We start from the raw sequence: 60,948 nt of genomic DNA, 5'->3' as shown, positions 1-60,948 counted from the left end.
CCAATCATTTTCAATTTTTTTTTAAATTGATAAACTCATTTTCAATCATGATTGCATAATATTTAAAACTCCTTTGTCTGAGCAAATACTTCATTTCACTTGTCTGTTGATTCTGATAATTTTACATATCCAACTAAACACTACATTTAGGAACCACTGAAAACAAACAAAAAAACGAGCGCGGTTTAGTAACGTCCTAATTTCTACAAAAATGCAAACATTTAGGCGAGATAATCAATGAACAAAATTCTCAGCACAAAAAGAATGCTAAAAAGTAAAAACTTATCAAAATTCAGCGAATACACGAAAATTTAAACTAAGGCATGTATTGAACAAACAAACCATACAATTTAGGCAAATGTTTATACACACACAAAATTTTGAACGAGCGCGTCGGTATGTAAAAATGCAATAATTGGTTTACCGTGGTACCTTGTTATTTCCGTTTTCAGAATCTTGCACTTTTACTTTTTATTATAGGAATTTATATTTTGTACGCAAATGTGAAATGATTGTGAGCATGTGTTACTCGAATGATATCTCTGGCTTTTTTGCTTCGACAACACATAAAAAGCTAAAAGAGAGCATTTTATTATGCAACAAGTAACTTATTAATTACAGGCGCATTTTTTATTGAGCAAGTGAGATGTACGGTTTAGAATAATTGTTATACTCTGATATGAATTAAAACGGATAGTTATTTTTAAAGCATGGTTATCGTGTAGAGAGAATGTGAAAGTCATCATCTAATTTTACAATACGTATTCAAATTAAATGTAAAAAAATAGTTAAAACAAAACGCATTTCGCCGATTTTGAAAATATAATGAAATAACCCTAAGAACTACGTTCCTCCCAAATAACAATTCCGGTTTCGTCTTGATAAATGTTCAGTTAAAAGTATACTCGAGGTCTTTAAAGCACTTATCGAGATAACAGAAGCATTCAAAAAATTTCATTTAAAAAAAATCATTCAAAAGATAATTTGAATAAAACCCATGAAATTCCAAATACTTTTAAGTGTCATTTTTAATAAGGAAACTCGAATTGTTATTTGGATTGTTTGTCCACAAATGATGCTACGGAGTTTTGAAAAAAAAAAACAATATTTTCCCCACCCGTGTAGAGTAAACCAAGTGACAATTAAATAAGATTCACGTTATCACCCGCCAAATGTGAAATTCTAGTTTGTAAACACGTCACAGTTTAACTTTGTTCATATTTAATCATACATTATTTGATTGATAATCACATGCAATCACGGATCATTGAAAGAATGGATTCAAACAGGATGAGAGCTGCTACAGTTTGAGACAAAGCGGATGCAAGTAATGGAATACAATATTTGCAATATGTCCTTCGAGCAAAACAATTAAAATGCAGTTTGTAAAATAGAAAATTACATTTATGGTTTTGTAATAGGTTATTTTTTGTCATTCAAACGCCATTTTAATCGACAAACAACAAATGGGAAAACTGTGAAAAGTCTATACAAAATTTAGATGAAAAATAAACAGAAAACATTTTTATTGATAATAAAATAGCAATTGTTATTTTTGATCCGAAATTATTAACACTGTGAAACTAACCCAAGGCTGAAGAGCCAAAATTGGAGCAGGAGCAGAATCTTTTTGAGGATCTGGAGTCGGAGTCGGAGCCCGAGTTGGCTGATTTATTTACTATAGCTTTGTATCAAGGTAATCCATCCTTTAAATTACGGACATTGGCTTTGTATAAGATTTGTTGTTGGAGTCGGAATCATTAAATCGCCACAGCCCGTATATGTAAACACACAGCCTATTGGGAATTTAAAAGTGAGAGTGTGTGCAACTTGCAGTTAAGAGCGAGTTTTTCACCGATGTGAAACAGGTCGTATTGAGGTGCTCCGATTTGGATGAAACTTTCAGGGTTTGTTTGTCTATACATGAGATGAACTCATGCCAAATATGAGCCCTCTACGACAAAGGGAAGTGGGGTAACACGGGCATTGAAGTTTGAGGTCCAAAACACATGAAAAATCTTAAAATTGCTCGCATTTCCGTAAAGCTTCATCAATTCCAACTCTCGTAGATACATTCGAATGGTCTTTTGAAGCCCTTCAAAATGTGCTATAGGCATCCAGGATTGGTTTGATTTTTTCTCATAGCTTTTGCAAATTACTGTTAAAAATGGATTTTTTTAAAACCTCAATAACTTTTGGCAACAGCCTCCAACACCCATACTCCCATAGGTCAAAAGTTAGGGAGTTAGTTTTTGCCCTGTAGGCCTCCATAGCGGCACTTTTTGGTCTCAATTTTGACATATTCGGAATCCTCAGAAAATTTTACATTAGATTGAGGTGTTGGAATTTTGAATTTGATTGGAAAAAATGCCATTTAGAATTAATTAAAATATTATTTAGCATTTTGTCGGATTGAAGTAAAACAAGTTTTCGCCTACTTGATACAGCATTTGACGTCTTGATCATAGAGTAAATAAGATCTATTTCTTTTTTCAAAAATGTTTTATTTAATTATTTTTTAAATCAAAATTACAACTCCAATACTTCTAACTTACGTGAAATTGTCCGAGGATTCCGAATATGTCAAAATTGAGACCAAAAAGTGCCGCTATGGAGGCCTACAGGGCAAAAACTAACGTTGTAAAATGTTTGTTCTAGAAAAATCGTAAAACTATGAGAAAAACTGCGATTGGCCAAAAAGTTAATACCGTAGGCTTATAGTCCATGAAATTCCCTAACTTTTGACCTATGGGAGTATGGGTGTTGGAGGCTGTTGCAAAAAGATATTAAGGTTTTAAAAAAATCCATTTTTAACAGTAATTTGCAAAAGCTATGAGAAAAAGTCAAACCAATCATAGATGTCTATAGCACATTTTGAAGGGCTTCAAAAGACCATTCGAATGCATCTAAGAGAGTTGGAATTGATGAAGTTTTACGGAAATGCGAGCAATTTTAAGATTTTTCATGTGTTTTGGACCTCAAACTTCAATGCCCGTTTTAACCCACTTCCCTTTGTCGTAGAGGGCTCATATTTGACATGAGTTCATCTCATGTATAGACAAACAAACCCTGAAAGTTTCATCCAAATCGGAGCACCTCGATACGACCTCTAGAACAAACCGAGCAGAATCTACAAATACTGCCTCTTAAACTTTCTGTGAAGTTGCTGTGAAGATTACCATGGCACTTTGAAAAGTTTTACTTCATGTTGCACGCACACACTCTCACTTTTAACTTCTCGATTCCTTTCTTACAAGGAAGCAAGTGGAATAGACTGTTTGTTTACATCTACAGATTCGCCCTATTGAAAACTTAATACGGAATTAAAAGGTTACATACAAGTAGAAAGCAGCAGTCTTAACCGAATGGTTACGCTGTCCGCTTTGTAAGCGGATGATCATGGGTTCGATTCCCATCTGCTCCAACCTTCCATCGGATGGGGAAGTAACACGTCGGTCCCGGCCTTGGTTGTTGTTAGGCCGTTAAGTCATTCCAGGTGTGGGAGTCGTCATCCTGCTATAAAGACAAACAACATGGTGGCATCGCTGGCGGCGGTTGGACTCGCAATCCAAGGGTCGTCAGTTCGAACCCTGGGGTGGAAGGTTCCTTGGAGTAGAAAGAGGTTTGGGTGCCCTCCCCATTCAAGCCTTCGGACTCCTAGGTTCGAGCAGAAACTTGCAATAGAGACCACAAAAGACCTGGGGGTCGTGAATGTGGATGGTTTGATTTTGACATGTAGAAAATCCTAGAGAAAATCACAAAATTTCATATCACAGAAAATTGTTTAAATCCACTAAAAAGATGATTTCAATCACTCCTGATAGTTTCAAGAAGATATTTCATGATTAAACTGAAGGAGAGACGATTTAAGCCTAAAAATTTGCGTTTTTCTCTGAACACAGAGTTGATTTACTGGTGCCACGATATATCGAAATGGGATGGCACTTTGGCCCTTTTTGCCTTCCTCACCTTACTGAGGAAAGGCTATAAAATCACTCGAAAAATGAACTTATTAATTTGACCTCGTAGACCCACCTTCACGTATACATATCGACTCAGAATCATGTTCTGAGCAAATGTCTGTGTGGATGTGTGTAGGTGGGTGGACAAAAAAATTGTCACTCGATTATCTCCGGACTGGATGAACGGATTTTGACCGTATTAGTCTCATTCGATCCGTCTTGGGGTCCCATAGGTCTCTATTTAAAATCAGCAAGTTTAGTTAAGTACTTCAAAAGTTATGCTAAAAAAACGATTTTGAAGTACAGTATGTAAAAAAAGAATTTACACCCCTTGGGCACTATGTACATATTGTGATGAAACATCTAAACAATTTAATGTTGACAGAAACCTAGTACTACGTTTTGTTCAGAAACTCATGCCAGACATTTTGCTACAAAAAGCTCATGAAAAGATGATTTCTATAAAAAGTTATATAACAAATACTATTACAGAAATAAAAAAGGTACAAAAAAAGTTTGTACACCTTTCGAAAAATTTACATAAATAATGTTATTTGTTGACAAATCACCATAAATCCAGTCTCCCAACTCCAAATAGGCATCTTTGACTGATTAAAAAAATAATTTGGATTGAATATAAAGTTTACTAACTACTTAGTATAAAAGTTTATATAACTCTGGAAATTCTATATAAAACTTATCTTAACTTAATTTTGAAATCTTCTAATTCAACTAAATGTCAATATATTACCATAGAATTGCTAAATAAACATTTTGGATTGGGTATAACACCGTTTTGGGGGTATTTGTATCGATAGAATAGATTTTTCGTTGGAATTTCGTACCAACCCGGAATTACGTCGTCGGAAAATCCGCCGGCATCTGAACCGGTCCACAATTCACAAGTCAACCTATGTGGCATCAGAAAGGGCATAAAATTTCCGATCTTTTGATACCCATACATCCAGGTTTTCTATAAAACCCACGTTTTTAAATACCTAAGCAAAAACGTTGTTATGGTTTCGTTTGAGCAACCTGTCAAAAATGTATGGAATTTCGTAATTTTTGTTCTCGTGGATCAAACTTACTTTTTGCCCAGGTATTTAAAAACGTAGGTTTTAAAGAAACCCTAGATGTTTGGGTATCAAAAGATCGGAAATTTTATGCCCTTTCCGATTCCACATAGGTTGACTTGTGAATTGTGAACCGGTTCGGATGCCGGCGGATTTTCCGACGACGTAATTCCGGGTTGGTACGAAATTCCAACGAAAAATCTATTCTAGCGATACAAAGACCCCCAAAACGGTGTTATACCCACTCCCAAATGTTTATTTTGCAATTCTATGGTAATATATTGACATTTAGTTGAATTAGAAGATTTCAAAATTAAGTTAAGATAAGTTTTCTATAGAATTTCCAGAGTTATATAAACTTTTATACTAAGTAGTTAGTAAACTTTATATTCAATCCAAATTATTTTTTTAATCAGTCAAGGATGCCTATTTGGAGTTGGGAGACTGGATTTATGGTGATTTGTCAACAAATAACATTATTTATGTAAATTTTTCGAAAGGTGTACAAACTTTTTTTGCACCTTTTTTATTTTCGTAATAGTATTTGTTATATAACTTTTTATAGAAATCATCTTTTCATGAGCTTTTTGAAGCAAAATGTTTGGCATGAGTTTCTGAACAAAACGTAGCACTAGGTTCCTGTCAAACTTTAAATTTTTTACATGTTTCATCACAAAATGTGCATAGTGCCCAAGGGGTGTAAATACTTTTTTTACATACTGTATGTCCGGAAGATTGTAAAAAGGGTGGTTTTTGCAAGAAAACCTATCATGTTATACATTTTCAGAAAGGTATTGAAAAGACCTTTCCAATGAGCCCAATACATTGAAGATCTGATAACCCTATCAAAAGTTATTAGCACTTAAGTGGTATTTATACACTTTTTGGAGGCCGGATCTCAGATATTTCAATAAAAATGATGTCCGGGTCCATCATGCGACCTATCGTTAATTAGATAATCAAAAGACCTTTCAAATGAGCCTAGAACATCGAGAATCTGACAACCCTTTCAAAAGTTATTAGCACTTAAGTGGTATTTATACACTCTTGAAGGCCGGATCTCAGATATTTCAATTAAAATTATGTCCGGGTCCATCATGCGACCCATCGTTAGTTAGATAATCAAAACCTTTCAAATAAGCCTAAAACATCGAGAATCTGACAACCCTATCACTTTAGTGTTATTTATACTTTTTGGAGCCCGGATTTCAGATATTGTGATAGAAATATTGTCTGAATCTTCCATGCGAACTATCGTTGGATAGGTTTTTTATCAGACCTTGCCGATTAGCCAGAAATATTGAAGGTCTGTGAACCCTATCAAAAGAAAAGAGTAATAAAGTTGATTTGATAAACATGTTAAGGGGGCATGTTACTATTTTTTACTGAATAAATTGACTTTATGAATGTGAGGAAGGCACCAACCACCTAATGGTGGATTAAGTAACGTTTTTCTAAATGTCCTACTGTAACAATTTTGCTTCGAAACACTGATGATTTGATCAATATTTGCAGACATGCAGCCTCTGAACAAAAAACAAATAAGAAAAATTATATTTTCTAAACCAAATAACGTCAAGTATTAATCTCAGCAGCTTATGTAAACATATATGGATTTCATATTGGCGTAACATTCCTCTTTGGCACAAATCCAAAGAAAATAGGGGAAATATACCCTTTCTAATCAAACACCTATCTTCGTCATATGAAGAGTTTGATGCTCGAATTAAGCTCCAAAAATACTATTTAGGCTGTAAACTTACCAGCAACAGCACCGCCTCAAGTAAGCACGCAAATGTATGCCACTTACTGGCCAAAAAGATCAAATTTAATGCACTTTTGATCATAATTTCTATTTTGCGATACAATTTCTCATCATTTTGGTGGCACACACATCCACACGCAAGATGAAAGCTTAACTGCCTAACGAAAGTCTCCATCAATATCTTTTCACTTGCTCTAACGTTTTCAAAGCGCTTAAGATATATAATTGCTTCCATCTATCGGCAACATGTTCTTTTGCACATTAGTTAGTCACCAACTTGAAAAATAATCCCGAAACATGTAAATAATTAGCAAGCGCCAAAAAAAAAACAAACGCGCCAAGTCTTTTGACGTTTGAGTTTTGACTACCAATTCCAATCGAAGGCTGAAGAAACCCGAGCGAGAAGCGAAGGCAAATAAAAAACAAAGGGTGGCCACCAACACCACCAGCTGAAAATAGGAAAATGGACGTGGTCCAATCGGCCCAATGCATTCGACTGATTAGAATGCGTTTGCGAAATAATTTGTTTTAATGCTTGTTAAAGGAATCGCATAACTTTAAATCAAAGTGAAAATAAACAGAAATGTTCACAAAAAATTGCTCTACTCGTTGGTGTACTTGGTTTTAGTAAATTTCAAGGAACACTCCAGATTATCCGGCATCATTCAAACACGACCGCTTATTAGGTTTAAAATCGGTATATTTCCTCTACAAATCCTCCACCCTAGCCTCTTGTTTTTGGTTTAAAAATGCAAATTTATTTGATTATTTATGTCGTGAGAAATAAGTCCTAATTGTAAACCCTTTTCAGATTCCAATCGTTCTGTTCGAATTAACGTATCCGCCTTGTATAATATCGATCACGAGCTTACTCAAATTTGGGTACTTTTTCCCAGTGGCAAGCAGACATTTCGACGGTAACATTTCAAAAGGCATCATGTACATTTTGACACTTTCTGGGTTATTGCATATTCTAAAAGTACTCCTAATAAGCTACCTCTCCACCAAAAATGAGCAAAAGTTACTTCAGTAAAGTCTGTTAAATCATGATTTTTAATAAAGTAACATAAACAAAATCTCTGGCATCAGCAGTCCCTGTTTATATAGCCCTGTCAACCTGTCAAACAAAAGACTACATAAACCTCGTGACGAAAAAAAGCAACATGAACAAAGCGCCATGTACAATCGGCGAAAAAAAACGAATCATAACAAAGCGTCCCCCTCAATGACAGCAGGGTGATATAGACGTTGGTGATTTCAAAAGAAGTTATGTTTGTTTTTCTCAAATAAAATTACAGAAATAATGTTTTATTGAATTTGGATGATCAAGTATGAATAAAAGCAACGTTTTTCATCGTTTGTTATCATTAGAACATCTCCAGAGTTTTTTTTGAAAAGGACCAATAAACTATTGTCTTTCATATGTTTATAGGACCTAATCAAAAAAAACTCCAGATCTTATTTTGCTTTTATATTAAAATGGGAATTGAAAATGGATGCTCAACATTCAAATGCGTTTTTCTCAAAACGCATGGTTTGTACATGATGCTTTTTGAAATGTTGGCGTCGATTTCTTAGTGGTGCATGCCGCCCTGGATGAAACTAAACTTTCTAGAAAAGTAAGTGAAATTAGTGGAAAGTGTATCTTGTTCTTTTGGTACGTTCGTTTGAAGAGCCGGTGCGGCACTGAGTGCCACACTCGGCGGTGCCAGTTTTGGTTCAATCGAACGTCATTTGTCAGTGCGCGTGGAACTCGCATGAAACTGAAAAAATATCGAGTGCGGCACTAGAGTTTCAGTTCCAAGATGGCGGCGAAACTCGTGCGGAACTAACGCGAGTTTCTTCAAACAAACACTTTGACAGCTCTGAGCAGGGATGCCACATTTGAAGATTTTCGAGCACAGGCTCAATGCTCAAACGTATTGTTTTGCCATGTTATTCGATGATTTTCAATTAAATGAATTACTCACGAAAAAGATAACAATGTTTTGCTTCTCTTGCCAAAAACAGATTTGTAAAATATTATTTTGCCATCAAGTTAAACTCATTTGCGTTTTTGTGATGTGCCCGAAAATCTTCAAAATCTGGCATGCCTGGCTCTGAGTGCGGCACTCAGTGTGGAACTAGCCATCAAACGAACGTACCATTTGTATCTTGTTCTTGACAGTGACAGTTTCCTCGCGTTTCAAAATAAACTAATCCAACGTGGTTTACAGTCGCAGATTCTTCAAAAAACAGCTTTAAAAGTATCGAAACTGCTTTTTAACAATATTGTTTACTGCTAAAGTAAGTAATAAGCTTTTCCTAAACTCATAGTGATTTTTCGCAAACCAGTTTTTAGTTCTTAATCCATGCTTCCTACCTGCCGATGCGGATTCCCAATTTGTTTACCAAAAAGTTCTCGCGACTATTCCCGGTTCCAAGCCGCTGGCGGCATTACTTTCGCAACATGGACAGTCCGGATCTGAGACCACCGGCCGCAGTGCGCGGCATGACCGTACTGGAGAAGGAAGCCTTCAACAAGCAAGTCAAGGTTCCTTACTTGAAGGTTCCTGGTGAGCTAAATTTCAATACCGTTTGTTTGGCGGTTAAAAAGTTGCTTCTGAAGATGGAACGCTACAAGCCGGTTCGAACGGAGGAAGCTAAAATAATACTACATCCGGCGGGGGTAAAGAGTTGGGATGATCTGAAGGAGTTGAAGCTGGATGGGCTGGACAGTGACTGCTTGGGGTGGCAAGAGATTCAAATCGGTTTCGACAACTGGAGATACGACGAAATCTTCCGCGCCGTGCTGCCGGAGGACAAGGAAGGATTGTCGGCCTTTTCGAAGGTTGGCCACGTAATTCATTTGAACTTGAAGGATCACCTGCTGCCGTACAAAGGGCTGATTGGGGAAGTCATCAAGGATAAAATCGCCACGTGCCGAACCGTTGTGAACAAGCTGGACACGATCGACAACACCTATCGGAACTTTGCCATGGAGCTTCTGGCCGGGGAAGAAGACTATCAGGTGTCGGTGAAGGAGAATGGAACCGTTTACGAGTTTGACTTCTCGAAGGTGTACTGGAATCCGAGGCTGAGTACGGAACATGAGAAGGTGGCCAAAATGTTGCGCAAGGAAGATATCCTGCTGGACATTTACGCCGGTGTCGGTCCATTTAGTATTCCAGTGGCGAAGAAGGGGTGCTCCGTGCTGGCGAATGATCTCAACCCCGAGTCGTACAAGGCACTCGTTAATAACTGCAAAAAGAATAAGGTCGAAGGCAGAGTAAAGTGTTTCAATCGCAATGGGATCGATTTCATTCGAGAGGAGGTAAAGACGTTTATTGTGGAAATAAACAAGAAAGACGATTTCAAAGGAACGGTCAACATCACGATGAATCTGCCAGCGTTGGCGGTGGAACATCTGGAGCATTTCGTTGGTCTGCTAAGTGATGAAACTGTAACGATTGTACACTTTCCCCTGGTTCACGTGTATTGCTTCGCGAAAGGAATCGAGGATAAGAAGGACATTGCCCGGCAGATGGTGAAAGACAACATGGGAATCGAACTCGGGGAAAATCTCAAAGAGATTGCCTTTGTTAGAAACGTCTCTCCGAACAAAGATATGATGCGAGTTTCGTTCTTCTTAACGAATGAAATTTTGTTTTCCAAACGTGAACTCAAACGTGATCGTGAAGTAGAAGACGAACATTCACCTAAAAGACAATGTAATTGAGATTTTTACGATTTTCATGTCGAAATTGATTGTATTATTTGTCTCCTTCGTTTCAGGTTTGGACCAGACTGCGCAAAATGGCCAAGAGGAGCACAAAAAATCGTCAACAGGTGAAACAAGTAGCTAAGAAGGCGAAAAATGTCTTTGCCGTTACACAAGGCAAGAAAAATAACACGAAAAAAGCAAAAGAAGTGTCGACGAAGTTGAAAAAGGTAAATTACCTTAACATACATTCAAAACTGAAGCAACTAATTGAACAAACTTGCAGATCAACGTCAACGCCAAACGAGAGAAAGCCGACAAGAACTTCCAGGACCTGCACGCGCAAATTGTGTCGAAAAAGCAGAACAACAAGCCACCGCCGAAGCCACTTCCCGCGAAGAACAAAGCCCAACCCAACACGAAGCAGATGGAGGCCGATCTGGACAAGATGCAAATGTAGCGCAGGACTTCAACTAGCGACAATCTTCAACTGTATATTTTCTCCCTTCTCCTGGTAAGAACAAGTTTCGCTTCTTCTTAGTACAATCAGATCTGTTTTGTTGGTTCGCGGGTCAACGATGACTTCCCTGCCGGCTTTCATTCGCGAATCCAGAAGTAGTAAACGGTTCCTTCGTGCCGAGTTTCCTGCATAATGTGCAAATGGCGCAGCATCTGAATTTTGCCGTTGACCTTTTTGTCAATCAGCCGTCCCATCTTCCGGGCGATGTCCCCTTGCGTGACAAATTTGTGATCTGCAATAAGAACGGGATTAAATTTTACCTTTTCGCCACTTCTACACTAAAACTTACTGGGAAAAGCGGCCTGCTGCAGATTGAACGCCTTCCACAGCGCCAAATCCTGCTGATTCGTGATGGCCTTTTTGTTCTTGTACAGCAGGGTATATTTCTCCTCAAAACACGCCACCACCACCGTCTGCAGAAAAGTCACCAGCTCGTCCACACTTTCGCGCCCTCGCATGTACTTTGGAATCTGCTCGAAATCCTCCTGGCTGATGACAACGTTAAAGTCCAAAAACGACAAACACCGCGGCTTCATTTTCGAAACAAACGGCGAGTTCTGATAATCCAGCAGGGTCATTTTCCTATCCGTTGTCAGCGAGGCTGCCGGTTTCAACGAGGACACGGGTTCTTGCTCCACAGCCTGTTCACCAACGTTGCCGTTCTGAACCGCCTGCAGAACCTTCCTGCCGTCGCCGCCTCCGCCATCGGTCCGATCGAGTTGTTCCAAGAGGTGCAGAATCAACAGCTCGTTCAGGCGCATCTTCCTGATGACCTCCGCGTATCGTGGGCCCAAATCGGTACGGAACCGCTTGAGGCAGTTTTTGGCTTGGTTGACTGCGTCGGAACATTCGCGCGCTTTGTGGTGCAGATTGTTTAGCTGCCTAACAACCTGGGACCGGCTTGCCTGCAGATCGAAGAATGTCTCTATTCGATTGATTACGTCCGCTTGTTTTGCTAGAAGTGTTTCGATTGACTCCATTTGTTGGCATTAAGTGTGCAACAAAGTTTTTAAATAAATGAAACTTCGTTTAAGTTCACGGCTTTGAAAACAGAAAATTCAAAAATGTTTGTTTAGTAAACAAGATGATAACGAAAGGTGTCACACTTAAGAAATTGTCAAACTGTACCGTACACGCTTCCAAACAACTAGACAAAATAAGGAAATAATTTACTCGAAGAGAAACGTGGTGATTATCGCACTCGATCGTAATTTCTCGACTCATGATCGAGATTTCTCGACTCATGATCGAGATTTCTCGATCTTAATTTGTCAACGGTAAGTCGTAATTTGCCGATAGCAGATTGAGATTGGAGAACCTGGAGCTTATTAGAGAACGGCCATCTCAAACCAAAAGTACCAATTGAAGCACGAGAACTGTCAAACGGAGGTACCAATCGAGCAAAAGATAAAGGATTAATAAGCTCCAGGTTCTATAATTACGATTACAATTGGGTACTAAAGCCCTATGTCAATTTTTATGTACAACGGTAAAAAACACGATTTAAAACCATTTCTGATCACTTTTTTTTTTTCATTTAAATGCAAAAAAAAAATGACAAGACAACATTTTTTCGATGGATCAACTATGGTCCCCTTGGAACGAGCTGTCAAGTAGGAACTTTTCTGTCAAGAAGGACCGCGAGGTTAATTTTTCAAAGTTGATTTAAAAATCCATTTTAAACTCTTTGTGTTAGTACAAAGGGTCATTGTACTCAGAAAAATAAGCTTTATCGCTGTAAACAATAATATCAGCAATCTAAGCTTCATTTTAGGACCCTATTACGATAATATCTTGAACTATGTACTAACGACAAATGACGACCGACGATCGAAAAAAACGATATTTACTATTTGTTCACAGTTTATTGGGGGGAGGTGTCCACGTGCTTCCATCCCGCCAGTCCATATGTATAGCCTTAGTGTTGTGTTCACTGTATTTGATATTTTGTGAACCACACCGTATGCTGTACTCGACAGATATGGACTGGTTCCCGGCCGTGCTGATGGGTCTCGCAGCTGGCTAGTTGAACGTACCTGTTAGAACATCAAATCATGATGTTTTATCCTTTTGTTTCCTTAGTAACAGTAGCAGGGGCGCCGACTCTGGGGGGGCACGGTACTTTTTGCCCCCCCTAAAATTTGGCTGGGGGGGCAGCCCATACATTGTGCCCCCCCCCCAGAAATTTTGGAAGAAAAATATTCTTATATCAAATATAAAAAAAAAATCACAGAAATAATTGAAAATAATATCTAAAATTTAAATGGAACATTGTTTGTACACACGGATAGAATTCTTGTAAACGAATCCGTAAAATAGTTCAAAAACGTTTGTTGTTTTCGAAATCGCTGAAATTTTTTGAACAAAATCGTTTACAATTTTCTGGATTTAGATGCATTTTTATTCTAAGTCGACAAAATTTTATCTATACCACTGTGCTCTCTAGGAGAATCAGTAAGCTTAGTACAAGAGCACAGAGTCATCGGTAAAGGATTTGAGAGATGTCGTCAACATAGATTTAACGGATTTGCTCATAAGATTTCTATCTTTGCATGTTGTTTCAAAAACAAAACCAATGTACTTTTTCCATAGCACTTCATCTACAATCAAACTTACGCAAACTCTTGCGAAAACAATCATCATGTTTTCAAACGCAACATTCTGCGATTTGCCATTGTAGATCAGGATTTAGCGAATATAAACAGAAACACATTTCAAAATGGTCATTTGTTGACTGCTTTACATTTACAAAAATGCTGATAAATTCGATAATTTTTTGGGTAATTTTAGAAACGATTTGAAAAGATTTCAAATACATTTGTTAACCTCTAACCGTTCTATACCAATTTTAGCCGAAAAATACAATTGTTTCAAAAAAAGTATTTTTTTGAAAACTAGCGCATCGCTTTACTGAGAAACAGACAAATTAAAACCTAATCTGAGACAATTTCACATTATAATCTTAAAAAACACAAGTGTATCGCATTCTGCCATTTATGTTCGATTTTTAAAAAAATAAAAAGGCTGTAGAAATTTCAACTGCACCTCAAAAAAAAATGCCGAAAAAAAAAAACAGGAAATCAGCATTATTGAGTATTGGGATTCCATTTTAAAACGTTTTTGGTCAAATTCTTAAATTCTTAAATTCTTAAATTCTTAAATTCTTAAATTCTTAAATTCTTAAATTCTTAAATTCTTAAATTCTTAAATTCTTAAATTCTTAAATTCTTAAATTCTTAAATTCTTAAATTCTTAAATTCTTAAATTTCAAAATTTTTTAAATTCTTAAAAAAATGATTGAAATTTTCGATTTTTTTTTAACATTGAATTTTATTGTTATTTCTTAATTTCTGGTTTTTTGATTATTTTTTTTTTATTTTGGAATATTGAATTTTGTTAATTTTTTTTCTAAATTGCAGATTTGAAAAATGGATGTTTTTTTAAATGTGTATTTGTATTTTAAAATTTCTGGTGTTCTAAATTTTTGCTTTTTACTTTTTTTTATTATAAGAATATTTGTATTGTTGAATTTCTAAATATCTGATTATTTTTATTATTGACTGTTACTTCTAGAAAATAAGTGAGAATATGCCAATGAGAAGGAATTCGCCTTCCAAACATATAAAAAATTCCCCCCAATTAACATTCTCAATCACGTTTTAATAAATTATCTTTTTCTAAAAAAAAAATGGATTCCGGATGATAAAAAAAATCGTAACAAAATTATTAAAATTCGTGATATACAAGAAACTTTAACATCTAATCGCCACTCTTACCTATCGATTTCGGAAAACGTCCGTGCCCCCCCAACATTTTGGACTAGTCGGCGCCCCTGAACAGTAGCATAGTTAGTTCAGCAAGGGAAGCAATCGAGAAATTAAAAGTGAGAGTGTGTGCAACATGGAGTTAAACTTTGTGTGAAGTTGCTGTGAAGATTACCATGGCACTTTGAAAAGTTTAACTCCATGTTGCACGCACACACTCTCACTTTTAATTTCTCGATAGTTTGATCCGTTCAGCTGTTGAAGCAATTTCTTTCGATTCAAACTTGTGCTGAACATTGTTGGACTACCTAGACTACTGATCAAAGGAAACAAACACGAGGGTACAAAGGGATAAGCTCCCCCCGGATGGGGCTAAATTGTGGAACGCTCCCAGTGAGTTTTACTGAGCTGCTTTGGACATTTTAGGTAATAGTAGTATGAAAATAGTGAAAGCTCGGTATTAATTCACTGGGAGGTCGTGTAAAAATGTCCGTGCTTGTGAAGTTCTGTTTCTATGTCACTGTTGTGTTAGTTTGTAACATGTTCGACATGAAACTTCTAACCAGCAATGATTAGTTATGCGGAATTCTTCAAGTACGGGAGCACGACGAAAATTAGACGACCCGAAGAAATAGTTAAAGTGATAGTGAAAGCAAATAAATAAAGTGTCAATAAATAATCATAAAGTGAAAATATTATTATAAATATATTTAATATTATATTACACTGTATATCTTTGTAAAACTCACTATCAGAATCTAATGTTTTCTTGTGTTCTCTTTTGTTCTTTTCGTTTCAAACCGAATGAGCGAGCATCTGACTTGCTACACAGCTGCAGGACAAATTAACACCATCTGTGATCAATACCACACCGACTGTCAAGGATTGCTACCAAGCTTGGTGTCCACAGCTATATGTCCAACCGAGAGACCTCCAAGGTCGCAGGGAAGTATTAATTAGTATCGCCTTTTTATTTTTGACCCTTTTGTTAATACAAATTCCTTTGCAGATACCACTTTAAAAGAATGGCTCGCGCTCTGCTTTGATGTTTTGCTTATTCTATCCGCTTTCTACCCCCAATGTGTCCTGCACTGGGGGTGCCTGGGGTAACTTCGAGTTGACCTGGGCCGCCCGAGTAATTATGTCGTAGGTGGCTCGTGTACAGGTTCACTCACCTCTCCTCGCGGCAAGGTTTTCCGTAGGTCTACACTCGAACATGCAACATGGGACAGCATGAATCTTCAGCTGAAGCCGGACGAATGTATTCCGAAATTACAGAATTACAGAATTTACTATTTGTTCACAGTTTATTTTCAAAAATGAACAAATTCAAAAAAATCATAAACATAAAAAAATCTAAAATTCTTAAGTTTACAAATTTCATTTTTTTTGTATTCCAAAATTTCAAAATATTAATAAATCAGAAATTTTAAAATTCTAAATTGCACAAATTCAAAAAAATTAAATTTCAGTGACATAAAAAAAAATATTTTATTTTTTTATTTTTGAAATCTTTGAAATTGTTAACAGGATGCTAAGTCTTGGACAACTTCTGTTCAACTTAAATTTCTGAACTCTACAAGTTGCTTTCTATCGACCTATTTAGGGTCTGCAATAATCGTAATCGTAAGTTACGGCATTTTCCTTTAAGTGCTTCCAAAAACTCACTTCGTGGTGTCTATATGGCTCTGCCTAAATTTTTGAAATTTTTAGAATTCGCAATTCACCATTTTCAGTTTACAGTTTCTTACCAACGGGCCTTGACCGAGTGGTAGCTGAAAATGGAAAGATGAGTAACCCCGTTCTGCGATGTTCAGGTACATCCACAACAGTTGACTCAACATGCTGCGAATCAAAACAATACCGTCTACAATCACAAATTAATTTCCTTTCCCACATTGTCGCGCCCCTTTCTTTTAGCCGTCTCGACTTTGACCCGCGGTGGTCAAATAATTACGAGCCGTTTCCACAGACCATCAGCTAGGTTACACCTTGTCATCATGATGACTAACCAAGCCAACGTAGAGGTAAGAAAATAGGACACTTGCAAGTAACCAGAACCATGCTGTTTTGTCCAAACAGCACTACGGATGTAGTTGGGCTCCTTCCGGGATGTTCCTCGCCTGGGCGTCAACAGACGAGTATCATCAGTATCATCCACCCTTGGCCTGCATTTTTTGAAATTTTTAGAATTCAAACAATATTAATTTTTTAGAGTTTTGAAAAAAAAATTAGGGTTTAAAAAAATATGAAATTTTTCATTTTTTGATACATTGAGAAATTACGATCGAATAATCTTATACTACGAATCGACCACTTACCATTACCGTACCAGTATTAGGTGGTGACAGCCCTCACGCTGCTTCCAATAACGCTTTCAGAATGGCTGAGATCCTGGCGGACCAATTCCGAGGTCATTGGGCATTGTCTGGCTCAACACGAACATAGCATAGCCTAACGTGCGAGTTCAAGTCCCACCTGATTCGCCATTCTAAATTTTTAAATTTGATCCCTGAAACTTCTGCTTTTGAGACAGAAGCTGCAACCATTAAGCCCGATGTCAGTCTACTAATAAGCGACATTTTTAGATTTGGATCGACAAACTTCATACGTGGATTGAAAAATCACGATCCATATTTATAACCCATGAAGTAGATTCTACAGCGCACGTGGTCTAGGCAAAAGTGCTGGGTGTTGCAGCAGATTGATCACTTTTAAGGATTCCGTTTCAATAAAACACCCCCCAGCGCGATTGAAGTCGATTGCGATGTCCTACCTGGACATCAGCCACGGGGCAGAAATCACGACCTGTCCCAACATATGTTGCGTTGTTCAATAGATCGTCGCCGAGTGGAAAATCCACCTTAATTGAATTAAAATACACTCTCGAAACTCAATAAAAATCAGTTCTATAAAGAACACACTAATCTGGCTATCAAAGCAGCTAATTGTATTTGGTTTAATTCTTCGAGCCATGCAAATCGGAACCAATTTGGAGCGCGGATATAAAAGTCCGTTGAACCTGGCACGATTTTGTCAGTAGGCACAGCCAAGTGTCTAGGACGGTGTCCCCCACAGATTCGGAACAAAAACGTGGAAGCTGGTTTTGTGTGATAGTGCAGGGCAGTGCAAAGTTTGTAGGATTTTAAGTTTCGTTAAGTTTAGCAAAAAAAAGAAAGAAAATGCCCTTCCTCGAGCATCTCAGCGACAACTACACGGCCGTGTTGCGGCCCGAGGCGCGACTGTCGGCCGAAACTCGCTACCTGGGCTGGAACGTGGCCCCCGAAGATCTCCCACACATTCCGGAACATTGGCTCAAGTACCCGGAACCGGAAGCTTCGCTGCACTATCTGCTCGGTTTGCTGTACATTGCGTTCACAATTTTCGCCCTGGTCGGAAATGGACTCGTCATCTGGATATTCTCCTCGTAAGTGTCGGCCACGCGCCGCGTCCGTTGGAATCAACTTTTAACCCCACAATTACAGCGCCAAATCGTTACGCACGCCGTCCAACGTGTTCATCGTTAACCTGGCGATCTGCGACTTCCTGATGATGGTCAAAACGCCCATTTTCATCTACAACTCGTTCACGAGGGGATTCACCACGGGATATCTGGGCTGCCAGATCTTTGCCTTTATCGGATCGCTGTCGGGAATCGGTGCCGGTGCTACCAATGCTTGCATTGCGTACGACAGGTGAGAAATTCGCAGGAAATGATTGATTTTGAAAAATTCACGCTCCTGGTCCTGGTCTCCTCAGGTATAATACGATTGCGCGGCCATTCGAGGGAAAGCTGACCCACACCAAGGCCATCTTCATCACGTGTCTGGTTTGGGCGTACACCATTCCGTGGGGCCTCCTGCCGCTGATGGAGATTTGGGGTCGTTTTGTACCGGGTAAGTGAGACACTTTGCTCACGCTTCTTTCGTCCCTTTCCTCGACTTCACAATCAGAATCGAGGTACAGATTTTATGAAAAACTATGAACCATTCCATTTTTGATCTAAAATCACGTTTTATGCCAGTTTCGAACACGCTGTATCATTTTAAAGGGGCAAGCTAGCACCATACTCTCTTTGGGAAAGTTGTAGAGCAACTTTCAGAGCAACTGAATATGAATCCGATTTTAATATTGCGTAAAACGTGAATTTCATAAAGATGTTTTTCCCATTTTTCCCGTCGCAATGGCGTACAATTCAGCCCCACACTGAAAACCCAACCGTGGTAGTTGCTACCATATTGTAGGGTTAAATTGAGAACACGCACAGACGTATTTTTGCTGAAAACATTCCGTGCTTAGATTGACTGATAAACGCAGTCAGTTTTACTATGTCGAGAGCGGTATGGTAATTTTAACCCTCCAATATGGAGAGAATGATAATGATTTCGTAATTGCTACCATGCAATTATGTGGAAGTATGGTACTAAAACCGAATTCATATTCAGATGAAGGTGCTTGAAAGGTGCTCTACAACTTTGCCGAAGAGGGTAGGGGCAGGGGGGGGCGGGGGCAGAATGGACCAGGAGGGCAGAATGGGCCACCCTTGGTTTAGGGCTTTAGAATGGATTTAGACCAATTGTAAGGCAAGGGTTTTATAAAGGACGACAAATAACTTCACCATACCGAAAACGACGTTTGAATTCATTGTATTCTTGGAATTATGAGCAAAAATGTAAATTTATTAAAAAACCACGCAAATGTTGTTTATTTCGAGGTTCTAAGCTTTTTCGAAAGTTAGATTGTATGAAAAAGTTTGCTCAATGCTTATAACGATACTAGATGTTACTACCAAGGTATACAAACAACAACGGAACCTTGAAATCATTTAGAGGCTTGGTGGTGGAAGTGTTAAATTAAAATCCACTTGGGGGCAGAATGGACCACCCTTATCCTGCCTTATAAAAACAATCAAAAGTTATGAAATTTGGATTAAATGGATTATTTCACTCCTGGTAGCTTCACAAATAACGTTTAATGCAACATTTGTTGATTTTTTTGTTGTTTTGAAGATTATTTGTAAAAAAAGTGTCCTTTTTCAACATATTAACACTATTTAAAAAAATCTTTGTTTTGGTAAGTGACTATTTTTATTAAAGTGGTCTAACTTCATGGAAACTATGTTAGAAACGTACCTTAAGTCATTTCTTATCTCCCTTCAACGTTGTATTAGACAAAATGGCTTGTTTTCTAAGGTGACCCATTCTGCCCCGCAGGGTGGCCCATTCTGCCCCGCACCCTGGAAAAGTAGTCGAAAAAACTTTTTTTTTAAAGTGGCTCCAAAATAGTTTTAAGCTAAAAAATTTCATCAACCAAGTATACAACATTGAAGGGAACATCCCAAAGCATAAGCCTACTACACTGAATTCATAAGTTTTCATGTTTTTCTATGGTTTTTGGCGCATTTTACTTAGGCGGGCCATTCTGCCCCCCTGCCCCTATGTTGCTAGCTTGCCCCTGAAAAAAGATACAGCGTGTTCAAAACTGGTCTAAAACGCGTTTTAGACCAGTTTTGAGGACGCTGTATCTTCTTTCAGGAGCAAGATAGCACCATTCTCTCTTGGAGAAAGTTGTAGAGCACCTTCCAGAGCATCCGAATATGAATCCGGTTTTAATACAGCGTGAAAACGTGAATTTTACAAATATCAAAATCGAAAAAATGGGTTTTTCCATGCAAAATTCCATAGAAAATTAAATCGCTTTGCGCAAAAAAAAAAAACGAAGTTGACTTTATAGCTGTTGGCCACCATTGCCTAGTGTCTACCAACCACTAGTGTCTTCCTTTTTAACTACAAGGACTTCGCCGCCCTGGGTTCCTAAGTGTACTAGAGTATGGCACGGAGCGACGGCGCCGAATACCCATATTTACACAAGGAATTTTAGAGCGCCCGCCGCGGGATTCGAACCAGCAACCTCTGGATTGTGAGCCAGTGCGCGGTCCGATTGATCCACACGGGCGGGTCATCTTTGCTTTGCGCAAAGTGAGGACTTAACCAATGGTTCCCAAACTTTGGGGAGTTGTTAAGGACCACAACACAAATTAAAAATTGCTGTGCTCACTAAATTTGGACAACTTTATTGTTTTCCATACAATCATATTACACCCTACTGGCGCATTGGTTGTTTTAAAAAAGTAATCTAGAAATTAGAGCAGGGATGCCAGATACACAGATTTTTCTGTGTTTCACAGACATTTGAGCTCCTGACAGACTTTTTTTGAGGTGCACAGACTTTTTAAAAACTTCATTAAATTGTTATTATGTTAAGATATCAATCGAAACTTATTTCGTTAGTCTTCAAATGCTTAAAAACACAATTTTTGATAGATTTCTTTGACTGTAAATTGATTTATTTGAATTTTAGACAAAGACACAGACATACACAGACTTTTTCACAGACATTTTAAAAAATCATGTGGCATCCCTGAATTAGAGTTCTGCGGCCCATCATAAGTAATTTTGTTTCCATAAATTTTCTAAATAATATCCAGATTTTAAAGTGAAGATGGCGTTACGAATGGAGCACGCCCGAAATGTCAAAATTTTATATGGAGATTTTCAGAAAAGTGAAAATTTGACCATTTTCCGGGCAAATTTCACCGGATTTTTTTCTGTAGGGTTGTAAAGCATGCCAAACTGAACCGAAACGTAAACCTTTGACCAGCGAGGGTCTGAGTCGAGACGGTTAGAAGAAAGAGGCGCGACAATGTGGGAAGGGGAAGTAATTTGTGATGGTAGACGGAATTGTTTTGATTCGCAGCATGTTGAGTCAACTGTTGTGGATGTACCTGAGTATCGCAGAACGGGGTTTCTCTTCTTTCCATTTCAGCTATCACCTATCTTCTGTTTATTTTGTTTCACTGATTTTCTAACACGGCTTCAGTTCATTATCCTCCATTTGATTTCGATTTTACTTTTTGATTCTCTTATCTCTCAACCCTTTTCTTTTTTTATATATTTGAATAATTTTTCATCTGCCCTATAAATTGCCCTTAATATAATCTTAGCTTGTTTGTTACCTCTATTTATTAACATTTGTTTATTTCTTTATCTGCTTAATAAATTACTATCTTTCTTTTACTATTGTTGTTGTTGTTGTTAATTCATTTATTTCTGGCAGCTTTAACCTTCTTGGTCATTCGCTGCCCTCCTTTTACTATTGATTCTTTAAATATTATATTTCTTTCACTGTCCATTGTTTTCAATCTTCACCTATTTCTTCAAACAAGTGAGGTTCGAGTCCTTACTCAATTTATGAAATGATCAAAGAATTAACACAAATATTACTACTGTACTTTTGCTATTTTTTATGAAATGCTTAGGACCAAAAAATTGTAACAACACACCGCGACAGAAGAAATTGCAACAGATAAACATGATCCAACACTAGGAAAGATTTCAGGAGAAAACAATACACAGTAAATAACAGTTAGATTTTGAATTCAAACTATAAATAAACATATAAATCAGTTAAATAAATGTTGATAGGCACACAATAAATAGTTAGGCGCTTATACTTACATCAAACACTACGCAATGTTCCACCTCCGGAACGAGTTCAAATGCGTAACCGGAACAGGTGCGAATGCCTGGCACGAACACTCAAAGCGTGTTCTAGCGTGTTGCTCGTACTGACTCAGAGCAAGGGTGAGATGTAGGTGTAAGGGCAGTGCGTGTTCGACGGGAACCTGGTCTAGGCCCGTTCTTACACTGAAAATTGCGAATTGCGAATTTAGAAAAAATCAGATGTATACAGTCCAGAAAAGATTATCTTAAGCCTTGATTATCCGAAGTTTCAATTATCCGAAGTGATTTTTTTCCGAGTCCTGGACTGTATAACTTTCGATTGAAAATCTATCATTTTAAAACGGAAGATTGTTAAAAGGGTAGTTTGCAAGAAACCCCGTCATGTTTTACATTTTTAGAAAGGTACTCAAAAGGCCTTTCCAGTGAGTCCAGAAGATTGAAGATCTGCCAACTCTATCAAAAGTAATAGGCACTTAAATTTTGGTGTAACTTTACATAAAAAAATGTTTAAAAATGGGAACTGATGAAAATTCACCATTTCCTGATGTAATTTTACATTTTTTTAATACAACATCAATCATCATTTCCTGATGAATGTTACCATCATTTTTTTCTATGTAGGAAGGAAACAAATACTTCAAGAAATCTGATTTCGTTATAGACCCCAGAAATTAGTTGAAATTTGGGGGTTTTCTTCAAACGGAACAAATTGGTACTTGCAAAACAAAGCAAAACACGTTCAACACCTTTTTTTTCTCAATAAAATTTGTTTATTGAATGAAATATTTTATACATCCTGATCACTACCGACTAAATGTTGTGTGTGTGTGTGTGGGTGTGTTTTGAGGGAGGGGACGAAAACACCGCAAAATTGCATCTCCTACCAATTCATTCAGCTTCAATAATTAGTTGATTGTAGTTTATCATGTTTGTTTGTTTAATTATGGTTAAATGGGGAATAATCCAATCACGGAACAGCACAATCTTCTTCCTTTAAATTGATGCGTTTTTTATGTCGATGGTGTTTGCTAGTTTTGGGTGATGTACATGACGATAAATTAATTTAAAGGTGTTTTTTTTTTCTTGTTTTGTATTAAGATTAAAGTAATGAAAATCAACGAAGATGGGGTCGGGATGTCCTCACTATTTAAACAACGGAGATAGTTACGTTGATTCCGAGGTTCCCGTTGTCGGCAAACAGCTGTGCGATTGAGGTATCGAACACGAGGCAGTCCGAGTTGAGGATGGCGCTGGCGACGCCCTCGTGGATGGACCGGGGCATCGCTTCCCAGGTGAGGCGACGCCGGTTCCCGTTGAGTTCGAGCCGGTAGGCAAAATTTTCCGCCTCCTTGCGAGATCCGATCAGCTGGACGATGGCGTAGAACTGCTGGTGGCCGTCGTACTTTTCCTGCTTTTCCAGCACCAGCATAAAGTGGTGCCCGAAGCAGGACTGCATCATGACCCAATCGACGGCCCCCGGCAGGTTGATGTCGGTGGCGAGAAAGACAATGTCCTCGCCCTGGAGTGTAGTTATGCTCTTGTGGGACATCATCAGATGCGGCATAACGTAGTCAAGTGAGCCCTGCCACTTGCAGGAGGCGCCCGGGCAGGGACAAAGATACGGCCGGAACTCGCAGGCCTCCTCGTGCTCGGCCTTTTCGGTGTACACCAGGGAAACGGTGCAGCCGTGGTTCGAATGTTTACAGGGAAATTTCACGTTCGAGGCCACCTTCTCCATGGCCAGGTTCCGGATGTTGCCGAGCGAGCCGCGGCATGTGGGACAACAGGTCAGCTTCGAACGGCAACTGGTGCACACCAAGTGGCCACTCTGGCACTGCAGAATCGGCGGCAGCACGTAATCAAAACACACGGGACACTCGAACAGCGATGCCAGGTCTGCCGAAATTCCATTGTCCCCTGCGCCCACCGACGAGATGGAGGAATTTGACGACGACGAACCAGTGACCTCTCGCCGTTTCGGATTGTTGATTTTCCCGGACATGTTTTCCTCCTCCTGCTCGGCTGGCCGCGATCGAATGGCAGTGCGTGTCGTCGTCTCCCCGAAACCAACCAGACTCTCGTCGTCGCAGCAAAGTTCCGTCGTTGAAGTCGTCGTCGTCGTCGTAATCGAAATTGATTTTGATTAGAAAAGCTAATTACTTTTCAGCTGCTGGTGCTCCGCCACCACCCCCTTTTTGCTGGCTGTCACTTTTCTGCTCTGCAAGGCGAAATCGGTTCCTCCTTTTTGGTCACTGTGTCTGTCCCACTGCCTGCGGAACCTATCGCGTTTCCATCACTTCCGCCGGATGCAAAATCTGCTGCTGGTCTGGGATCCCTCGCGAGAATAAAAAACGGGATTTTCACGCGAAATTCGCAGAATTTTCACACTCTCGCACGACGACGACGATCGAAAGTGATGTTTTTGATGCTTTTGTGTGTAATTGTTTTTTTTTTCTCCTCGCACTTTGAAGGATGGCTAACGCCTGCGCTAACGCTAACGTTCGCCATCTTCGCGAGCAGCGCACGACCCGAGCAGAAAAGAGTTTCTCCGTTATGTCGACTCTGGGCTGCCAGCGGGAAGGACAGTGAGAAAATCGAGACATGTGGCTCCAAATTTTGACTTTCAAATTCATTTGATATTTTTGCTGAAATTTGTCGTTGAATTTTAGTAGAAGATTATGGAGAGATGTAAATTTCGGAACAGTAAAGTGCAGTAATCACTAATAACAAGACATCTTCTAGGCATCTCTCGGCATCGATGTGTTAAACCAAAATTGAACTTAATATTTTTTCTTAAAGTTAATTCCTTTTTATTAAAATAAAAACCCCTTGTATTTCCAGAGGGTTACCTCACGTCCTGCACCTTCGACTACCTGACCAACACGTTCGACAACCGCATGTTTGTGGGCACCATCTTCACCTTTAGCTACGTTCTCCCGATGAGCCTCATCATCTACTATTACAGCCAAATCGTAAGCCACGTCGTGAACCACGAGAAGGCACTCCGCGAGCAGGCCAAAAAGATGAACGTTGATTCGCTGCGCTCGAACCAGAACCAGGCCAACTCGTCGGTCGAGGTGCGCATCGCAAAGGCGGCCATCACCGTCTGTTTCCTGTTTGTGGCTTCGTGGACCCCGTACGCCGTACTGGCGCTGATTGGCGCCTTCGGTGACAAGAGCTTGCTGACTCCGGGAGTGACCATGTTCCCGGCGTGTGCATGCAAGTTCGTTGCCTGTCTGGACCCGTACGTGTACGCCATCAGCCATCCCAGGTACAGGGTGGAGCTGCAGAAGCGACTGCCGTGGTTGGCCATTACGGAAACGTTGCCGTCGGATACGGCGTCTACCACGACGGAAGCTACCACGACGAACGCCACGGCATCGTCCTAAGTGTTGATCTGTAGTTTAATAAGTATTGATAAAGTAAACGGAATATAAATCTACCCAATGAAAACCATTGCTACGAAATACCGGACTCGATACAGGAAATCTCACCAATGTTTTTGTTTTAGTTTTTCACAAAAAATGTTGAACAACCGGAATTAATTGAATAATTATAAAGCAATTGAAGAAGAAAATTATCATGTTTTGATTCATTATCACTGCCACAAAGCATCCAGGTTTTTTAAGTCACTTAGACATTCGATTTAGATTGACGTCTTTTTAAAATTCTTTTTTCTTTTTTCCATAAGACTTCTAAAAAATAAAATGTGTTCACAAATCTTATTGAAACATGACAAATCTGACCTAAAATCACGTTCATTACTGATATTTTATGTGTTAACCCCTTCCCGCATTCCTTACTTAATTTTTCATATCTCTAGATTTTAAAAGTTCAATACATTTGAATTATAATTTCTTTAAATATTTTAATTGTAGCATTATAATTTATGATTTTTTTAACACTTAAGGCTCTGAAAGGTATCATTCTCGGTCGCCCATTTTGCGGCAATGTTTGTTTTAGAAAAACATTCAAATCTTGAGTCAGTATGTTTCAATAAAAAAAAAGTTTTCTTTGTGTTGTTTGTAGAAGCATTCTACATATCGTGAATAATTTTTCAATTCAATTTACTATATCTGGACCCTGAATTCAGAACCATCATTGACGGTCATTGCCCCAAAAGTGAATGACACCATCTACGTTTTCTATCTTAAAGTTACCTCCTTAACCTGATAAAAGTTGTAAACTAACAGGCTCTCGTCACAAATCAACTATCAATTACAATTACAATTACGACCTTAAAGTTGAGAAAAATATTAAATTATTTAAAATTTGGATTACTTTCATTTATTTATTTTTTTAATTAATAATTAACGATTTTTGAATTTTAGAATCTTCAACTTTTTAAATTTATAAATTGTAGAACTTTTAATTTTTGCATCTTATTTTTTTTATGTTGGACATTTTTCAATATTTTTTTTATCCTATAGTTTTTTTTTAAATAATGTGTATTTTTATTTTTTTGTAATTCACAATTTTTTTTATTTTTTTTTTTATTTTTGTATTATTTTTGTTGATTAATTTGCATGTTTAAAATTTTAGAGGCTTTGATTTTTTTAATTTATTTTTTTTTCTGCCTGAAAATTATTACATTACATCAATTTGATCCCAAATCCCTATGTTAATCTTAGCATATAGCCATAAAAGGCTGCAATTATGCAATTTATTGAAAAATAAAATTTCTGTAATCTTGTCTGTGATTCGAGGAATCATCTGTGGTCCTGTGTGACCCCATGGAACGAGCTGTCAAGAAAGATACTTCTGTCAAGAAAGGTTGCGAACCAAAATTTTCAAAAACGTTTTAGAAATCATTTTTAAACCGTTTGTGCAAATAATATATGTATATGGTCGTTTAAAGTTTTTTTTTTTGCTCTCAGAAAAATAAACTTTATTGTTATGTGATCTGATCTAAATCAAGATGTGATCTAAACTTGATTCCAGGACCTAAATGGAACCGAAGTTTTCAAAGAATTTAAAATTAGGGGGTGCCACTTCAGCTCTGTAATTTTTTGTTGCGTTGTGTTTGTTCTAACCGAAACAAATCATAAAGATCAATTTATTGCGCTAAAACAAGGCTTCAAGCGGTATACGCACTTCGGAAGGAACCGGTCAAGAAAAAAATCAAATGGGTAGCAGCGGCAGCGCAAGCAAGTCAGAGAGGGTGAAAGCCCCAGGAAATTGCTCCCTCTCCTTTGTTCTGCTGTTTGTAAAGCTGTTTCTTGACCCCTTTCCTTCCGATCTGCATACTAGCCTTTATCATAGAATAGAGATAGGTAGAATTGCCACTTGCCGATTCCCCCTTGTAAACGTCAAGCGACACTGCCGACAGCGCCACCACTGCTCGAAACGGGGAACTTCAGTCGAAATGCGCACTGTGCACTTTGATGGAACTGCCCTGTGCATTCTGGAGGGTGCGTTTTGTTTGACAGTGACAGATGGAAAAAGGCTTGTTGACGTTCAGTTGGCAATCAAAAATGTGAAATGGTGCTTGGAAGCCGGATGAAAAGACGAGACTAGTGAAGGTGGTAGAACGTTAGGATTAGGCGCAAATTGCGGTTTAAGTTGGAGTGCGGAGTCTTTGCTAGAACACCACGACCACTTTTCTTCACTCCGAACGGCAAAATAGTCATTTCCTCTTTACGATTCTTTACTTGGTTTGACAGCGACAGCGAAATGTCAACATGACAAAACAGATGTCTTGGAGAAGTGAAAACGGGTGTCAACTTATTTGGCATAATCTTGAAATTTAGAAAAAAAAATGCTGATGCGAAATAAAAATCATTTAATCTTATTTAAAACAAAATATCCTAGTTAAGGGATGCACTTATCTTGAATTTTCATAATTGTTTTGATTTGTTTTCCATGTTTTTTTTAAATCATTTTACATTTTTAATGAATAATATATATGTGCCAACCAGTTCTCCACATTCTTGACAGTATTATGCGCAGGGTGTTGTAGTTCCCCGTTTCGCCGCTGGCATCAGTTAGGCAGCACAGTTTTGTCCCCCGGTCGGTAAATGAGTGGCAATTCTATCTTTCTCTATTCTATGCCTTTATCCAGATTCGCCCCGTGTGTCCCGATTTACCCACATGACGGTACTCTACTTTCACACGACATTATTTTAGCCGATATTTTGGATCCCTTTCCCCCACTGTGCACAGGTTGGCAACATTCTCATATGTCGACTTCCCTTCCAGCCTGGAAGTTCCAGGTCGACATTCCTCGCCGATGCCACCGTTCAGGCGCGAGTGCACCCTGTGCTTTTTGACGTTTCTTTTCTCGCGTGCGTGACGTTTCGTTCTGTTCGCGCATGATGATTTTCCGAAGAATTTGGTAATCCTCGTGGTTTTCGGATGGTTTTGTGCGCCTAAATTTGGATTGTTTCGTTACAAAATGCTTTAAAATTGGTAGAATCTAAGTTTGCAAGGTAGCCGATATAATAATCGAAAAATTGAAACTAAAAATGGTACGTAAACTGTGAAAAATGTGGTATTTTTGCAGCCTCCTCGAAAAGTGTGTTGACAATGGCAAATCTCACCTTTTTGCAGGACTTGAACGAGCACGAGCTGGCGGAGCTGGAAGAACGGCTTTACTCCAGCATTCACCATGCGGCCGATCCCGGCGTTGGTCCGGCTGCGGCGGAACCCTCGTCTGCCACTCCCGGTTTGTCCGCAACAGCAGCAGACAAGTCAACCTCTTCGGAACCTACGCCGGGTTCCGGATCGACGGTTCGCATCGTCACCGACAAGGCCATCGTGAACGCGTCCAAGATGAAGCGGTACTGGAGCTCTATGGAGAACTATACCGGGATTAGGCGACCGAACAGGCCACGGAACAACAACGCGCCGGCGGTTGAAGCGAGTCGGGTTGAGGGAGGAGAGGGAGAGGATGGCGTGGTCAAGACATTCACTCCGTACCAGTCGATTCTGGGACCATCCGGGATGGGCGGAAGTGGGTCCAGCAGTCCGCGAGGGGAATTCTTGCTGATGGAAGGAATGCCAAGCAAGCAGAAGAAGAAAAAGGTTGGGGAAGGCAGGAAGGTGCTGAATCCGAGCAGTTTGCGGGGCAAAAAGATGGAACAGCTGCAGAAGATTAAGGCCAAGAAGGCCAAAGCTAGCAAGAGTCGCCAGAAGGCCCAGGTTGGCCAGCAGCGTTTGGTGGCGACAATCGAGCTGGAATCTTCGGATGATCAAGATGGAGAAGATTGCTCGCCGGATCCGATCAAGCAGGAGCAGGAGGGAATTGAGCATCAAGATTTGGAGGATTCTGACCCGGACGAGGTTGTGCTGGTGCCAAGTGCCCCGCCTCCGCTGGTGTGCATCGATAGCAGCGACGAAGACGGAACCAAAGACAAGTTCACCCATCCAAAGTCTAAGAAGAAGAAGACTAACAAAAAGGTCAACTCGCCACGTTGCTTGAGTCCTTCGAACAGCTCCATAATGTCGGATGATTTCATTGGCCACAACGATCGGACCAGGCTGAACGATAGTTTCATCGAGGGAATCACCAACGATTTAGAGCTGGAATGCCAGGACGTTCCGTCCGGAAGCGCAATCTTCGCAAGTGACCATCCTCAAACTTCTCGCGCGGATCGCGCCCCTTCTATTTCTTCCGAAGGCACCGTAGCTACAAGCAGCGATACGACCGACCAGGACAAACGTCTCAACAAGTCGGCGACCGGTGCGACCAAGCCCACGTTCTGCTCAACGCCCAAGCAAACGCTGCACGTCCGAAGGGCCAGCGCCAAGTCCCGCGAACAACCGGAAGAGGACAGTATCTACTCGGCGACGTCTGCGAAAAAGTCCAAGCCCGCCGAGAAGCGCGCCAGCAGCGGAGGCGACTCTTCGGACGAGTGTGACGACGGCGAGTCGCGCTCCAAACGGTCCAAGTCCTACCACTCGGACGCAAGCAGCACCAAAAGTTCCAAAAAGCAGCGCAGCAAAAAACGCCGCAAGAAGGACTCCGAACACTACTCCGATGAGGACTTTGCGTCGATTCTGACCGACATCGTGCAGGCGATTTCGGAAAACGAAGGCGACAGTTCCGACGAGCCACCAGCAGAGCCAGAAGTGGTCGCCGAACCGGTGGAGAACATCACGGACAGTGACATCCTCGAAATCAAAGACCAGGAACCAAACACAATCAGTCTACCTCAGGTTGAGCCGCGGGAAAACTTTGTCAAAGCTCCCTCGCCGGAAGCGCTGGACGATAGCAACGACGTGGTGGCCATCGAACCACCCCCACCGCCAATGATCAATCTGGCCGACGAAGACACGCGGGACGTTTCGGGGGAAAGAGCGGAATACGAGCGCATTCCCGGGCTCCGTCGCATCGACGACGATCCCGAGTGCTGCTGGAACGAAGAGATGAAAAAGTTTTACAATGATTCGTGGAACTGCGAAGACTTTAACGTGTCCACCGTGCTGTTCAACATGCCGCGTGAGTATCATTGCAAGGTAGTTGTAACGTTTATTGTAAATCATCTTACTCACAGGTCAAACCAAACACTGGCCCATCGTACACAAGGACAAATTTCCGGACCCGCCGAAAAAGGAGATCATCTGCAACAACTGCCAACAACCGGGCCACATGAAGTACAAGTGCCGCCGGCCACCGAAACCACCGACCTGTTACATGTGCGGCCTAACCGGTCACCAGGAGACGCGCTGCCCCAACACGCTGTGCCTTAGGGTATGACCACTTCTTCGCCACTCCAACCCATAAAGTTCAGTATTAATTTGCAATCCCCCTCCCCACTCATCTCGCACAGTGTGGAGAAAAGACGAACAACTTCCTGCGCGGATGTCACGCGTGTTCCCGCGAGCAGCACATGACGTGCCATCTGTGCGGAATCCGCGGACACGCGCAGCGCAACTGCCCGGACAAGTGGCGCCGCTACCACTCCACGGTAAGTTGACTGGTTCTGGCTTGCAGTTTTGCAGCGTGATGGACGCGTTCAAACTGGACAGAAATTGTACATAAATTGTGTGTGATTGATTGTCCCCCGGGGGTGGGTTTCGGGATTCCGGCGCGTGGTTGTGACTGACGATAGCAACGACAGGGCGTGAGGATAACTACGCGGTGACGGTCGCGCGCAGCGCGGGTGGCCACTTGACATTGGAAATATGAACACTACAAAAATAGGGAAAAAAGCTATGAAAAATTGGGAGTGAACTTGTTTTTGATTTCAGTTTAGCAGTAGCTATTTACTAATTCTAAACTTAACTTATTCTTGATAAAACATTTGACACGTTATGCTTGAAACAATTTACTCTACCATTAATTACATTTTTGTTTTACTGAATTAATTTCATTTCTCTTAAAGAGTTTACCAGTTTTCAACGCTGATATAAATATTAAGATGGATTGATCTTAATATTCAGACTGCTTTAAAATTTATAATAAAGGTTTATTATTTGTATAAGCCGATAAAAATAAGTGTTCTAAAATTTTAAAATATTCGCTATCGAACAAATATAGAATCTAAAGTTTGAAAATTCTGAAAATGAAAGAATGAAAATAATACTCTTTAATATTTACTTGAAACCCAAAATATATTTTTAGGGCAGAACAATTAAAATCATTTTAAAATCGGAATCTGTCAAAAAAGTATTTAAAAAAAAACACTTTCAAATTTTTACGAAATTAGAAATGGCCTATTTCATGTGAAACCACGGACGTCGTCGTCGTCCGTGGTGAAACGGCACACTACTCGAAATCGACTTTTTTATCATGCTCAAATTTGATTGAGCTTTTTATAGCTAACTACGGACTTCGGAAGGAACATGGTCAAGGAAAGTTGCGCATTCTTTTTGTTACCCCCACAACAAAAGTTGACATTTCGGTTTGAGCGCGTGTGCTTGAGATTCTTGTAGGAAAAACAAAAAATAATAATATATCGACGGTAACATTTCAAAAGGCATCATGTACATTTTGACACTTTCTGGGTTATTGCATATTCTGAAAGTACTCCTAATTAGCTACCTCTTCACGAAAAATGAGCAAAAGTTACTTCAGTAAAGTCTGTTTAATCATGATTTTTAATAAAGTAACATAAACAAAATCTCTGCCATCAGCAGTCCCTGTTTATATAGCCCTGTCAACCTGTCAAACAAAAGACTACATGAACCTCGTGACGAAAAAAAAGCAACATGAACAAAGCGCCATGTACATTCGGTGAAGAAAAACGAATCATAACAAAGCGTCCCCCTCAATGACAGCAGGGTGATATAGACGTTGGTGATTTCAAAAGAAGTTATGTTTGTTTTTCTCAAATAAAATTAAGGAAATAATGTTTTATTGAATTTGGATGATCAAGTATCAATAAAAGCAAGGTTTTTCATCGTTTGTTATCATTAGAACTTCTTATTTTGGTTTTATATTAAAATGGGAATTTAAAATGGATGCTCAACATTCAAATGCGTTTTTCTCAAAAAGGATGGTGTGTACATGATGCTTTTTGAAATGTTGGCATCGATATATCAAAATTGTCAACCAAAAAAGCTACAAAATATCAAATAGAAAAGTAGTTATCCCAAATTTTAAAAAGCAGCAGTTCGGAAATTTAAAAAATCCAGAAATCTATAAATTAAAAAAAAATCAATTCTTAAAGTTTAAATTAAAAAACCTTTCTGTAAGTTTTTTGAAAAATTTGTCTTACTCTTTTCTATTCAATTGTTATAAGTTATAATACCAACGATCGAAAAACGATGTAATACACAACTAAAAGGAACTCCAAAACTCTGTTATGTAACTAGATGAACTCATTGTAAATTGATTTATTCACAAATAAAACCGACTTGAATTGAATAAACTAAAAAGAATCAAAAGTTCTAAACTTTAAAAACTATTAAAAAAATCTGTAAGCCTTAATTAAAAAAAAAAATTGTAAATGGAGTACCCGATTTGAATTGTAGTTTGTTCCATTAAAAATAAACTGGTCACTACCAATTGCGTCGGTTACTCCATTCTTAAATTCACAAAATTTAAAAATTAAGGTTTGGCACAGACTTTGGAAAATGGGGATTTTTCAAATCCTTATATTTTAGAATTTTTTACTTTTCGAAGTTTTAAAATTTTCTTGAAATTTTATGGCACTATAACACATCCTCGAGGGTCCCGGAGTATTAAAACTAATTGGACTCCCAACGATAAATTGTATAACTAAACTGTAGATTCCGAACTGTATTGTTGTTTGAGAAATTGTGCTCAAACTCAACTCAATTCAACGAATCATCTTTACGGTTAACTTTACGCAGTCTGCCTGGCCGTTTAGAAAAGAAAATTTTTGGAAGAAATCACCCCGACATTCTCCAGGATGTTTCCGAAAGGGTGGCTGCGCCAGGGTTGGATTATGTTAGAAATTTCTTTATTTTTTTAATTTCCAAATTTTGGATTTTTTTAATTTTAGAATTAAAAAAAATGTTTTTTTTTTATATAAAATTTTATGTTTTCTAATTTTGGAATTTATTTTTTTTTATTTCTGAATAATTTCTTTTTAATTTCTGAAAATCTTTTCCCGATTTTTTTATTTTAAAATTTATAAGTTATTCTTATATTTCATTTTTGGAAATTTTAAAACTTTTGAATTTTTCTCTTATCAGGAGGCATTTTTTTTTAACTTCAAATTTCAAATTCAATTTTTAATTTGACTCGTTTTATTATTTATGTAAGCTTATTTACTATTCAGATTCCATGCTGATATCACAGACAAACAGACGTGACTCTCCATACAAATTATTTTTAAAATCCATCGTCCTTCATCAAACCACCAAATCACGGCGATGCCAGCGCTGCCTGGTGAGCTTATGCCGAAGCACAGCCCAAACACACCAATACAAACCCATTACTGTCATGTGTAATGTCAGTGTATGCGTGAGACAATCAAGCCTTAACGATTGTAAACATCAACAGCTGTTTCGAAATAATTTTGTTGTTGCTGATCATCAGTAACAAAATCAAAATAAAAAGATCAAGACCGACGGCCGAAAATGACGGTGGGTCTGTTCCACGGTCGGTTCCGTTTCCAATGGCAGAACCTCATGAGGTAAATCATGCGGCAGCACCTGCAGCGATGCAAGACAACACAATGTCAGAGACCACACCACTGGTCCTCCCCGTTGCTTGCATGTTCCGTCTAAGATTCCTCCTCCACCGAAAACATGAACCATTACACCTGATACCATCATCAACAAGATACCCCTGGTCACGAAAACACCAGTAGTAGCCGCCGAAATAGAAAAATCCAATTCAAACCTACCGGAATTGATCCCCACGATGGGCGTTTTGGAAATTTCCACGGGGAACGTGTCCATGGCGCAGTTAAGTTGCGTCAAACAACAAAAGCAAAAAGTGGCAATGATTCCAAAAAATGCTGCCGCAAAATTTACATCGAAACAGAACCACATAAACTGAACTGGAAAAAGATTGAGTGACGCAACATCGCCAAAAGGACGACCAGCAGCAGCAATCTGAGCAGCAGTCCACGAAGGATAAGCAGGTTGCTCCAAAGGAGATGACTCCACCACAGGATCCGGCTTTCTCCACAGTAGCGGGCGCCTCAGCAGCAGCCTCGACTTCGGCAGGCAGTGGAGCAGGTCTATCTGGTTAATAGTGGGTTAAAAGATATGCCCTCGCTAGCCGCTCATCTGACTCAGGCCGAAACTTCCCCAAATTGGACCCACAAAGTCTGGAATTTCTGAATTTCATATTTTTTTTGTTTTCATCTGCTGCCTCACACGTGCTCACGCTCAACTTAAAAACAAAAAAAAACACGCATCACACACACTGAGAAAAGACGGGCGAGCTGTCACGACAGCAGCGCCATCAGCGCCGGGTGAGTGGATGCCGAAACAAAATTGAATTTGAATTAACCGTTTTTGGAGGACGATGGTTCGGTACTCGAGTGTCCCGTCTGTTTGTCTGTGCTGATATCATCCACTACACTGAAAAAATTATCATGTTTTCTGTTATGAGCAATGTAATCAAGCTTATATCTGTGAACCCATACATCCAAATGAAATTTTGTCAACGACAAACATATGGAAAATCGGACGAAAATCGGTTAAAGTATTTACGAGACTGAAAAATCAAGTCTCACATATAGAAATGGCCGAAAAATTGCCATAACCCCACGTTTTTTAAACATTTTCACTTTTAAAGCCGCTATATCTTCACAAGAATGGGACTAAGGACGATGGTCGATATGGTTTTTGAAAATTTTGACGTTTTTGTTAATGATTTTTGTATTTTTTTAGGAGAGACATAACATTTTTCGTGAGTCTTTTTGTAACATCTTTCGCTGCTATTTCCTCAAAAAAGAAAATCTTAATCTTAAAATTTAACTTTTAAACATGAAAATTTAAAAATCTCATAGAAATGGCGTGTATTTTTATTTAAGTGTATTTTTTTCAGAAGGCCCATTCAATTTCCTACAAGTTTCTCTTGGACCACTTTTTGATACGATGCAACAGCTTCAAGTTGCAGTAATTTTAAAAATATGAAAAAAAATAACTTACGCCCTTCTCAAATGCCATTATCGAGTGCAACTGGCTCAATATACACAAAAATGGCTTATAGGCCTAGAATAACATGTCTACAAAGTGTCATTGAAATCGGAGAGGAACGGGTACAACAGTACCAGAAAAATCCTGATTTGAGCTGGAATTACTCTGAATATTGATTTTTACTTTTTTTAAATAGTGCATTAGAACATGTTGGCATTTTTTACAAAACTATTTTGCGAATTAAATTAAATTTCCTGAAAATTAAAAAAAAAAACAGAATGATTTATTCTAAAACGAATTAAGAGTGGCCACCCCGAAGGGTAAGTATCACGCACGACCGTCACGCGCTCCGTGTGCACCACGTTATCTGACCCTGTGTTCTCGTTGGTTACAGCTTGTCGTGGGGCCCTCCCCCCCCCTGGGTGGAACCGCCTTGCCTTGTCGTGTTTATGGATGTTCGTTTTCCTCCCTTCCTCCTTGACCCCCGCTCCCTCCCTCCAAATATCCCCCAAAATGGCTTCGTTTCGGTTCGACAAAACCGTTCAGATCGAAGTCGATAGGCCACTCACGCGCGACTACCAGCGCAATCCGAACGCGCGCAGTTGCTGCATTTGTGCCCGGCCGGGCCACCAGGCGCACGCATGTCACGCCGCGGTGCGCATTTTTGGCCAGTGCGTTCCGACGACGGAGATCATCAACTACCAGCCGATGTACTATCCGGAACGGCAGCAGCAGCAGGAGCGGGATGAACAGGGACCGCGGTTTAACTTGTTTAGCGAGGTGGGTGATTTTCAGCTGAACTTCGACGATTCGATCGCGAAGAATGAGAACAGCTTCTACCATCGGTTCTCCAAGTCGGTGGGACTGCTGGAGAAGAAAAAGAAGCAGGAGGAGCGGTTGGCCCGGAAGATGAAGCGGGATGCGAAGAGGCGTAAGAAGGAGGCGGGGGGTGGTGATGAGGATGTCGTTGAAATGGTTCCTGGAGAGGAATCGGTTGGGAAGATAGCTGAAGAGGAAGTTGGTGGTGCTGCTGCTGGGAGCAAGTCTACAGCCACTGCCGTAGCGAATGAAGATTCGAATTATAGTTTTTCGGAGTTTTACGAAGATAAGGCCGGCAAGCAGCAGCCGCAGTCTGCGCTGTCGAGCGAACCGATGCCGGATTTCATCCCGCTGACATCGCCGGATGAAAGTGCGAATCATGCGTTCGCAGTTCCGGCCAATGTGGAGCAGAACACGGAGGCGAAAATTTACCTCACCAAACCGCACGCCAAGATTCTGCTCGGTCCACACGGGGCCAACTTCCTGAAGGATGCGTCCGCCAAGTTCACCCTCAAGCTCAGCATAGCGTTCCAACCGGTTGGAAACGTCCTGCTGGCCAACGGTTTGTCCCAAAATCAGGACAACTTCCACAACGACCTGGTCAAGTTCCTCAACAGCGCATCGCACCAAAACGAGCAGATCAAGCAGATCAACAACGTCCCCAAGGGAACGGACAAGACCATCCGTTACATCGTCGAGCATCTGCAGCTGCTTACGCGTTCGTACGAAAACGTTAAAAGCATGTTCCGTCGCTACCAGCACTGCGAACAACAGGGCACGAACCCGAAAACCTGCGACAAAGTCCGTCGCAACCTCAACATCATTCTGTTTGGTCAGTTCGGCATGCGGCAAGGGCGCGATCACCTCAACCAGTTGCAGAGCAACCTCCAAGAGCTGAAGGACACCGCAAACCCGATCGTCTCGCTCGAAACCCGAGACCAAATCAACCAGCACATCCGGTACATCTTCACCTCGTACGACCACGCCGACTACGAGGACATTATGCAAGAGTACGACGCGCTGCGAAAGTCCCAAAAGCTGTCCAAAGTCAAGCCGGAAGATCTGAACCTTACCCTTCCCGCCAAGCTGAACCTCCTCACCATCGTAGACAGCAAAGAAGCCGACGATCCCGACGACTCGTCGTTCAACGTGTCCAAAGAGTTCAGCTTCGACGACTCCTCACTCCCAAGCGACCTGATCCTCAACACGTCCGATCAACTGATCGACGACGCTGAACCACCGAAACGCGAAGAAGAAGAGGCGCAAGTAACGCCTCCGGCGGCAGTGGAAGAGACCCCCATCAGTGGCGCAGGCTCGTCGGCGGCTCCGTCGTCCAAACAGTCCAAGGTGGAGTTTCTGCTGAACGATTGTCGCCAGATGGTGAAGGTGCTGGACAATAAGCCGATCACGGCCAAGTTCGACCTGATTTACGAGCAAACGCGCGAGGGAAATGTGTCCAAGGCGAACTATCGCACGCTGATGGGGATTCATGGCATTCTGAAGAGTAAGTTGTATCGGAAGAGAAAGAAAAATAAGATGGCCAATAGTTGATTGGGTTGAGGGTGTTGTACATAGATTGAAGAAGACACTTCGGTAGCTTTTATGTGTCTTTGTTTGGTAATAAAAGATGTAGACACATTTTGTAAATGTTCATTCGATTTATTAGAAAGAAAGGCATTTAAAATCATAGAATCTTGAAAGAAATGCTGTCTGCTCGGTTCCAATTGCAGAGCAATGTTTGTTTTCAGGCTTGCAAATAACCGGTTATCGGTTGGCAAATAACCATAAAAAATCCTTTCCGAGTTTTCAAAAAGTTTGTTCTTATCAACACACCTAAAAAATATCAAGAATAGATACGAAAAAAAAATATAGGGGAAATTATCTTTTTATGTTTAACATAATTTGAACAACAAAAATATGAGTTTTAAACATAAAAGCGTTTAGTTTTTAGCTAAAACTAAAAAATGAGGTTTTAACATTTCTCGATTAAATTTTCAAAAGGCCCTATCTGCATAGGAAACCCATGAGGGATAGGTTGTTTTGAAAATTTAATCTAGATTTCAATAAAAAACGTTACATAATCACCCTTAGGTGGTTGGTGCCTTCCTCACTTTCAGAGGAATAAAGACAAATAAATACAAAAGTGGGGACCTTATAACTTTTGATAGGGTTTTCGGATCTTCAGGTCTTTTAATTACCTATCCAACAATCTTACGGACTTTTGTTAAAATTGTTTTTAAGCATAACTTTTGATTTACATTACAAAGCTTCATAATATTTACTAGGGTCTTGTGGGAGCCCAAGACAGATCGAATGAGACCAAAACGGTCCAAATCGGTTCAGCCAGTCCGGAGATAATCGAGTGCATTTTTTTAGGTGCACGGACTTACAGACATACACACGCACAGACATTTGTTCAGAATTTGATTCTGAGTCGATAAGTATACGTGAAAGTGGGTCTACGAGGTCGAAATAAGAAGTTCATTTTTTAAGTGATTTTATAGCCTTTCCTCAGTAAGGTGAGGAAGGCAAAATAGTAAGAAAGGCAAAAAACAAGAGATGGAAAACAATAGCAAACACAATTAAAAAAAAAAACAAAATGACGAAAAATGGAAACAAAAGTTTTGAATTTGCGCAAAAGTGCTGCGCAAAATCAAACTTTTTTCAGTAAAATCGCTGTTTCTCGCCAATGCTACATTTTAGTTTGAGGTTTACATTGATTATTTTGTAAAATTTTCCGGGGAACACGATGGTGATAAAATAAAACAAATAAAAATATAAGGAAATGGTCAAAACTTACTTTTAATACTTAATACGTATTACTAGGGGGCATTTAAGTGTTAAAATTTTATTTTTATTGAACTCCTTGGACAATTTTCTATAAAGTGCAACCTGTAGAAAGTGTTTTGCTCAAATAGTTGCAAAGTTATGATTTAAAAGAAAAAAAAGTTTTTTAGTAACCGTCAAAAAAGAGGGTGGTGCCAAAAATAGAGGGATGGTCCAATCAGCACCAAACATGGGATTTCAGTTAACTATCGATAGATGAACGTTTCCTCCAATTTTAGTCCAAATCGGTGTAGGTCGAGTCCAAAAGTGTACTCAGTTGACCTGAAATGACCCATAAAGCAAGTTAAACTTTCAACCTTAAAATTTTAAGAGTTCTTCTTTACAATGCTTTTTAATGCGGTATACGCACTTCGGAAGGAACCGGTCAAGAAAAAAATCTAATGGACAGCAGCGGCTGCGCAAGCAAGTCAGAGAGGGTGAAGAAAAGCCCCAAGAAATCGATCCCTCTCCTTTGTTCTGCTGTTCGTAAAGCTGTTTCTTGACCCCTTTCCTTCCGATCTGCGTACTAGCCTCAAAGATCAAAAATTGGATGAATAATGAATTTTTGGCGATTTTTTAGATCGAAGCCCGTCTTGAGGCGGGGTTAGGTTGTAGAGGGTTAAAGAATAGAATGACATTACCTAACCCACCGTAATGACGGTGGGTTACTAGAGTGAGCTAGAGTGTAACAAAAACGACTATTTGGTGGGCATTCAAGGGTTTGTTCCGGTGGGCGTATTGAGCCCAAATCCAAAATATGAGCTTGATTGGACGTAACAAGAGCTGGCGCTTTGCATTTACCCACAGTAACTTCACAGAAAGTTTAACTCCATGTTGCACACCTTGCACACACTCTCACTTTTAATTTCTCGATAAGACCTTGTGGCGGAGTCTGTGGACTCGCCCTTTGCGTCATTGTCGTGTCATCGTATTGACAGTTTGATGTCCGGTGTAAATAAAGAGTTAGTCTGATTTTAACCTGTACGTAACCGGTCGTCTTTATTTCGATGCGCCCTCATTGCGATTATCCACAACCTTAACAAAAAATATTCAAAAACAATGATAAGGATATTTCGGCTTAAAAAGTTTAACATGACTTTCCCGAAGGAAATGAATGATTTTATTTACCAGATTTAAGGGACTATGAATTACAACTGTGTGTATCTGATTATGGTAGTAAATGTTACTTTATCTGCAATTAAAAGATGTTTCTGCCCAAAATTTGTGTTTCTGTCCTAGCGCTGCTTGTATCTTATCCAATTCAAAGAAAACTTTACTCGTACGATCCTCGCTTTTTTAACCCTTCAGATTGTGCAGGCGACGGTTCAAATCCTCAAACTTCAGAATCTTACGAATGAAAAAGTCGCCGTAGCGATGCGAAACCTTAGTGTCAGCGATGTGGATCATGTCCTTGTCGATGTAAAAGTCCAGCTCGGAACCGGACTGGAACTTGCCCTCCAGCCCGCTGGCGCCCTTGGTCCAAACGATGTTCTTCATTTTGTGCTTGAAGCACAGCAGATGGGTGAGCAGGTTTTCAATCTTTTGCTCGCCAATTTCGTCCTGCGGGATGTGGTCCATGAACGAGGCCAGCTTCAGCAGCGGAAGGGTCGTGTACAGCTTCAGGTACGAGCGAATCGTGGGCAGTTCCTGCTGTTGGCGAACCTCGTCCATGAAGACGTTGGTCTGGTGCTCCAGCGCTTCCTTCACGTAGTCATCCAGGGGGGCATCCGATGGCGGCGGAACGGGTGAGACGAATTTCGGGCAAGCAAACACGAAGAAGTTGCGGAAGGTGTCCAGGTCGCCGCACTGCATCTTGTACATGTTGTCGTGGTAGTTCTTCTCGCGCAGAACCTGCTGGATCGACTCGTCAATGCACTGCGGGTGCAGCACCAGACAGATCGCCAACAGGTGGTACATCTGGTCGGTTTGCTTGTTAATCTGGTCATTCTGGTAGGAGCGGGCACTGTACAGCTGCTTCGTGCGTTGAATGTAGAGCAGAATCGACGAGAAGGTGCGAATGGCGTCCGAGTAGCGTCTCATCATCATGTAAGCGAATCCCACGTAGTACGAGGTGGAAATCTGGCAAGCCGGAATATGCGAGTACTGGCTCTTCTTGTGCAGCTCGATCGGTTCCAGCACCTTGATGGCCTGGTGGTAATCTCCGAGCAGCGAATGCACACGCAGCAGTCCCACCAAGCTGAAGTAGCCCAGCATCTTGTAGAACGAGTGGCGTCCAAACTCACCGGCCACTTCCTCGGGGTCGCGCCCAGCGGCAGCCGCTTCCAGCTGATCCTTAATCTTGGACATCGAAACCAGCGAATGAAGAACGTTCAGAATACACAGGATATTCCAGACCTTGCTGTTGTTGTTCAACAGCATGTCCATCTCCTCGTCGGACTTGTCCGTCAACCTTGCCCGGTACTGGGCAAAGTTCTGGAACTGATACACAAACTCATCAATCAGCTCCCACAACCAAATGTCCGGCAACTCGAGCTGAACCGGTTCCTTCGACGGAAGAATGTAGTTGAAAAAGTTACAATAATTGTAGAACGAGTTCAGACGCTGCTCCAGCGAAGGTCCTCCCTGAATCCGGGCGTGCAAATGACGATAGTACAGCTCCTTGTACAGGATCATGAACAGATTGTCGTTGTCCACCAGGTGGGCCACTTCGTCCTCACTTGGCCAAGCCTTCTTCTCAAAGTGCTGCTCGCTCAGCTTCGGGAAGGTATTCTCGTACAGATTCTGGATCTCGTACACAACACCACCCTTGATGACACTGCAAAAGTACACCAGGAACTTTTTAACGTCCTCATGCATCGGATAGAAGGACCGGTCGTATCCGTCGTCCGCGGCCATTTCGTAGCCGTACTCTTCGTAGCCCTGTCGGAAGAAACAACCAAGCAGAAAAGTGAGGTTAGAACGCGGGTTGGTATTTTCCAGGCCGCAAAACATCGGTGTTTTAATCACCGTCCGCCCGGAATTCCACCCTCAAAACTTACCCCCTCGGCATAGTCGTCGTTGGAATACATCCTGGAAGCTGCGGCACTCTTTTTTCACCACGAAATTGGCCAAAAACTACGGAAATTGAGGACACGCAGCGATTTTTGCTGTACGTGTAGGACCGAAGAGAAATTTCAGCGAATGTCGCTGCCTGTGCTGGAGCAGCTGTCAACCCGGTAAAATGCTCGGAAAATTTACCGACTTTTACCGAAGGCGTGGGATAGGAAATGTGGATTTCCCTTTCTAACACGCCTACCCCAAATTATAAAAAAGTGGGTTAAAATTCACAAAAGTGTTTTATTTTTTTATGATCGTACACTGTAACTGAAAATCGCACTTTGCTGAGTTTGTTTTCGCACTTTTTCATACGATTTTTTCAGTTTTCGTGATCGAAAATACTTGGTGGGACAATGGAGCACCCGCAGTCGAGCAGTTTTTGACAGTTCGCTCCATAAGAAATACATTGTAGAAAAAAGCAAAAACTGCTCGAATGGAAATGCTCCATTATGCGTAGAAGTACAACGATGGGACAAACAGACTTGGTGTTGTTTTCACTGAGTTTACGAACAAAGTACTAGATTTTATGTGTTTTTCGAAAAGTAAACGTCAAACTAAACCTAAAAATGACAAAAGGTCAGAATCGACAAAAAATGACATGGGACGTGCATGGGACAATGGAGCACCCGCAGTCGAGCAGTTTTTGACAGTTCGCTCCATAAGAAATACATTGTAGAAAAAAGCAAAAACTGCTCGAATGGAAGTGCTCCATTATGCGTAGAACGGCAGTTTACCAGCTTTCGAAAATTCATAAATAAACAAAGAGTAGAAACAATAAACTGTTGATACATATAAATATTAAGATTGACTATCTAAATTTTTGGAACAAAGAACTTAATACTCAGACTGCTCTAAAAATTTGAATAAAGGTTTATTTTTATTTTCATAAGCCGATAAAAATCAGTGTTCTTAAATTTTAAAATAAAATTATAAAGTCTTAAGTTTGAAAATTCTTAAAATAAAAGAATGAAAATTATAGTCTTTAACCCCTTTACTGCCCAATTTTTTTTTCGATTTTTTTTTATATTTCTCGTGTTCAGGAGGTCATTTTGAGCAACTTTTTAGTTTTTTTAGTTTGCATTTATCATGTTTAGTTTATGTTTGTTTTTAGTAGTATTTGGCCTATGCTACCATCTCCTATCATTACAATTTTCCTTTCTATTTTTTTCATGTTTTTACAGTCACTTTATCCCATTTTTTGCATGTTTTTCACATTTTCTGCTAAAGAATGGCACTATCATTACACTCAAACCCCGTTGGTTTGACACCAACTGTTGTCAAACGAACGGGGTCACTTTTTAGTTTGACACCCCTTCTACACGGAGTTCACACATACTAAAAAACGTTTGTTTTGATAGTATGCGTGAGCGCCGTGTAAAAAGTGACAGTTCGTCACTTTTTAGTTTGACTTTGACCAACCAACGGGGTACAAACTAAAAAAGTGACAAACGAAAAAGTGACCAACCACCGGGGGTTGAGTGTATTTAAATTGTAAAAAGATGCGTAGAGGGATAGTCTAGTACACTACAAAAATTACTGCATACTTCTTTTTACTTAAAATATAAGAAATGTTAGTAAAAAAATACAGCCAATATCGATATATTTTTTTATTCATCCCCTAAAGTACTGACTTTGTAGTTATTTACAACAAAGTTTTACACTGAAACTAAACCAAGGGGGTTGACACTCGATCATTCTGGAATAATTCCAGGATCATTCCGGAATAATTGGAATGATGAGGATGATTTTTCTATTGCATGAGTATTTTCACATAAGCGTGTAAACGTCAAAACATCGGCAACATAAACAATGTTTTTTTGCGTGGTTGGTTGGTTTTTTTTTTCCAAAATCATGTCACGGGTTTGCAATTTGAAACCGGTCCCGGCGGAGGTGTCGGCGCCCAGCCGGTTCCGGAGCTAATCCTGCTAGAAAAGGAAACCAATTCACTGCAAGGACGACCCGTCCCGGACGGAAGAAGTTGTGTTTCCTGCTACTGAAACTGGTCGCCTCCCAACGTGCACCAAGCAACCTGGAAGTGGACCTCGCGGAATTTTCCGGTGGAAGAGGACGAGCTGGTCAAGTGTTTCTAAGTTTACTTAAGTGCACCGGGCGTGTCGAAGGCGGTTCCGATCCGGGAGATAGGGTGGAGAGCGTCGGCAAGTTGGTCACGGTTCGAGGAATCGTTACCCGTTGCACCGAGATGTAGCCCATGATGACGGTGGCCAAGTGTGATCGTTACGGCCTTAGGAAACTACGTCGCACCAACGAGCATCGTTGCACATCACAATGTGCAAACGCAAAATGTCGGTCATCTCGCCGGAACTGTCCGAGTGCATCGTCAACGCGTACGTCAAACTGCCCCACGAGGCACGCAGCAACCACAACTTGACCCGAAACTTGCTGGAAATTTTGCGCCTCTTGATCACCCTTTCCCTACCCCGTCTGGCCGACGAGGTAAACAAAGATGACGTGCAGAGGCCCTACGTCTATTGGAAATGTCCAAGGACTCGCTGAACCAAACCGATCAATTTTTTTTAATTCTCAGAGCGCTAGTGCGGGAGTTGGCCGGGGTGAACAAGACGGCCAAGATCTTGGACGCGATGGAGCGCTGCCCGATTATTGTCTTATTTGTCTTCTATCTTTTTCATCCAGGTGGTTCGAATGTTTGCTCTTAATACAATGTTGTAAGAGAATAAATTGAGTTTTATAAGGAATAAATGTATACTTTGAATAAACTTTATTTTATTTTTAAATCCTCTAACATCCAAAGCTGTTTACCAAGCTTTAATATCCCGATCAAAGTCATCCTCACCGTTTTCATCCAGACCTCCCCACCAGAACCAGCGAACCCATCTCTCCGGTCACCGATCCGATGTCCCGAAACACGAATACGTGTCGAAGAAGGTCTTCGTCGGACCGGTTCACCATAAGACGACGCAGGACGTTGTTTTTCACATCAGTGCATTATTACAATTCTCAATACTTTTTGGGTCCAGGCCAGCAAGCCTGGAAATGTTGGGAGACGTTTCCAAATGTGCCAAGTCTGATACCATCGAGGATGTACATCCACATAACTCCAGAGCTTCTTTGTGCATCTTCGTCGAAAGTTGACCCGTGTAGGTCAGTGAGTTCTTGAGGTCAGCTCACGCACGAGTTGATCCAGCTTGTGTTTCTGCGAACGTTCCGTCGCGTGCTCGTCCCAGCTTCGGATCGTAGAACACTCGGCATTGCCGGTCGCCGTCCGGCAGTTAACACTTTTTGTTCTGCACTTCGATGTTTTGAACGGCGCATTGAACTGAGCCTTGCCGCCTTCCTCGGGTCATCCACTGGCTCAGATATTCCAGCCGGTCTTTGCCCGTGTTTCCCGATAGCCAATCCTCCGTTCGGTGCTTCGTTGGTTCGATGTAAAGGTCGATCGGCTTGTACGACATGTACCGGTTCCAGGTTTCCGGGTTGGCCACGTCGCGGGGAAGGGGGTTACGACAGGGCGCTTTTTGGATTCTTCCTGGTTTCCTGGGCGGCCTGCTGCATGGATGGGTTCTCCGTCAGAAGAGCCATCTTGTTGGCGAGGCCTGAGCCTCCAGCGGTTAACGCAAAGACCCGGATTGTATAAAGATTGTTGTTCCTTCGACAGAGGAGGTTACTGCGGACGTGCCGGAGATGTTTTGTTCATGTCCTGAAAGAGAAATCTTTGTTAAAACCATCCAACTTGTTAAAAAAGGAAAAAAAAACTGCAAAGACCTTCGTCGCAGTCGCGCGCCAGCCGCACGTATGTTCTTGCCATCCGGCCACAACACTGGTGAATTGTACACTTTGACGCCGTACAGTTCTTGTTGGCGCCCTCACCCCCCCCCCCATCCTCTTGGTGGCGTGGACCTTCTTGTTGGTTAGGCTTCTTCGTGGCAGCCTTCTTCGTTCCGGCCGCGCCCTTATTCTAGGCAGCAGCAGCTCCAGTTGCACTGGGGTTGGTTTCTTGGCGATGACCGCAGACTTCTTGGCCTTGGCGTTGGCATCAGCAGCCTTTTCCGCTGTTCCCTTCTTGAAGCAGAACCCTTCTTGGTTAGTTCGGTCTTGGGGCAGCGGCCAGATTCATCTTGCCTCCCTCAGCAGCCTTCATGCCTTCTTTACCATGCTGTACAAAATCTCCAGGTAGTCGTGGTTGAGGAAGAAATATCCAGCGCGTCCTAGATCCGCTAGCAGCCGAGCAGCACCGATGCGGTTGTCCATCTTCCCCATCCGGTTATTGTGGGCCTCCATGCTCAGCAGCACCACTGGGTGCGTGATTCTGACAGCTTCCGGTTCCAGGTTATCTACCTCGGTCAGTTGTAGTAGATTCCGGCGGGATTTCGCCTTGAACTTTTGCGGACAATTAAATTTTTCAGCGACATACGATTTGATTTAAGTAGCATGTTTACTTTTTTTCGCAGTTTGACAGAAGATCAGCGCTAACACGCAAAAATTAAATTAGCAATAATTTTGCAAAAATGGAATCATTCCACCATCATTCTAGAATAATTCTGGAATGAACGGAATGATTCGAATAAAAATATTCGATGTGTCAACCCCCTTGAACTAAACTCATGATTGATTATATATGTACACTGCACATATCCAATCTTCAATGTAACGTAATAAAACCTATGACTCATCATATTAATCTCTATATCCAGAGTTTTTTTTTTGAAAAGGACCAATAAACCATTGTCTTTCATATGTTTATAGGACCTAATCAAAAAAAACTCGAGATATGGTTAATAAATATTCTTTACAAGCAATTTTCTTAGATTTTATATGCGTATGCTTATAACCGAATTTTACTCATGCTCGATGAAAAATATTGCTTTGGCAAGTATGATTCGTGAGCTCCGCATATAACATCTATATGCGAGATACTATAGAATTTTGCAGTGTGCTTTTTTACATGAAACTTATATGCAAGGTTCACAACATTTATGAATGTGTGCCAAAATGTGTACAAAATTGCATGCGCGTGTGTGTCAGCCAGCAGCAACAGCCGCGGTTCATTTAGTCTTTTGTTAAACTGCCGTGTGCCTCAAACTTGATATTCCGCGGACCGAGATGGCAGACGGTTCCGGCACGAAGGTGGTTCAGAGGGTCCAGTTCACCAATCAGATGCAGAGCCTGTTTGGCCACACAGGTAAGTTCCGGCTGTATTCGACGATGCAGGGCGTGTGCTGTTCGAGGGTGTCCCGGATTTGCCACGTCGATTACTTTGATAGCAGCTTCGGGTGCTGATTGTGATTTCCTTTCAGGAAGTCAACTGGACGCTGGTTCCGGGACTGCACAACAACGGCGGGCCGTGCAGATTGCATCCGAAGGTGGCGAACCGCAACGTCGGAGTGGTTCCGAACCAGGTTTGTAGAAGAGAAGTGTGTTTTGTGGTGATAACGATGCTAAAAGCGTTTTTCTTTTACAGATCGTTAAAACAATCGATCTAAAACTGGACAAGTACAATCTTCCAGGCTATCCACCGCTGCCGGTCAACCTTGACTCGAAAAAGATCGAGTGTTTGAAGATCTGAAGGACCACTTCAAGCAGCCGGTGAGGTCAAGGACGCACGGTGTGCCGAAAACCGGGCTCAACCGGCCGGAAACAAAGAGCAACGAGGCAGCCGCTCGAGAAGACTCTACGCCCGGAATCGGTCACACTCGAAGCGATTTCCTCCAAGCAACAAACAGCTCTGTTCAAGGAACCGCCAAAGCACTCCAAGTCCTGCCATTGTAGTTCAATAAAAGTTAACAATTTGATCAAAACTTTTTTTTTTATATAATTAGGAAAGAAAAATAAAACCTCAGTTCGACATGAGAAGTAATCCATAGTAATAAAATGCATAACTATTAAAATACAATTGAAAATTAATTAAAAATCAAGAGTGTTAATCTTACATGCTATATGCGGGTGCATATCCCCAAATCATTCAATCTGTGAGCATTGCATATACTTTTCATGTGCCGAGAACATACATTTTATATGCAGTAGCATATTTCAATTTCTTATCCATTTATATGCAGTGCTCACACAGTTCATGTGCAACGCATATACCGGTCAAATGCAGAGGCATTCTGCAAAAAACTATATGCGAAACTAATAGCAGCAATCATGATATTTATTTCAGTGTACTATTTCTACAATCAGATTCTTGCAGGATTGGGTCCGTAAGTTTCACAATTTTGGAATAAAGGCTGATACGCAGATGGGAAGGAACGCAAAACTCCATACAAAAAAACGCCCAAGAAACGGTCAAGGAAAGGGTCACGAAAAGATTTTTCTTAAGCGGTACGCAGCTGAAAAGTAACAGAAACGGAAAGATTGCGTTTGACGTTTCTTCGCGCGGTGCTTGTTTGTAATATGTTTTGATGAAAAAATCAAAGAATTGTAATTTTCCTTTTTGAATGCGACTGATAATTACAAACGTTTTAATAATTTTGTATTGGATATAATAATATTTAAAATTCTCGACGAATCTCAAAAAGCAGAATATTGAAACCGAGATTGAAACTAAAAGGACAGATTAAGTTTTTTGGTCGAAATGGAGTAGAAAAAGAAGTTGTCTTTATAGATGTCGGCCATCGTGTCACCAACAATTTATTGCTAGTACCAACCAGCTACCTCTGGATTATGAGTCCCCTGCGCTGTCCGATTTATCCACACTCGCGGGACCAAAAGTAAATCAGAGTGAATTTAAACTTGACAATAATCATACAAATATCTATGTTCTTACTGAAAATACAATAATAATCTGAAATTTTGGAATCCAACCAAACAACAAATTCAAAAAGATGAAAAAAAACAAACATTTCAGAAATTTCAAATAACTTTTTTTTTAAATAATAAAGAAAATTTCAACTGAAATTTGGAAAATCAAAATTAAAAATATGCAGAATTGAATAATAATTTTAATATTAAAGTTTTTTATAAATTCAATAGATCAAAAATGTTAAAATTCGAAACGAATGTACAAGTCGAAATTCCAAAAGTTTAAAAAATCGGAAATATAGAAATTCGTAAATACAAATTTACGAAAACCTCAAAATTATAACAATCGAAAACTCTATTTCTTCCAAAATTAAATAATCTAGAATGAAAATTTAAGAATAAAGAATTTAAAAAAAATAATAATTTAAGAATTTAAGAATTTAAGAATTTAAGAATTTAAGAATTTAAGAATTTAAGAATTTAAGAATTTAAGAATTTAAGAATTTAAGAATTTAAGAATTTAAGAATTTAAGAATTTAAGAATTTAAGAATTTAAGAATTTAAGAATTTAAGAATTTAAGAATTTAAGAATTTAAGAATTTAAGAATTTAAGAATTTAAGAATTTAAGAATTTAAGAATTTAAGAATTTAAGAATTTAAGAATTTAAGAATTTAAGAATTTAAGAATTTAAGAATTTAAGAATTTAAGAATTTAAGAATTTAAGAATTTAAGAATTTAAGAATTTAAGAATTTAAGAATTTAAGAATTTAAGAATTTAAGAATTTAAGAATTTAAGAATTTAAGAATTTAAGAATTTAAGAATTTAAGAATTTAAGAATTTAAGAATTTAAGAATTTAAGAATTTAAGAATTTAAGAATTTAAGAATTTAAGAATTTAAGAATTTAAGAATTTAAGAATTTAAGAATTTAAGAATTTAAGAATTTAAGAATTTAAGAATTTAAGAATTTAAGAATTTAAGAATTTAAGAATTTAAGAATTTAAGAATTTAAGAATTTAAGAATTTAAGAATTTAAGAATTTAAGAATTTAAGAATTTAAGAATTTAAGAATTTAAGAATTTAAGAATTTAAGAATTTAAGAATTTAAGAATTTAAGAATTTAAGAATTTAAGAATTTAAGAATTTAAGAATTTAAGAATTTAAGAATTTAAGAATTTAAGAATTTAAGAATTTAAGAATTTAAGAATTTAAGAATTTAAGAATTTAAGAATTTAAGAATTTAAGAATTTAAGAATTTAAGAATTTAAGAATTTAAGAATTTAAGAATTTAAGAATTTAAGAATTTAAGAATTTAAGAATTTAAGAATTTAAGAATTTAAGAATTTAAGAATTTAAGAATTTAAGAATTTAAGAATTTAAGAATTTAAGAATTTAAGAATTTAAGAATTTAAGAATTTAAGAATTTAAGAATTTAAGAATTTAAGAATTTAAGAATTTAAGAATTTAAGAATTTAAGAATTTAAGAATTTAAGAATTTAAGAATTTAAGAATTTAAGAATTTAAGAATTTAAGAATTTAAGAATTTAAGAATTTAAGAATTTAAGAATTTAAGAATTTAAGAATTTAAGAATTTAAGAATTTAAGAATTTAAGAATTTAAGAATTTAAGAATTTAAGAATTTAAGAATTTAAGAATTTAAGAATTTAAGAATTTAAGAATTTAAGAATTTAAGAATTTAAGAATTTAAGAATTTAAGAATTTAAGAATTTAAGAATTTAAGAATTTAAGAATTTAAGAATTTAAGAATTTAAGAATTTAAGAATTTAAGAATTTAAGAATTTAAGAATTTAAGAATTTAAGAATTTAAGAATTTAAGAATTTAAGAATTTAAGAATTTAAGAATTTAAGAATTTAAGAATTTAAGAATTTAAGAATTTAAGAATTTAAGAATTTAAGAATTTAAGAATTTAAGAATTTAAGAATTTAAGAATTTAAGAATTTAAGAATTTAAGAATTTAAGAATTTAAGAATTTAAGAATTTAAGAATTTAAGAATTTAAGAATTTAAGAATTTAAGAATTTAAGAATTTAAGAATTTAAGAATTTAAGAATTTAAGAATTTAAGAATTTAAGAATTTAAGAATTTAAGAATTTAAGAATTTAAGAATTTAAGAATTTAAGAATTTAAGAATTTAAGAATTTAAGAATTTAAGAATTTAAGAATTTAAGAATTTAAGAATTTAAGAATTTAAGAATTTAAGAATTTAAGAATTTAAGAATTTAAGAATTTAAGAATTTAAGAATTTAAGAATTTAAGAATTTAAGAATTTAAGAATTTAAGAATTTAAGAATTTAAGAATTTAAGAATTTAAGAATTTAAGAATTTAAGAATTTAAGAATTTAAGAATTTAAGAATTTAAGAATTTAAGAATTTAAGAATTTAAGAATTTAAGAATTTAAGAATTTAAGAATTTAAGAATTTAAGAATTTAAGAATTTAAGAATTTAAGAATTTAAGAATTTAAGAATTTAAGAATTTAAGAATTTAAGAATTTAAGAATTTAAGAATTTAAGAATTTAAGAATTTAAGAATTTAAGAATTTAAGAATTTAAGAATTTAAGAATTTAAGAATTTAAGAATTTAAGAATTTAAGAATTTAAGAATTTAAGAATTTAAGAATTTAAGAATTTAAGAATTTAAGAATTTAAGAATTTAAGAATTTAAGAATTTAAGAATTTAAGAATTTAAGAATTTAAGAATTTAAGAATTTAAGAATTTAAGAATTTAAGAATTTAAGAATTTAAGAATTTAAGAATTTAAGAATTTAAGAATTTAAGAATTTAAGAATTTAAGAATTTAAGAATTTAAGAATTTAAGAATTTAAGAATTTAAGAATTTAAGAATTTAAGAATTTAAGAATTTAAGAATTTAAGAATTTAAGAATTTAAGAATTTAAGAATTTAAGAATTTAAGAATTTAAGAATTTAAGAATTTAAGAATTTAAGAATTTAAGAATTTAAGAATTTAAGAATTTAAGAATTTAAGAATTTAAGAATTTAAGAATTTAAGAATTTAAGAATTTAAGAATTTAAGAATTTAAGAATTTAAGAATTTAAGAATTTAAGAATTTAAGAATTTAAGAATTTAAGAATTTAAGAATTTAAGAATTTAAGAATTTAAGAATTTAAGAATTTAAGAATTTAAGAATTTAAGAATTTAAGAATTTAAGAATTTAAGAATTTAAGAATTTAAGAATTTAAGAATTTAAGAATTTAAGAATTTAAGAATTTAAGAATTTAAGAATTTAAGAATTTAAGAATTTAAGAATTTAAGAATTTAAGAATTTAAGAATTTAAGAATTTAAGAATTTAAGAATTTAAGAATTTAAGAATTTAAGAATTTAAGAATTTAAGAATTTAAGAATTTAAGAATTTAAGAATTTAAGAATTTAAGAATTTAAGAATTTAAGAATTTAAGAATTTAAGAATTTAAGAATTTAAGAATTAATTAAGAATTTAAGAATTTAAGAATTTAAGAATTTAAGAATTTAAGAATTTAAGAATTTAAGAATTTAAGAATTTAAGAATTTAAGAATTTAAGAATTTAAGAATTTAAGAATTTAAGAATTTAAGAATTTAAGAATTTAAGAATTTAAGAATTTAAGAATTTAAGAATTTAAGAATTTAAGAATTTAAGAATTTAAGAATTTAAGAATTTAAGAATTTAAGAATTTAAGAATTTAAGAATTTAAGAATTTAAGAATTTAAGAATTTAAGAATATAAGAATTTAAGAAATTAAGAATTTAAGAATTTAAGAATTTAAGAATTTAAGAATTTAAGAATTTAAGAATTTAAGAATTTAAGAATTTAAGAATTTAAGAATTTAAGAATTTAAGAATAACCTCAAACCATAAAGCACATAACCATATACGCCAAACCTCCAAACCGCCAAACCTCCAAACCTCCAAAACTCCAAAACCTCCAAACCTCCAAACCTCCAAACCGCCAAACCTCCAAACCTCCAAACCGCCAAACCTCCAAACCTCCAAAACCTCCAAACCGCCAAACCTCCAAACCTCCAAACCGCCAAACCTCCAAACCTCCAAACCGCCAAACCTCCAAACCTCCAAACCTCCAAACCGCCAAACCTCCAAACCTCCAAACCTCCAAACCTCCAAACCTCCAAACCTCCAAACCTCCAAACCGCCAAACCTCCAAACCTCCAAACCTCCAAACCGCCAAACCTCCAAACCTCCAAACCTCCAAACCTCCAAACCTCCAAACCTCCAAACCTCCAAAACCTCCAAACCTCCAAACCGCCAAACCTCCAAACCTCCAAACCTCCAAACCTCCAAACCTCCAAAACCTCCAAACCTCCAAACCTCCAAACCGTCCAAACCTCCAAACCTCCAAACCTCCAAACCGCCAAACCTCCAAACCTCCAAACCTCCAAACCTCCAAACCTCCAAACCTCCAAACCTCCAAACCTCCAAACCTCCAAACCTCCAAACCTCCAAACCTCCAAACCTCCAAACCTCCAAACCTCCAAACCTCCAAACCTCCAAACCTCCAAACCTCCAAACCTCCAAACCTCCAAACCTCCAAACCTCCAAACCTCCAAACCTCCAAACCTCCAAACCTCCAAACCGCCAAACCTCCAAACCTCCAAACCTCCAAACCTCCAAACCTCCAAACCTCCAAACCTCCAAACCGCCAAACCTCCAAACCTCCAAACCTCCAAACCTCCAAACCTCCAAACCTCCAAACCTCCAAACCTCCAAACCTCCAAACCTCCAAACCTCCAAACCTCCAAACCTCCAAACCTCCAAACCTCCAAACCTCCAAACCTCCAAACCTCCAAACCTCCAAACCTCCAAACCTCCAAACCTCCAAACCTCCAAACCTCCAAACCTCCAAACCTCCAAACCTCCAAACCTCCAAACCTCCAAACCTCCAAACCTCCAAACCTCCAAACCTCCAAACCTCCAAACCTCCAAACCCCAACCTCCAAACCTCCAAACCTCCAAACCCCAAACCCCCAAACCTCCAAACCCCCAAACCTCCAAACCTCCAAACCTCCAAACCCCAAACCCACAAACCTCCAAACCACCAAACCTCCAACCCCAAACCTCCAAACACCCAACCTCCAACACCCCAACCCCAAACCCCAAACCCCAAACCACCCAACCCAAACCCCAACACCCCAAACCACCAAACCCCAAACCACCCAAACCACCCAACCACCAAACCACCAAACCCCAAACCCCAAACCCAAACCTCCAAACCACCAAAACCCAAACCACCAAACCCCAACCACCAAACCACCCAACCACCAAACCACCAAACACCCCAACCACCCAACCACCCCCCCACAAACCACAAACCACCAAACCACCAACCCACATACCACCATCACCCAACCACCAAACCACTAAACCATCACACCACCAAACCCCAAACCACCCAACCACCACACCTCCACACACCTAACCAAACCACCCAACCACCAAACCACTAATACACCAAACCCCATTACCACAATACCACCAACCCACCTAACCCCCTAACCACCATACCACCCTACCTACCAATCCACCAATACCACCCATCCTACCCATCCACCATTACCAACCCACCTATTCCACCAATCCCACCTATCCTAATATACCTACATAATCATAATTACCTTACATTACTAAATAACTAATTTCACTAATATCATAATTCCCAAATTTCCTAATTCCCTAATTTCCCTAAATCCTAAATAATTTCCTAATTTCCATAATTACCATAATATTTTTAATTTCCTTATTTCATAATTACATATTTTTTTAATTTTAGTTTTTCTTGTTTTAGAATTTAAGAATTTCTAAATTTGCTATTATTTATTGATTTCTTAATTTTGTTTATAATTGTTGTTAAAAGTTCTTAAATAAACATTTTTAATCAAATTAATTTTAAGTTTTGAATATTTTTAATCTTTTTATTTTTTCCTCGAAAGAACCTCAAGCGCGCACACCGTCAATCGCGCTCTTACCAAACTGTCAACTTTTCTTGGGGGGGTCACGAAAAGAACACGCAACATTTCTTGACCGCGTTCCTTCCGATCAGCATACCGTACTTAAGAAGACAACAACTTCCTTGCACTGAGCAAAACTTACACAGCTCAACGAAGTGTTCTACACATGATCTGGCCCTGCTGTACAGAGCACTCAAATATTAATCGCAAAACACTTGAAATTTCGGTGATTGGCCATGAAATAATGTCAATAGCCAAACACTTGAATTTTAAATGGTGTTGAAAAATAAAAGTACGTACAAGCGATTTACAGGTTCTCGCTTGCTAGTCGTGCACGCTACCACTGCGCCGGCCGGCCAGTTGAAGACGGGAGAGTTTTTTGTGCTATTGGTTCTTGCCTTGCTTCTAGCCTTCGATGAAAGTCGCGCAAAAATCAATCAGTGAAACACTTTAAATTCATGTGGATAATCACGTTGACTTTGAATAGTGCCTGTTTTGGGTAGATCTTAAGATCATTTTCAAGTGTTTTGCTCATCACTTTGAATAGTTCAAGACGGTGGGACAAATTCATGAGCAAAACAATTGAAAAGCTTGAGCCACCCGAATGAAAATAACATGTTAAAAAATACCAAAAAGTCAACCACCCAAACACTTGCATTTGATAGTGGTTTGGATTGATGTTGAAACACAAACCAATTAGATCTACGATGTGACTTTATTCAATCATTCAAGTGTTTGGGCACTTGAATAAAAAGTGTGGCATATTTTCAGTGTGGTTGTTGTGCACCCTTAAAATGAAAAATAAAAAAAAGTGATCAGAAATGGTTATTAATCGTGTTTTTAACCGTTGTATATAAAAATTGATACAGGGTTTAGGACCCTATTTAATTCAATTTAATGAGAGTGTTAACATTCCTATCCCTTCGAGCCGCGAGCTAGCGATTTTCCCTTTTTCCGACGTTTGTGTGAAAATTGGCGATTTGCATGCGAACGAAAACGTCAGTCATCGTGCTTTGAGTTTCATTTTCCGCGAGAGAGTGCAGTCGAGAGTCGCGAGTACGGAAATGAAAGAAACGTAGCGTAGAATCTGTAGCTTTTCAAGTGATTGTCCCACGCCTTGAACTATTCAAAAGTGATGAGCAAAAACACTTGAAAAATGAAATCTTAAGTTCTACCCAAAACAGGCAACTTATTCAAAGTCACCGTGAATTATCCACATGAATTTAATGTGTATTCCCACTGATTGATTTTTGCGCGACTTTCATCGAAGGCTAGAAGCAAGGCAAGAACCAATAGCACAAAAAACTCTCCCGTCTTCAACTGGCCGGCCGGCGCAGTGGTAGCGTGCACGACTAGCAAGCGAGAACCTGTAAATCGCTTGTACGTACTTTTATTTTTCAACACCATTTAAAATTCAAGTGTTTGGCTATTGACATTATTTCATGGCCAATCACCGAAATTTCAAGTGTTTTGCGATTAATATTTGAGTGCTCTGTACAGCAGGGCCAGATCATGTGTAGAACACTTCGTTGAGCTGTGTAAGTTTTGCTCAGTGCAAGGAAGTTGTTGTCTTCTTAAGTACGGTATGCTGATCGGAAGGAACGCGGTCAAGAAATGTTGCGTGTTCTTTTCGTGACCCCCCCAAGAAAAGTTGACAGTTCGGTATGAGCGCGATTGACGGTGTGCGCGCTTGAGGTTCTTTCGAGGAAAAAATAAAAAGATTAAAAATATTCAAAAGTTAAAATTAAATAGATTTTAACAACAATTATAAACAAAATTAAGAAATCAATAAATAAAAGCAAATTTAGAAATTCTTAAATTCTAAAACAAGAAAAACTAAAATTTAAAAAAAAAATGTAATTATGAAATAAAGAAATTAAAAAACTATGTAATTATGAAACAAGGAAATTAAAAAATTAGGAAATTAGGAATCCAGGCCTAATTTGGAAATTATGATATAAGCAAATTAGTTAAATAAAGCAAATAAGAAAATTATGAAATTAGGAAATTAGGAAATTTATATGTAAGGAAATTAGGATGTTAGGAAGTTAGGAAATTTGGAAATTAGGAAGTTAGGAAATTAAATTAGGAAATTAGAATATTAGGAAGTGTGGAAGTTAGGAAGTTAGGAAATTGGGAAATTAGGATATCAGGAAACTAGGAAATTAGGAAGTTAAGAAGTTAGGAAGTTAGGAAATTAGGAAGTTAGGAAATTAGGAAATCAGGAAATTAGGAAGCTAGGAAATTAAGAAATCATTTAAGAATTAAATTCTTAAATTCTTAAATTCAAATTAGAAATCGTGAAATTAGGAAATTAAATTCTAGAAATTATTAGGATTAGAATTAGGAATTAGAATTTAGGAAATTAGAATTAGGAAATTGGAAATCAGAATTTTAGAAGTTAGAAGTTAAAATCGGAAATTTGAAGTATGAAATTATGAAATTCTTAGATATTCGGAAACTAGAAATTAGAAGTTAGAAATTTGAAATTATAAAATAAATTGTACAAATGTTTAATTTTTTCTAATTCTTAATTCTTAAATTCTTAAATTCTTAAATTCTTAAATTCTTAAATTCTTAAATTCTTAAATTCTTAAATTCTTAAATTCTTAAATTCTTAAATTCTTAAATTCTTAAATTCTTAAATTCTTAAATTCTTAAATTCTTAAATTCTTAAATTCTTAAATTCTTAAATTCTTAAATTCTTAAATTCTTAAATTCTTAAATTCTTAAATTCTTAAATTCTTAAATTCTTAAATTCTTAAATTCTTAAATTCTTAAATTCTTAAATTCTTAAATTCTTAAATTCTTAAATTCTTAAATTCTTAAATTCTTAAATTCTTAAATTCTTAAATTCTTAAATTCTTAAATTCTTAAATTCTTAAATTCTTAAATTCTTAAATTCTTAAATTCTTAAATTCTTAAATTCTTAAATTCTTAAATTCTTAAATTCTTAAATTCTTAAATTCTTAAATTCTTAAATTCTTAAATTCTTAAATTCTTAAATTCTTAAATTCTTAAATTCTTAAATTCTTAAATTCTTAAATTCTTAAATTCTTAAATTCTTAAATTCTTAAATTCTTAAATTCTTAAATTCTTAAATTCTTAAATTCTTAAATTCTTAAATTCTTAAATTCTTAAATTCTTAAATTCTTAAATTCTTAAATTCTTAAATTCTTAAATTCTTAAATTCTTAAATTCTTAAATTCTTAAATTCTTAAATTCTTAAATTCTTAAATTCTTAAATTCTTAAATTCTTAAATTCTTAAATTCTTAAATTCTTAAATTCTTAAATTCTTAAATTCTTAAATTCTTAAATTCTTAAATTCTTAAATTCTTAAATTCTTAAATTCTTAAATTCTTAAATTCTTAAATTCTTAAATTCTTAAATTCTTAAATTCTTAAATTCTTAAATTCTTAAATTCTTAAATTCTTAAATTCTTAAATTCTTAAATTCTTAAATTCTTAAATTCTTAAATTCTTAAATTCTTAAATTCTTAAATTCTTAAATTCTTAAATTCTTAAATTCTTAAATTCTTAAATTCTTAAATTCTTAAATTCTTAAATTCTTAAATTCTTAAATTCTTAAATTCTTAAATTCTTAAATTCTTAAATTCTTAAATTCTTAAATTCTTAAATTCTTAAATTCTTAAATTCTTAAATTCTTAAATTCTTAAATTCTTAAATTCTTAAATTCTTAAATTCTTAAATTCTTAAATTCTTAAATTCTTAAATTCTTAAATTCTTAAATTCTTAAATTCTTAAATTCTTAAATTCTTAAATTCTTAAATTCTTAAATTCTTAAATTCTTAAATTCTTAAATTCTTAAATTCTTAAATTCTTAAATTCTTAAATTCTTAAATTCTTAAATTCTTAAATTCTTAAATTCTTAAATTCTTAAATTCTTAAATTCTTAAATTCTTAAATTCTTAAATTCTTAAATTCTTAAATTCTTAAATTCTTAAATTCTTAAATTCTTAAATTCTTAAATTCTTAAATTCTTAAATTCTTAAATTCTTAAATTCTTAAATTCTTAAATTCTTAAATTCTTAAATTCTTAAATTCTTAAATTCTTAAATTCTTAAATTCTTAAATTCTTAAATTCTTAAATTCTTAAATTCTTAAATTCTTAAATTCTTAAATTCTTAAATTCTTAAATTCTTAAATTCTTAAATTCTTAAATTCTTAAATTCTTAAATTCTTAAATTCTTAAATTCTTAAATTCTTAAATTCTTAAATTCTTAAATTCTTAAATTCTTAAATTCTTAAATTCTTAAATTCTTAAATTCTTAAATTCTTAAATTCTTAAATTCTTAAATTCTTAAATTCTTAAATTCTTAAATTCTTAAATTCTTAAATTCTTAAATTCTTAAATTCTTAAATTCTTAAATTCTTAAATTCTTAAATTCTTAAATTCTTAAATTCTTAAATTCTTAAATTCTTAAATTCTTAAATTCTTAAATTCTTAAATTCTTAAATTCTTAAATTCTTAAATTCTTAAATTCTTAAATTCTTAAATTCTTAAATTCTTAAATTCTTAAATTCTTAAATTCTTAAATTCTTAAATTCTTAAATTCTTAAATTCTTAAATTCTTAAATTCTTAAATTCTTAAATTCTTAAATTCTTAAATTCTTAAATTCTTAAATTCTTAAATTCTTAAATTCTTAAATTCTTAAATTCTTAAATTCTTAAATTCTTAAATTCTTAAATTCTTAAATTCTTAAATTCTTAAATTCTTAAATTCTTAAATTCTTAAATTCTTAAATTCTTAAATTCTTAAATTCTTAAATTCTTAAATTCTTAAATTCTTAAATTCTTAAATTCTTAAATTCTTAAATTCTTAAATTCTTAAATTCTTAAATTCTTAAATTCTTAAATTCTTAAATTCTTAAATTCTTAAATTCTTAAATTCTTAAATTCTTAAATTCTTAAATTCTTAAATTCTTAAATTCTTAAATTCTTAAATTCTTAAATTCTTAAATTCTTAAATTCTTAAATTCTTAAATTCTTAAATTCTTAAATTCTTAAATTCTTAAATTCTTAAATTCTTAAATTCTTAAATTCTTAAATTCTTAAATTCTTAAATTCTTAAATTCTTAAATTCTTAAATTCTTAAATTCTTAAATTCTTAAATTCTTAAATTCTTAAATTCTTAAATTCTTAAATTCTTAAATTCTTAAATTCTTAAATTCTTAAATTCTTAAATTCTTAAATTCTTAAATTCTTAAATTCTTAAATTCTTAAATTCTTAAATTCTTAAATTCTTAAATTCTTAAATTCTTAAATTCTTAAATTCTTAAATTCTTAAATTCTTAAATTCTTAAATTCTTAAATTCTTAAATTCTTAAATTCTTAAATTCTTAAATTCTTAAATTCTTAAATTCTTAAATTCTTAAATTCTTAAATTCTTAAATTCTTAAATTCTTAAATTCTTAAATTCTTAAATTCTTAAATTCTTAAATTCTTAAATTCTTAAATTCTTAAATTCTTAAATTCTTAAATTCTTAAATTCTTAAATTCTTAAATTCTTAAATTCTTAAATTCTTAAATTCTTAAATTCTTAAATTCTTAAATTCTTAAATTCTTAAATTCTTAAATTCTTAAATTCTTAAATTCTTAAATTCTTAAATTCTTAAATTCTTAAATTCTTAAATTCTTAAATTCTTAAATTCTTAAATTCTTAAATTCTTAAATTCTTAAATTCTTAAATTCTTAAATTCTTAAATTCTTAAATTC

At 37.3% G+C, this 60,948-nt stretch overlaps 6 protein-coding genes across 7 annotated transcripts; 3 read left to right on the top strand and 3 right to left on the bottom strand.

The window, feature by feature from the left end:
- Positions 1-8,979: 8,979 nt before the first annotated feature.
- Positions 8,980-10,990, top strand: LOC120413382 (tRNA (guanine(37)-N1)-methyltransferase). Of its 2 annotated transcripts, none has more exons than XM_039574180.2 (4): positions 8,980-9,086; positions 9,142-10,510; positions 10,575-10,730; positions 10,787-10,990. In XM_039574180.2, exons 2-3 carry the CDS (start codon positions 9,169-9,171, stop codon positions 10,643-10,645), a joined length of 1,413 nt encoding a protein of 470 aa, XP_039430114.1. In that variant the 5' UTR covers positions 8,980-9,086; positions 9,142-9,168; the 3' UTR covers positions 10,646-10,730; positions 10,787-10,990. The 2 variants fall into 2 exon arrangements, with proteins under 2 accessions (XP_039430114.1, XP_052565402.1); XM_052709442.1 differs by having other exon boundaries at positions 9,001-9,086; positions 9,199-10,510.
- On the bottom strand, positions 10,969-12,070 carry LOC120413385 (uncharacterized). The gene is made up of 2 exons (XM_039574183.2): positions 11,310-12,070; positions 10,969-11,252 (listed from the first exon to the last, which is right to left on the bottom strand). Exons 1-2 carry the CDS (start codon positions 11,998-12,000, stop codon positions 11,098-11,100), a joined length of 846 nt encoding a protein of 281 aa, XP_039430117.1. The 5' UTR covers positions 12,001-12,070; the 3' UTR covers positions 10,969-11,097.
- A 5,756-nt stretch (positions 12,071-17,826) lies between these two features.
- Positions 17,827-25,884, top strand: LOC120413383 (opsin, ultraviolet-sensitive-like). Its single transcript, XM_039574181.2, has 4 exons — positions 17,827-18,211; positions 18,270-18,479; positions 18,544-18,680; positions 25,149-25,884. Exons 1-4 carry the CDS (start codon positions 17,967-17,969, stop codon positions 25,694-25,696), a joined length of 1,140 nt encoding a protein of 379 aa, XP_039430115.1. The 5' UTR covers positions 17,827-17,966; the 3' UTR covers positions 25,697-25,884.
- On the bottom strand, positions 23,054-24,830 carry LOC120413384 (E3 ubiquitin-protein ligase sina). The gene has a single exon (XM_039574182.2). The coding sequence runs from the start codon at positions 24,307-24,309 to the stop codon at positions 23,455-23,457; it is 855 nt and encodes a 284-aa protein (XP_039430116.1). The 5' UTR covers positions 24,310-24,830; the 3' UTR covers positions 23,054-23,454.
- Positions 25,885-28,632: 2,748 nt separating the features above from the next.
- On the top strand, positions 28,633-38,229 carry LOC120413392 (uncharacterized). The gene is made up of 5 exons (XM_039574190.2): positions 28,633-28,774; positions 28,857-30,747; positions 30,803-30,999; positions 31,079-31,216; positions 36,360-38,229. The coding sequence occupies exons 1-5, from the start codon at positions 28,772-28,774 to the stop codon at positions 38,181-38,183; spliced, it is 4,053 nt and encodes a 1,350-aa protein (XP_039430124.1). The 5' UTR covers positions 28,633-28,771; the 3' UTR covers positions 38,184-38,229.
- Positions 38,230-40,738: 2,509 nt separating this feature from the next.
- LOC120413403 (eukaryotic translation initiation factor 3 subunit L) lies at positions 40,739-42,617 on the bottom strand. Its single transcript, XM_039574202.2, has 2 exons — positions 42,458-42,617; positions 40,739-42,338 (listed from the first exon to the last, which is right to left on the bottom strand). The coding sequence occupies exons 1-2, from the start codon at positions 42,485-42,487 to the stop codon at positions 40,755-40,757; spliced, it is 1,614 nt and encodes a 537-aa protein (XP_039430136.1). The 5' UTR covers positions 42,488-42,617; the 3' UTR covers positions 40,739-40,754.
- Positions 42,618-60,948: the final 18,331 nt, after the last annotated feature.

This window comes from Culex pipiens, chromosome 3 (assembly GCF_016801865.2).
Source record: "Culex pipiens pallens isolate TS chromosome 3, TS_CPP_V2, whole genome shotgun sequence".
Lineage (NCBI taxonomy): Eukaryota > Metazoa > Arthropoda > Insecta > Diptera > Culicidae > Culex > Culex pipiens.
The sequence above is the reverse complement of the archived record's forward strand: the minus strand, read 5'-3'. Positions and strand labels throughout refer to the sequence as shown.

Excerpts from the sequence above, each read along its gene's own strand:
- LOC120413382 (XM_039574180.2), top strand. The coding sequence starts at position 9,169 with ATGCGGATTCCCAATTTGTTTACCAAAAAGTTCTCGCGACTATTCCCG. Across the intron at positions 10,511-10,574 it reads ACATTCACCTAAAAGACAAT|GTTTGGACCAGACTGCGCAA; the intron begins GTAATTGAGATT and ends CCTTCGTTTCAG.
- LOC120413385 (XM_039574183.2), bottom strand. The coding sequence starts at position 12,000 with ATGGAGTCAATCGAAACACTTCTAGCAAAACAAGCGGACGTAATCAAT. Across the intron at positions 11,253-11,309 it reads GCAGCAGGCCGCTTTTCCCA|ATCACAAATTTGTCACGCAA; the intron begins GTAAGTTTTAGT and ends TTCTTATTGCAG.
- LOC120413383 (XM_039574181.2), top strand. The coding sequence starts at position 17,967 with ATGCCCTTCCTCGAGCATCTCAGCGACAACTACACGGCCGTGTTGCGG. Across the intron at positions 18,212-18,269 it reads GTCATCTGGATATTCTCCTC|CGCCAAATCGTTACGCACGC; the intron begins GTAAGTGTCGGC and ends CCACAATTACAG. Across the intron at positions 18,681-25,148 it reads TTGGGGTCGTTTTGTACCGG|AGGGTTACCTCACGTCCTGC; the intron begins GTAAGTGAGACA and ends TTGTATTTCCAG.
- LOC120413384 (XM_039574182.2), bottom strand. The coding sequence starts at position 24,309 with ATGTCCGGGAAAATCAACAATCCGAAACGGCGAGAGGTCACTGGTTCG.
- LOC120413392 (XM_039574190.2), top strand. Across the intron at positions 31,000-31,078 it reads CCAACACGCTGTGCCTTAGG|TGTGGAGAAAAGACGAACAA; the intron begins GTATGACCACTT and ends CATCTCGCACAG. Across the intron at positions 31,217-36,359 it reads GGCGCCGCTACCACTCCACG|ATCGAAGTCGATAGGCCACT; the intron begins GTAAGTTGACTG and ends AAAACCGTTCAG.
- LOC120413403 (XM_039574202.2), bottom strand. The coding sequence starts at position 42,487 with ATGTATTCCAACGACGACTATGCCGAGGGG. Across the intron at positions 42,339-42,457 it reads ACGACGACTATGCCGAGGGG|GGCTACGAAGAGTACGGCTA; the intron begins GTAAGTTTTGAG and ends TTCTTCCGACAG.